General features: G+C 40.7%; 4 protein-coding genes and 1 long non-coding RNA gene across 6 annotated transcripts in view; 3 read left to right on the plus strand and 2 right to left on the minus strand.

Moving 5' to 3' along the window:
- The first annotated feature begins 4,777 nt into the window (after positions 1-4,777).
- Positions 4,778-9,141, plus strand: LOC139452199 (sodium-dependent phosphate transport protein 3-like). The gene is made up of 3 exons (XM_071233580.1): positions 4,778-4,900; positions 8,554-8,772; positions 9,046-9,141. The coding sequence occupies exons 1-3, from the start codon at positions 4,778-4,780 to the stop codon at positions 9,139-9,141; spliced, it is 438 nt and encodes a 145-aa protein (XP_071089681.1).
- A 3,611-nt stretch (positions 9,142-12,752) lies between these two features.
- Positions 12,753-18,806, plus strand: LOC139452024 (sialin-like). Its single transcript, XM_071233303.1, has 4 exons — positions 12,753-12,878; positions 13,552-13,681; positions 17,555-17,799; positions 18,552-18,806. The coding sequence occupies exons 1-4, from the start codon at positions 12,753-12,755 to the stop codon at positions 18,804-18,806; spliced, it is 756 nt and encodes a 251-aa protein (XP_071089404.1).
- A 2,483-nt stretch (positions 18,807-21,289) lies between these two features.
- Positions 21,290-32,428, minus strand: LOC139452977 (myosin regulatory light chain, smooth muscle-like). The gene is made up of 7 exons (XM_071234604.1): positions 32,325-32,428; positions 28,624-28,679; positions 27,608-27,683; positions 25,481-25,582; positions 23,828-23,906; positions 23,475-23,523; positions 21,290-22,084 (listed from the first exon to the last, which is right to left on the minus strand). Exons 2-7 carry the CDS (start codon positions 28,666-28,668, stop codon positions 21,986-21,988), a joined length of 450 nt encoding a protein of 149 aa, XP_071090705.1. The 5' UTR covers positions 28,669-28,679; positions 32,325-32,428; the 3' UTR covers positions 21,290-21,985.
- A 31,339-nt stretch (positions 32,429-63,767) lies between these two features.
- LOC139452403 (uncharacterized) lies at positions 63,768-65,101 on the minus strand. Its single transcript, XR_011652369.1, has 3 exons — positions 64,902-65,101; positions 64,532-64,623; positions 63,768-63,860 (listed from the first exon to the last, which is right to left on the minus strand). It is a non-coding gene; the product is annotated as an uncharacterized lncRNA (long non-coding RNA).
- A 110-nt stretch (positions 65,102-65,211) lies between these two features.
- Positions 65,212-72,089, plus strand: part of LOC139452402 (myosin regulatory light chain A, smooth adductor muscle-like) — a 9,726-nt gene continuing 2,848 nt past the window's right edge. Inside the window, exons 1-4 of one of the 2 annotated variants that reach the window (XM_071233871.1) lie at positions 65,212-65,315; positions 68,199-68,217; positions 70,539-70,622; positions 71,825-71,900. In XM_071233871.1, coding sequence (XP_071089972.1) covers positions 68,206-68,217; positions 70,539-70,622; positions 71,825-71,900 — 172 coding nt within the window. In that variant the 5' untranslated portion in view covers positions 65,212-65,315; positions 68,199-68,205. Of the gene's footprint in view, positions 65,316-68,198; positions 68,218-70,538; positions 70,623-70,694; positions 70,794-71,824; positions 71,901-72,089 lie in introns of both variants that reach the window. The other variant, XM_071233870.1, reaches the window with a different exon arrangement.

The following is a 72,089-nucleotide window of genomic DNA, read 5'->3' on the forward strand; positions in this document are numbered from 1 at the left end:
GCCTGAGAGTAAAAAGGGGCCAAAATACAGACATTGGCCCTTTCCACCCTTACACAAATTAAAAACGTAAGTTTATTTCCTTATTTGAAAGGGTTTTTTTACAACAACATTTATGTCTCTGCTGCGAGAATGCTTTAATGTCTAGGAATGTATCGGTAAACAAAGTTCATCAACATGCATAATATTATGTGTTTTCATCACTTTTCTCAAAACAGACTCCACATGACATTGGCCCTTGTGGCTCTTAGCTCTTCATATGCAAATAGCAATTTGTCTTGGTATGTAATCATGTGGCGATCGTTCAAGATAAACCATGAGGGGCGCAGCCCCGACTTGTTTATTCTCCCTGCAGTGTTTTATTGTACTATAAAGGACAATCACGAGTTGTTTATTTCTTAGAGGAGATATCAACATTATGTACAGCTTTTTTAAGGATGTTAATATACTGTACACGCTTCAAAACTATTTACCGGTCGGTATTAAAATAATGATGACTCCCTGAATACAATCCGACCTCGGCAATGTCGGACAAGTCCATGTTATGAACATGGGGGTTTAGTTTGGTATTTCCCAGATATTATCACAATTTTCACGTCGACTATCTGTACCTTTTCTCCCAAAACTGATTGTCATATCTCTCCCACTTTTGGATGCGATTTTTCGGCCATTACGTTCATCTACATCTATGGGGAACAACTCACTGGACACTTCCCTGTAAAAACTAACGTCGTCCAATTTAAATCATCAAGTTGCAAGCTCATGTACGAATCCCTAGAAATGACGTCTTGTTTTATCGTGAAATAAACCACGCTTCGTTCTTCATTAGACACGTTGTGGCATTGTGAAAAAACACATTAGGACACGGAAGATACTCCAAAGGACACGTCCCTTTCGTTTGTTACCAACTGAAGAGATATTTCTATTAACGATATACATACGTTTGGAAGATTGTGAAGATGATATGATTAATAAAATTTAACCTTGAAAAGATCGTATTACCATTCAGTGGGAGTAAATGTGTTAGGAGATACGTACATCATCATCTTAATTATCCTGGTGCAGTAAGAATCCTTGAGATTCGTTCAAAACAAGACGATCGTGATGTTGAATAAAAAAACAAAAACACATTCAGTGCAGATTAAGCCTAACACTCGTCATTACCAGTGTCCGTCAAATTCCACGCAAGCCATGTCATCAATCTCCTGCCAGGATAGAATATCTGGCATAGTTGGTCTGAGTGGGTTGCGGTCAAGGGTTCAAGATGATGACATTAACATATGAGTCGAGCTATCCATTTCAATCAGATTCTAAACAAGTCTGTTATTCCTACGAAGGTCATAAACCCATGTACAGTCAAGTCTCGTAAATCCGACACTCGTTAATCCGACAATCGGCTTTATCCGACACTAATGATGGGAACCGAATAAATCAGTGCTATTTAGACCCGTTAATCCGACAGTCTCCCGACTCCGACACACCTAATGTGCAACAATTACCGAAATCACTCATTAATTAGTCTCGTTAATCCGACACAGTACTCCGTGGTCATCTGCCCGCGAGTACACAGCGCGTGTGTCGATGCGAGACGAATCGGCAGGTAGCTGCATATTACAACGGCCGCAGAGATAAACTTGCTTAACAATAAACAATTAATGCTTTAAATAAAGAAAACAGGATACTTCACATGCTTAGATTACCTAAATCTTATTAAAATCAGATACAAGTTCTCGCTATCGACGAGGACATCCCATTACAGGTCACGTCAGAACAACCTTTCGCGAACTATGACCTACCAATGAAATGACCAACAGGAAGTCGACGTTAGCCACTTAGACAGCAGCTTTCTTAAGCTTTGGGTACCAGTTTCAAAGTTGCGACTTCCATTCCAGACTATGCTTTTTAAAGTATTTTGAATCGGTCATACAGTCCGTAACAGTTGTTTTGTGTTAAACTTTAGAAGTTGCATGATTAGAAAACATATTCCGCCAACAATGTAACATAACAATATGAATATTTATTTCATATTTTTTTATTACGTGTTTGTATTCCTTATCTGTCGTGTAGTTGTCCGATTTTCGATCACGAACGTTGATGCTAATAAATTTCGTTTATCCGACATACTCGTTAATCCGACATAATCATATGTCGGATTAACGGGACTTGACTGTACAGAGATAGTGAATATGATATGTAAGTACATAGAAGATACATCATAATTTAATGAGAAAGTTTTGTTTTGATTCATAACCTTGACATAGATATCTTCATAGGTTTCTGAGTAATACCACACAGCTAAAAGAATCACACTTTAGGCAGATAAACATGTATTTTGGTATTATAAAAATAAAATATGGGAAAATGGTATTCGTCTTCAACCCCTTGGTTATGAGGAGGGCATACACGTAACCATTTCAGATTCAGACCATGGTTGTTGTAAACTTAATGAATGACAATTTATTATGCATTCGTTCCCCTCACACATTAACACAGGACAGTTATATTGTTATTAAATGACTATATTTGCATGAAAATATATACATTCGATGTATGTGACGTCTATCTCAACATTTCCAAGTGTACCTTGTCAGCGAGGACCATGTATATCTCGACCTTAACGATGCATATCGACATTGACGGGCTATGTGTATATTGACATTGGACTGCCTCCGTGGTCTAGTGGTAGGGTGTCCGCCCGGAGAGCTGAAGGTCCGGGGTTCGGTGCCCGGCCGCGTCATACCAAAAGATGGTACTTGTTGTTACCCTTTAGCTTTAAGGGGCTAAAAGAATAACTGGTCGGCTCGGAGTCAGTACACTGTGTCTGAGTGGGGTATTCATGTTAAACTGCGGCATGGTATCTCAGTGTGCTAGCACTATAAATCGGCATCAGTCCGGACTAGTACAAGCAGCCACACGCCCAACGTCGCTATATAAGTGCAATAATCTTGGACACGACGTTAAACCCCATTTCACCTGACATCACCTCACGTATATTGACATTGACATGATCTCTATACACATCGATATGAACAATTTATATGTGTTTTGACATCGACATCCAACGTTAACGTGCCGGTGACGTAACGGTCTCAAGCAAGGACGTTCTAAAGCCTGGTGCCGTGTGTGTCCACATTTGGCCTAAAAATCTGCATCTGAAGAAGGCACATCCTCCAACGAATCTGTCGATACACACAGTTCTGTTCATCTCTCCTGAAAAGAAGAAAACCCGGTTCGTCACAAAACCAAACGTTACGTAAACTATTTCGAAGCCACTGATGAAGAGAACACTGCAACCGTTGAAGTCGATAACGCAAGGCGTTCTTACTCGGAATCCTGCAGCTTGTAAACGGTTTCAAATAAACGGTCGGATCAGATATAGGACGATGCAGTGTGTCGTGTTTCGAAGGGGAAGGAGCCGGGTGTAACGACGCTGGGCCGCTGTGGTGATACAGGATCTCTAGTGTTGCCATGTTGCCGACATCGCGCGCAAAAGCCAGGAACCTGTCCTTTGGGCCTGTCCTCATTTCGCCTACACCTCATTTCGCCTACACCCTTATCAAAACAAATTTACAGCTGACTGCACATAAGTCAAGTGCTGTGTTACCTCTAAAATAATGAACTGACCCAAAAGAAGGTTAAACAGACAAGACAATCTTGAAGCTTCATACATTGTTTAATAGCTGATATTTACATTATGCAGTAATAATAATAATGACTCATGATTACTGTAGCTTTAGTACATATCCAACGGCATCAAGAAATTGCATTACAGTTTTTCTTCCACTAAGAAGCTGTGTCTTTAGTCTTTAGTCTGTCAACACGAGCTCGGGGTCTGCATGATCCTTCAAGATCAATTTGTTTCCTGGAGCGTCTGTCTGCCTTTTCAATTTCTTGATCTCTTTCAAGAACTGATAGATGTTAGGGTGAGATCGGGGCATTCTCCTTTTCAGTCCACAGTGGAACCCTTCCAGATGGTTGTTGGATCGGGGACAGGCGTTGTCGTGCTGGTTCCAAATATGGCAGCTAATTGAGCCTTGCCGCTAATGCTTATGATTCTACAGGCATTAGCCTGTTTCCCAAGAAAACAAATCATGGACGCGTCAAAGGCCACCGATCTTAACCCCATCAAAGGCAATAAAACCGTTTTTATCAAAATTAATATGTGGATCTCCGGCTATAAAATATCCGAAGGGTGTAAAGTTGTGAGTGAGTGAGTTGGGTTTAACGCCGCTTTTAACAGTATTCCAGTTATATCACGGCGTGTCAGCTTAATGTGGGAGGAAAGCCCGAAGCGATGCAGGTCTCAGACCTTTACCACTTCGGTGAAACCCACGAGCACGGGTATGGTGCCGACAAACCTAGAAACATAATCGGGGCGAACCGGCATTCGAACCCACAATCATAGGTTCCTGGCGTGCCCAAGGGAGGCAACTCTGCACAGCGAATCGCGGCGCCTTAGACGCCTGGGCCACCCGTGCCCCCTGTAAAGTTGTGAGACTGGGTGATATGGTATTCACCTGAAAACTGTCATCAATTTCCTCTTTTTAAAATTTCAGCTTATATTTATTTATGAGTTTGCAACAGTATAATAGTTTTACATGTCAGCTATCTGAAATACATTATTAAAATTCGCCCAACCGACTTTCAGCTGATATTCTTGTACCACTTTGCCACTGCATCAGTTTTACTACTTATTGACTTTGTATTTCCAGAGCCTATCCCATATTGTGCTTCAAGTCGCCTCGGGATTTCCTTAATCTGTTTCCTGGGATTTGTCAACATGTACACTGTGAGATTTACCATTGTACCAGGCAACTGTGATGTCATAAATACCACAGACACGACCAACCAATCAGCTGTACGAAATGGGATGACAAGTTGCCTCGGATCGCACATATGCAAGGTAAACTGGGGGTGGGGGTGGAGAAACTATACCGTGTTTGCTTTTTATGTAATTGAAATTGAAAAAAACAACCTGTTGTTTAATTTGATTATGTCTTTTTAACGATCACTCATTCCTGCTACAATTTGTAAAAAGTAATCTGTGGCTGGTTAATTTGTTTATATTGACTTGGGTAAGAAATCAATTTACGACTACATGACCCCCCACCTTTTTTATGAAATATTGAAAATATGTCCCAAAAAGAAGGCAAATTTGATTTAATAATTTAATAAAGATAATTTAATTTAATTTCAAAGATAAGATGTTTAACATAATTACCATCAACAGTTGTGTATTATGCGAAATTTTGATTTTGAATGTTTGGAAGTTTTAAATCAAATAAAAGCAATATAGAAGTATCCATGAGTGCTGACTAAGCACAAGTGCAATTCATGGATATACTAACATAGTTACACTTGAGATCAAACATGATCAAACGAACTGAGAAGTATTGTTTCTGTTTTCCCCATGTTTATATGACATTAGTACAAAACGTGTGTTTATGTGTGAGCATGCATACGAATGTAACCCTGATATTGGTGGTAACGTGTATTTGCTTCTCGCTGGAATAACCCCGTGGGCAGTCCGAGGCAGAATAGATACCGAGCACACAATTTTCGTCGTAAAGGCAGACTAAAGGAATGAACGGGTATAATGAGTGATATGTGCCACAGTATGTCACCCTGTCCTTCACGGCGTTGCCAGAGCAACTACTGGTTTGCCTGATCAGGGTAAGCAGGCTCAAATCAATTCCTTACAAAAATTCGCTCTTGAATGATTTGAGCCTTGGCTGGAGTGTTTTGAGTCTAGGCTCAGGTCACTCCCCTCTACCAGGCCGAAAACATTCACTCCAAGCTCTCAGATCACTACCCTCTACCAGGCCGAAAACACTCACTCCAAGCTCTCAGATCACTCTCCTCTACCAGGCCGAAAACACTCACTCCAGGCTCAGATCACTCCCCTCCACTAGGCCCAAAACACTCACTCCAGGCTCAGGTCACTCTCCTCTACCAGGCCCAAAACACACACTCCAGGCTCAGATCACCGTCCTCTACTAGGCCCAAAACACTCACTCCAGGCTCAGGTCACCCTCCTCTACTAGGCCCAAAACACTCACTCCAGACTCAGGTCACTCTTCTCTACCAGGCCGAAAACATTCACTCCAGGCTCAGATCACTCCCCTCCACTAGGCCGAAAACACTCACTCCAGGCTCAGATCACTTCCCTCCACTAGGCCGAAAACACACACTCCAGGCTCAGATCACTCTCCTCTACTAAGCCCAAAACACACACTCCAGGCTCAGGTCATTCTCCTCTACTAGGCCCAAAACACACACTCATGGCTCAGGTCACTCTCCTCTACTAGGCCCAAAACACTCACTCCAGGCTCAGGTCGCTCTCCTCTACCAGGTCCATGACACTTACTACAGGCTCAGGTCACTCTCCTCTACTAGGCCCCAAAACACTCACTCCAGGCTCAGGTCGCTCTCCTCTACTAGGCCCAAAACACTCACTCCAGGCTCAGGTCGCTCTCCTCTACCAGGCCCATGACACTTACTACAGGCTCAGGTCACTCTCCTCTACTAGGCCCCAAAACACTCACTCCAGGCTCAGGTCGCTCTCCTCTACTAGGCCCAAAACACACACTCCAGGCTCAGGTCACACTCCTCTACCAGGCCCATGACACTTACTACAGGCTCAGGTCACTCTCCTCTACTAGGCCCCAAAACACTCACTCCAGGCTCAGGTCGCTCTCCTCTACTAGGCCCCAAAACACTCACTCCAGGCTCAGGTCGCTCTCCTCTACCAGGCCCATGACACTTACTACAGGCTCAGGTCACTCTCCTCTACTAGGCCCCAAAACACTCACTCCAGGCTCAGGTCGCTCTCCTCTACTAGGCCCAAAACACGCACTCCAGGCTCAGGTCACACTCCTCTACTAGGCCCAAAACACACACTCCAGGCTCAGATCACTCTCCTCTACTAGGCCCAAAACACTCACTCCAGGCTCAGATCACTCTCCTCTACTAGGCCCAAAACACTCACTCCAGGCTCAGGTCACTCTACTCTACTAGGCCCAAAACACTCACTCCAGACTCAGGTCACTCTCATCTACCACGCCGAAAACATTCACTCCAAGCTCAGATCACTACCCCTAAAACCCCTAAAGATACCATATGTACATATCATTAAGCATTTACTACCAATTTCCTCTAATAATATAGTGTTACCTTTGGTCTCATTAGCATACAATGTATATGATTTATAATGAAATAGTATGGCAACAATTAATACAATCAACAATGGGCATTTGAAATAGTATTGTGGAGTGATTGGGGCCTACGAGAGTGGAGTGCTCTGAGCCAGGCCACTCAAGGAGTGATTTCAGCCTTGGCCCAAGTCACTCGAGTGATTTGAGCCGGGTATTGAGTTGAGCCTCCTACACCAAGATTGTGTGATCTGGCTAGAACACTGCTAGCTACAGTGTACAACAACATTCACTCATACCTGTTCCAATGTTATATTTGGGAGAACTCTTTCTTGGTGAAGTACAAATTCTAGTACCTTTTTGTGCTGGCAATTAGATGCCTCACTCTGTCAGTATGGGTTCTTATCCCGGATGGGATTTAACCCAAAAAATTTCTAGAATCTGTACTTTAATAAGAAAGCGTTATCCCAGATATGACATTTGTTACATTTGACCACTTTCAAAATGGCATTGTGTGTTCATAGCTTTCAGCCTGGGGAGCAATGCTAATTTACATTTGTCAGTGGGGAACACAAAATATGTGATCCAGATTACCAGTTGTGTCGGACTTTCACTTTTGTGTAAGCCTCGGTGTCTGAGTGGGTTAGATCGCTGACTTTGTGTGCTGGTAATTAGGTGCCTCACTCTGAGTGTATTGGTTCGAATCCCGGTTGGGACTCAACCCCCAAAAGTACTGGAATCCGTACTTTACTGAGAAAGTGTTATCCCAAATATAACATTTGTTGCATTTAACCACTTTCTGATTTGCTTGGTGTGTTCATTGTTCCAACCTTCAGTTGAATGTGGAAGTGAACGAGACCCAATGTTAAGATCATCAAACAGTGTCATGGCGGGAGCGATCAACAAGGTGGTACTTGTGTCGAAATATCTTTTATGTCAGACATAAGAACATTACAAGTGGCTTGATAATAATTGTGACCAGTTTGATATGATGAGGTGTGATCACGCACAATACAATTACTAAATTGTGATGAGTACAAGTAACTATCCAATGATGGTAGTCCATGTTATTCCATTTGAGGACTTTAGTTCAGAGCCAGTTCTCAATGCTTTGATTTTGCTACAAATGAACATTATAGAACTGACAGGAAATAGAGTAAATAGTTTTGTCTCGTTCGGCCAGGACTAGCTACAAGCTCTGAGGACTTCTGAAACAAGATCTGCACTGATCCACTGGATTTCCAAGGCTGTCTGGACTGTGAATTAATACCCGGTAACAGGTTCCCAGATATGAAGCCAGTACCCTGTGTCACTTGTGACATGGGTGAACAGGTACTCTCATTGCGGCGTAGTCATACCGAGTCACCGATTCTAATAACGTGAATTCATTTTGCTTTGTACACAGTATGGGGAAGATGCCCGACGATTGCTGGCCAGCTCTCTACTCTGGGGTGACGTCATCAGTCAACTGCCCTCTGGCGTGCTGGCGTGGAAGTTTGGCGGAAAGATCGTATTGTGCACGTGCATGTTTATTTCAGCGCTTACCACGCTTCTGACACCGTTAGCGTTTGAGACAAACAAGGAACTGGCCATAACGTCTAGGTTCATATTTGGCCTGAGTCAGGTGAGCTTTGGCTAGCTTGCATGTTTGAATGCATGTGTGTATGCGTGTGTGAGTGTGTGCATGTACCCAGCAATAGTTTGTCTTTTGTCATGCCACATAGAATTATAATTGTGTGTTCGCTGCACAAACACAAGTCTCTCATATGTTTATCTGGAAATATTTGTAGCAAGTGTACGATTAAACACGGCTTCTGTGGTTGTCTATCGCATTGTATTATACATAGTGTGCCTTGAATGGCCTTGAATAACAAGGACCTGATATATACGATTACAGGGAGCCACATGGCCAGCTGTACAGACACTCCTAGCGAGATGGTCGCCTCCTCAAGAATCTAGTAGACTTGCAGGACTGGCTTACAGTGGTGAGTAGGTGCATGTACACAGACAGTGATGACAAGATGGTCACCTCCTCAAGAATCTGGTAGACTTGCAGGACTGGCTTACAGTGGTGAGTAGGTGCATGTACACAGACAGTGATGACAAGATGGTCGCCTCCTCAAGAATCTAGTAGACTTGCAGGACTGGCTTACAGTGGTGAGAAGGTGCATGTACACAGACAGTGATGGCAAGATGGTCGCCTCCTCTAGAATCCAATAGACTTGCAGGACTGGCTTACAGTGGTGAGAAGGTGCATGTACACAGACAGTGATGGCAAGATGGTCGCCTCCTCAAGAATCTGGTAGACTTGCAGGACTGGCATACAATGGTAATAATATATACTGAACCAAATTATAAACTTCACAATCCTAGAATTTTAACATTTTGACCAGTTATCATTGTGGGCTCTTATTGTGTATTTAAACAGTAACGGCCACGTATTGTCTTCAGGTAACACCCGTTTTTGTGCAGGTGAATCGATCAAAATCATGTGCACAGCACTATAGTGGCAAAAGTGTTTTTTCACGTGCATCTGGTCACGTGGCCATAATACAGCACGTGTTTTCAGCCATACTTGTTTGCAGTCATTAACAAAAAAAGAAAAACACAAGAAAACAAAAGTCTTTACGGCCATTTGTCATGCCACGCCCTACAAATGTGCAACGTGAACGTGCCATCGGCATGTTGCAGACGGGAACGTCCGTAGCTGAAGTCGCAAGGACGATGGGTTGTAGTCAACGGACTGATTCAGTGAATAATCCCGATTTAATCTTCGATTTGCTGATGGTAGGGCGAGGTGTGGAGGCGCCGTCATGAACGTTACCCCCAGCGTTGTGTACAGGAAGTTCGAGGCGGAAGTGTCATGGTGTGGGTTGCTTTCTGTGGCAATACACGTTCCAGGCTTCTTGCCATGCGTGGCAACCTCAACGCTGCTGCTTACCGCGACCAGGTACTGGCCCCAGAACTTCTGCCTTTAATGGCAGCACATGGACCCGGTTTGATCTTCCAACACGAAAATGCCAGACCCCACACAGCAATTTTGACAAGGAATTTCCTTCAGAATGCGGGAGTCAACGTCATGGACTGGCCGTCAAGGTCTCCAGACCTCAGTCCCATTGAACACGTCTGGGATGCTCTTGGCAGAAGTCTGCGCACTCTCCAGAACCAACCACAGAATTTGCAAGATCTTGGCACCATTTTGCAGCAACAATGACGTCGTCTTCCCAATGATGTGTTCACAAGCATCACAAGGTCCATGCGGAGGCTTTGTGTGGCAGTTGTCGACGCACATGGTGGCCATACACGCAACTGAACTTGTGTGCCATCAGATTCTCGTGCTTGGGACTTATGTTTTAAACTGTTGATGTTATTACCGAATACCGTAGGTGCTTGGAACAAATTATGGTTACCACCGTTAATTAAAATCCTTCTTTGGACATTAATGATTAAAAATTACCTTCTCTGATACATTTGTCCGTTGTATATCATATATGGGATTACTTTTAAAAAAGTTTTTAATTGACTCAGTATACATATGTCCACAGACACCAGAAAACCTGTGGGATTGAAGATAAGTGGATATTTGTATATTTGTACGGAACAGCTATGAACTTAACTGATTTGCAAAAGATGAAAAAACCTCTAAATTATAGAGCTAATCAATCAAAACGTAAGTTTGTTAACGCTGCATTTTGTTCTTAAGTAACACCTAGAACTTAGTAGTAGAAGTAGTAGAAGTAGTAGAAGTAAAGTGCCGTTCATTTCATTCCAGGGTCGCAGATTGGCATCATTGGCTCCATCGTCATGACGCTCTTCTGCACGCATTGGTGTGAAAGTCATTGGCCTAGTTTATTCTATATTCAAGGTAAACACTGTTTCATATATATCGCAGAATGAATGCAACATCATAAATAAGCATGCACGTGTCCTACGTAATACAGCAAGGATATAGTGTGTAGGGAACTGTTGTACTGTTTATATTCTCCAAGAAGTGAAATGACCCAATGTTGTACGGCTTGCCTTAGTCATGCCAGTACTCGCTGAAAGTGATCACCAATATAGAAAACGTCTGTGGCCTATCAGCAGAACGCGTACTCAGTTGTTAGAGGTATCTACATGCTCTCTCTCTCTCTCTCTCTCTCTCTCTCTCTCTCTCTCTCTCTCTCTCTCTCTCTCTCTGTCTGTGTACTGTTTTAAGGTTGAAATGCGTCTAAAAAACATAAGAAAATGGTAAATCGAACCGATGATAACTGCAATGATGCAGTTGCATTATGTAAAGTTCGTGACAGAACTATTAGCCAGGAAGGAATTAATTGGGAAAGGACATTTACATTTAACATGGGAATGTTTCCGAACATTTCACATTTATCGTAAGATTGTTTCGACATTATCGTCAATAGTTATTGAATCATGAATGAGGTAAGATACTTTTCATTTGTAGAATCAGGATGTGAGTTACAAAGTCTATAGACAGATGCTCATTCTGTCAGTAGGCTTCGGTATTTTTTTCCGATTACAACACACATGAGTTCATGGTCACATGTAACTTTTATCGAATCCAATTGAGGCATTGTTACATGTGACAAAGAAAAGTTAGACTCGAACACGTTAAAAACATACGCTCAGCACTAGCTAGGTGCGCGGTTTTGGCAGTGACTGAGGCAGATCATTACCACCCCGTTTGTCCAGTCTTGCCTGTCTTATGTAGAAGTTGTATTTGAAGATGGACCGGAGCGTTATTAAAAGTATGTGGGTGTAACCTATGTTTTGTGTTTACTCTTGGTGAGTGCAAGGGCCGGTACATGCATGCTGATAGAGACAGTTCGGAGTAAGAGTTGATAGACCAATCAATCCTTGACTAAGATGACCCGAGTCATGGCTTACCTTGTCTACGACGACACGGAAGGACAATAAATTAGGTAACTGTAGTAGGGCTCAGTTAACCCCAAAACGCAGTTACGACATTACTGACTCGTTTATTTTTTCCAGGAAATTTAAGTTTGCTGTGGGTAATCATCTGCATAGTAATGGTTACTGATACTCCTTCCGGTAATTCCCGGATATCCTGTGAAGAGAAAGAATACATAACCGGAAGTCAAAGGAATCGGGGATCATTTCAATTACAGGTATGTCACTGTTGACTGAGTGTATAACCATAGAGCGGAATTCAATTGCTCTGAATCTATGATTAATAACTTCACGATTTATCACCAACTAACGCATGTTTAATGATGAGGTAAACAATTGGGATATCCATTCTCACATGAAAAAATTAAACTTGAGTGATTAGGTTGAGACCTAGTTTTGGGTTGGTTATCTATTTGATCAAGGGATTATCATGAAAAGACATTTAAGCAAAAAAGTACTTTTCTCTCAATATTAGCTTAGGTGGTGATACAGGTGTGAAACCGGCTGTTTAAATAGTAGGCGGTTATTGTGATTTACATTGACCAATCAGAATCGAGTATATTCTAAATACATGGTAGGAGACACGAGCTTATGACTCAAACATATGAAAAATAACATCTGTTCTAATTTGTGACAACCTATGTTCTGAAAACAAATACCATTTTTCAGGATGGTGATACGGTCCCTTGGCGTGGCATGATGACATCATATCCTCTGTGGGGTATTCTAGTAAGCCACACTTGCGGAGCTGTAGGAAGTCACGTGTATTTGTCTTGTACATCTACCTTCATACAGCATAGTATCACTGATGACACATACAAGGTACACGTACAAGCACTGAATTGCATTTTATTCAAGAACAGCAACATCTTAATCTAGGATGAGTTTGTGCTGGCAAGGTGGAGGTTTGCTGTGGGCGTTATGGAGTAAGGGTGTTGTCGAGGTGGAGGTAGGGTGTTGTCGGAGTGGTTGTAGGGTGTGGGCTGGGAGGAGGCTGGGTGTGGGCGGGTCGGATGTAGGTATTGGGGGGTGGGGGGGTGGAGGTAGGGTGTGGGCGCTTGGGCCTAAGTGTTGGCGGGGTAGGTGTAGGATGGTCAGGGTTAGAAGTAAAGGGGTCTTTTCTAATGTGCCGCATCTCGCTGTGAAGAGTAACGTGCCTAGGTTGTGCCATGGTTTACTTGTCATGGACTCGAATCCAAACCACACCCTGGTTATGATCCCTGGTTCGTCAGCTCCAGATCCAACCTCGTTATAGTCAAGTGATCTCTTACACGTGTATGACGTGCGTCACTTTGGGTTTGCATTCCACATTCAGCTGACACACCTTGATATAAATAGACTATTCTCTCACTCATTGTAATCACTTAATGCATAACAAATTTTGTAACAATCAGTATATCACTCAATGTCTAATCGCCTTCCGACCGCACGTTCACAGTGACTTGTATATGCTCGCAATAAAAATAATGTTACTCATTTGTTCGTGTTTCTTCAGAGCGTCTTGCAAGCCACTCCACATTTGGGATTGTTCGTGGTCATAGTGTTGACCGGACACATTGCTGACCATATCCGCTCTACCGACTACCTGTCCACGACATCTACAAGGAAGATATTCAACTCGATAGGTCAATTTGATCGTTTTCCAGAACAGTAGTATACATGCTGCATGCAACTCAGTACCGTGGCATACATGATATATGCAACTCTTTACCGTCGTATACCTGCTGCATGCAACTCAGTACCGTAGTATACATGCTGCATGCAACTCAGTACCGTAGTATACCTGTTGCATGCAACTCAGTACCGTAGTATACCTGCTGTATGCAACTCAGTACCGTCGTATACCTGCTGTATGCAACTCAGTACCGTAGTATACCTGCTGCATGCAACTCTTACCGTAGTATACCTGCTGCATGCAACTCAGTACCGTAGTATACCTGCTGCATGCAACTCAGTACCGTCGTATACCTGCTGCATGCAACTCAGTACCGTGGTATACCTGCTGCATGCAACTCAGTACCGTGGTATACCTGCTGCATGCAACTCAGTACCGTGGTATACCTGTTGTATGCAACTCAGTACCGTCGTATACCTGCTGCATGCAACTCAGTACCGTCGTATACATGCTGCATGCAACTCAGTACCGTAGTATACCTGCTGCATGCAACTCAGTACCGTCGTATACCTGCTGCATGCAACTCAGTACCGTCGTATATATGCTGCATGCAACTCAGTACCGTCGTATACCTGCTGCATGCAACTCAGTACCGTGGTATACATGTTGTATGCAACTCAGTACCGTAGTATACCTGCTGCATGCAACTCAGTGCTGTGGTTTACATGCTGCATGCAACTCAGTACCGCAGTATACCTGCTGTATGCAACTCAGTACCGTTGTATACATGCTGTATGCAACTCAGTACCGTGGTATACATGCTGCATGCAACTCAGTACCGTCGTATACCTGCTGTATGCAACTCAGTACCGTAGTATACCTGCTGCATGCAACTCAGTACCGTCGTATACCTGTTGTATGCAACTCAGTACCGTGGTATACATGTTGTATGGAACTCAGTACCGTTGTATACCTGCTGCATGCAACTCAGTGCTGTGGTATACATGCTGCATGCAACTCAGTACCGTAGTATACCTGTTGTATGCAACTCAGTACCGTTGTATACATGCTGTATGCAACTCAGTACCTTGGTATACATGCTGCATGCAATTCAGTACCGTGGTATACATGCTGCATGCAACTCAGTACCGTCGTAAACCTGTTGCATGCAACTCAGTACCGTGGTATACATGTTGTATGGAACTCAGTACCGTGGTATACATGCTGCATGCAACTCAGTACCGTGGTATACATGATATATGTAACTCAGTACCGTAGTATACCTGCTGTATGCAACTCAGTACCGTAGTATACCTGCTGCATGCAACTCAGTACCGTAGTATACCTGCTGTATGCAACTCAGTACCGTGGTATACATGCTGCATGCAACTCAGTACCGTGGTAGACATGATATATGTAACTCAGTACCTTGGTATACATGCTGCATGCAATTCAGTACCGTGGTATACATGCTGCATGCAACTCAGTACCGTCGTATACCTGTTGCATGCAACTCAGTACCGTGGTATACATGTTGTATGGAACTCAGTACCGTGGTATACATGCTGCATGCAACTCAGTACCGTGGTATACATGTTGTATGCAACTCAGTACCGTAGTATACCTGCTGCATGCAACTCAGTGCTGTGGTTTACATGCTGCATGCAACTCAGTACCGCAGTATACCTGCTGTATGCAACTCAGTACCGTTGTATACATGCTGTATGCAACTCAGTACCGTGGTATACATGCTGCATGCAACTCAGTACCGTAGTATACCTGTTGTATGCAACTCAGTACCGTTGTATACATGCTGTATGCAACTCAGTACCTTGGTATACATGCTGCATGCAATTCAGTACCGTGGTATACATGCTGCATGCAACTCAGTACCGTCGTATACCTGTTGCATGCAACTCAGTACCGTGGTATACATGTTGTATGGAACTCAGTACCGTGGTATACATGCTGCATGCAACTCAGTACCGTGGTATACATGATATATGTAACTCAGTACCGTAGTATACCTGCTGTATGCAACTCAGTACCGTAGTATACCTGCTGCATGCAACTCAGTACCGTAGTATACCTGCTGTATGCAACTCAGTACCGTGGTATACATGCTGCATGCAACTCAGTACCGTGGTAGACATGATATATGTAACTCAGTACCTTGGTATACATGCTGCATGCAATTCAGTACCGTGGTATACATGCTGCATGCAACTCAGTACCGTCGTATACCTGTTGCATGCAACTCAGTACCGTGGTATACATGTTGTATGGAACTCAGTACCGTGGTATACATGCTGCATGCAACTCAGTACCGTGGTATACATGTTGTATGCAACTCAGTACCGTAGTATACCTGCTGCATGCAACTCAGTGCTGTGGTTTACATGCTGCATGCAACTCAGTACCGCAGTATACCTGTTGTATGCAACTCAGTACCGTTGTATACATGCTGTATGCAACTCAGTACCGTGGTATACATGCTGCATGCAACTCAGTACCGTAGTATACCTGCTGCATGCAACTCAGTACCGTAGTATACCTGCTGTATGCAACTCAGTACCGTAGTATACCTGCTGCATGCAACTCAGTACCGTCGTATACCTGTTGTATGCAACTCAGTGCTGTGGTATACATGCTGCATGCAACTCAGTACCGTAGTATACCTGTTGTATGCAACTCAGTACCGTTGTATACATGCTGTATGCAACTCAGTACCTTGGTATACATGCTGCATGCAATTCAGTACCGTGGTATACATGCTGCATGCAACTCAGTACCGTAGTATACCTGTTGCATGCAACTCAGTACCGTGGTATACATGATATATGTAACTCAGTACCGTAGTATACCTGCTGTATGCAACTCAGTACCGTAGTATACCTGCTGCATGCAACTCAGTACCGTAGTATACCTGCTGTATGCAACTCAGTACCGTGGTATACATGCTGCATGCAACTCAGTACCGTGGTAGACATGATATATGTAACTCAGTACCTTGGTATACATGCTGCATGCAATTCAGTACCGTGGTATACATGCTGCATGCAACTCAGTACCGTCGTATACCTGTTGCATGCAACTCAGTACCGTGGTATACATGTTGTATGGAACTCAGTACCGTGGTATACATGCTGCATGCAACTCAGTACCGTGGTATACATGTTGTATGCAACTCAGTACCGTAGTATACCTGCTGCATGCAACTCAGTGCTGTGGTTTACATGCTGCATGCAACTCAGTACCGCAGTATACCTGCTGTATGCAACTCAGTACCGTTGTATACATGCTGTATGCAACTCAGTACCGTGGTATACATGCTGCATGCAACTCAGTACCGTAGTATACCTGCTGCATGCAACTCAGTACCGTAGTATACCTGCTGTATGCAACTCAGTACCGTAGTATACCTGCTGCATGCAACTCAGTACCGTCGTATACCTGTTGTATGCAACTCAGTACCGTGGTATACATGTTGTATGGAACTCAGTACCGTAGTATACATGCTGCATGCAACTCAGTACCGTAGTATACCTGTTGTATGCAACTCAGTACCGTTGTATACATGCTGTATGCAACTCAGTACCTTGGTATACATGCTGTATGCAACTCAGTACCTTGGTATACATGCAAAAAGAAACAAAATAACTTAAAGTTTAAATGTTGCGATAATATGTTTCATTTTCAAGAAAATGTATTTAACATCAATCTCAATGGCATTTTTTAAAGTTTCAAGAAAATAATGTATACTTTTAACAACGTTTCTAGAAAGCACACTGAAACTTCAACATTGTATCGCGATGATTGAATATGAAGTTTATTTTGCTTACATTGGCTTGTAGAGAATCACTGTAACATGGTATTAATGCAGGTGAACTGACCCCAGCAATAGTCCTCATCATCGCCGGAGTCCTGCCCTCCTCCCACCCTACCGTCAAGCTCACCCTCCTCGTCACGGGCGTGTCCCTCACCGGCTGCGTCTACTCTGGCGGCTACATCATCAACGCCATCGACATATCACCACAATATGCTGGGATAGTATTTGGTATCTCCAACACCCTCGCATCGGCTTTCGTCCTCTTAGGCAGCGCAACAATTGCCGAAAGTGTCGATGCCGTAAGTGTTATAATAGTGGTGTGCGTGTTTAGAGAATGCGGTTGTATTTGTGATTTATTCCTATTTTTCAGAAGATTCTAGTTATTTCAAAAGAATGTTTTAATCTAAACTTGACATCGGCGGAATAGCCGGCTTCCTCGATCTCATTCACACACCGCATCCTATGTTATCATGGCACCGTGAAGAAGTACAAGTATTATTCTTGACCATAAATTTCAATTGTGACCTTCTCAAAACCGTTGATTAAGAACACACTGGCACTATAAAAGCAGTTGTTAAAGACATTGCAAAGATTGTAGCGTAATATGCATTGCTTTTAAAGTGTTTGTAAATTGGTTCTGTGTGAGTTGACGTTCACGATATCTAAAATGAATCAATCATTGTGATAGAAGGCGAGAAAATTTCATTGCATCAGAGAGTTTCTTTTTGAGCAGAGTTTATATCACGGCGTTTAAATGTGAATACACCCCACAAAAAAAGAAAGAAAGAAACAAGAAAATATTACACTGTTTAATTTGTCTTTCTATACCCGACAGAATGAATGGGTTCTCGGCGAGAAAATGTGTTTTCATTCTAGAAGTATCATTGTATTTCACTGTCTCATCCGTCTTAACCATTTGCATTTGTTAAACAAGGTGCACCAGTATTGAGCTATCTGTAAACTGCCAGCACGAGCACGCGATGAAGACGTCATTCAGCAAGTTTCCTGTTTGTATTTGAATATTTCATTCCGGCAATATTTTACATTTCAGGGATATCAAGGCAACTGGGAAATTCTTGTCGTTATCACTGCAACAATCTACATTTTCGGCAGTCTCTTCTACCTCGTGTTCGGCAGCGGGAGCCCACAGCACTGGAACACGACGCCATGGCCAACCGACCACGATGAGACACGCGAACCCGACATTGCCAACTCGGCAGCAAAGCCAGCTACAAGGCCTCAAATAGGAGGGGGGACATGCGCGTTGTTACACGTGGACTTTATTGATGAGGACGCGCGGACATGACGGTTGTGTACGGAATGCCCCACAACATATGTCAGTGTTTCAACTCGTTAATGATTCCACAATTTTAAGCATCTGCAATGGTCCATAGTGGCACTGGCAAATCCTGTTTCCCGAGGAAACCAACCTCCCGGAAGTGAGCTGACAGACTTTGTGCATGAACGTGCTCTGATGACGTGGGTCGATGCTGACAACACACAAGTGTATTACGCGTGTTGACTTTCTGATTTACAATGTCACATTGTTTAGATATTCTGAGGTTCTGACTAAAATAAACGACAATTAATGCCTTTTTACAATCAAACATACTAGTTTTGTGGATATTGTGTGCGGAGTAGTACAGTTTACAAAATATTTAAAACTATTGTTATGAAGTCTTTCAATGGCATTTAGAAGTGATACACATAAGGAAGAGAATTTTTGGATGTCAACGTTTTTATTATGAGGAACACAACGTTTCGGGGTATTTACTTACTCCTTCGTCAGGTGGAGGAGTAATTATATATATACTCAAAGAAGTTGACATCCATAAATTCTCTTCTTTATTGTTATGAAAGTCAAAATGCATTTGATTTAACCTTAAGAAATATGATAAACTTGTAAACCTAGTGAAATACGTATTTTTGTGCGTATAATGAAATAAAAGTGTTAAAATCTATCTATAAACTTCTATCGTCGTTGTCACTGCATCATATATGGCTTCAAATAAACTCGCAGATAGGTCCGGGGCGGTCGGGGAGCCGAGTGGTTAAAGCGTTTTCTAGTCACGCCGAAGACCCGAGTTCGATTCCCGACATGGGTACAATGTGTGAAGCCCATTTCTGGTGTCCCCCGTCGTGATATTACTGGAATATTGCTAAAAGCAATGTACTATACTCACTCACTCACTCACTCACTCAGATAGGTCCTTCAATTGCCGGGTGGCCCACTCGTCTAAACAGCCGCAATTCGTTATGCAGAGTTGTGGCCATTATGCATGCGATCTATGATCATTGGTTCAAATCCTGGGACTCCCTGATATTGGTTTAAGGGTTGTCGGGCCGTGCTCGTGGGTAACACGACAGGCCTTCATCACTTCTGGCTTTCTTCCAAACCACGTTGACACGCCGTGATAAACTGGGATATTACACATGGCTGGTCAAGATTATAGTTCTCTGGTGTTGGCGGTTCCTATGTATGTGATAACTAAAGCTACAAGTATGATGTCGACTTGAAGTTTAACTTCAATGAATGACATGTCATCTAAAATGAGTTCGCCTTTTCATATTACCCAAAGAGAAAATTGCGATGATAACCAAATTTTGGGTTGAAAAACTAATGAATTATAACACATTTAACCTTATATACAATTTAACATGTGTAAAAGGAACGGAATGAATGGAAAAATTATTGATTGAAAATTGTTTTTAATCAAAGAAGCTAGGATTCGAAAAGCTTTTGAAGACCTGTTTACGGCTGCATGAACAATTTTGAAAACTTTTATTGAAAAATAAATTGGTCTAGAAAACTGCTAAGGTCAAAATACGAATGTGAGTGAGTGAGTGAGTTTGGTTTAACGCCGCTTCGAACTTAACTCGGTTGTATGACGGCATGACAGTTTGGTGTGGGAGAAACGATATACAAATAAACTAATTTTACATATTTCAAGATTTAGCATGTCCAGTTAATATTGTCTTGTTGTCAACAGTGCCGCATCTAAGTTGGTCTTTTTATCATTTTCTTTTGTTTGTATGTGGGGGGAGTGGGGAGAGCAAAACTCCAGTGAACTTGTTTTGATTATACTATGAAAGTAAACTGCTCCAATGTGCTATATGTTTCTGAACTGCCACAATCTTTAAGTGGAGCTCCACACACTAAGGCTATTCCATGCAAGTACGTGTATTGGTGGGTTGTGTTGGTATGGTGTCTTGACAACAAGCTGAATGTTGACTCTCTTAAACAGATCTTAGGCATGTGAACACAAGATTAGTGGTAGGATTTTCTTGCAGTTTATTTTGTAAATATCAACTTGTAGCGATGGGTAAACTCAACTTAAGTGACTTGGGAGATATCATTATGCATAGTGAGGAAGTATGGTTTACGCCACGTTTAGCAATATTTCAGCAATATCACGCCGGGGACACCAGAAATTGGCTTCACACATTGTACCCTTGTGGAGAATCGAACCCGGGACTTCGGCGTGACGAGAGAACGTTTTAACCACTAGGCTACCCCATAGCCCAACATCATGCATAGACGATGTTACGTTAATAGTTTTGTATAAGGAATACAAACAATATGAATAAGTGTCAATCATAACACTGTAATTGCAAGCCTTAAGACTCATGGTGAAACAGATACATTATTTAATAATACATTTGTAACAGAAACGACAAGAAAAATATTGTATAAAGTGGCATGTGTTGAGAATATCTTTTAGCTATGGAGAAGCATACTAAAATAGGACCAGCAACGTTGTTGTTCGATAAAACACTCTCAAGATAAAATGCTCTGTGCACATTTGTTTTATTAAACAAATAAATCACAAATCGACATCGGATTGATTCATGCAGAGGCATCAATGTCCTCTGTTGTATGTACAAGGTCGTCGGCTGTCGTGATCTCACTGGTGACACTGGCCCCGTACGTTGGAAACCATCGGACGGTGGGAAGGCACACCGTATGTAGCCAGGGAAGGGGAATGAGCCCTGCCCCTAAGGGGTGGGGGAGAGAGAGATGAGGGCCGAGACCCGGTGCGGCGCCAGGCACTCGGCCAAGACAGACATATCTTTCCAGAACACGTTCCTAAACACGAAACCAGAGCGGATGGCTCCAACACAGCGTCCGACTCGGCCAATCGCGGCAGAGCCTACCAGCGAACAGTTCTAGGTATATATTCATATCAAGGCAAGTCACTTATATATACAAGGAGTGTTATACGCAGTTCATATCACTTCTAAATTAATAAAAACAGGCAAAACTTCAATTCAGGACAATCACAACCTCTAGTGGGACCTCGTTCTGGTAGACGTCTTCGCGGCGAGCCTCGTTTTCAGCTGTCAATTACAATGTCCATGGCGATGTCTGTCTGAAGTGAATCTGCCCCTGGGGTGTACACAGAGCGTCACCCGAGGGTCAAGGTTAAGGTGAGGGTCAAGGTGAGGCGTGAAGTGACGGTGAGAACGTTACAGACACATAATGATCTAGTTTTCATCCTCTTCTCTACCCTTCAGTTTGGCTGTGAACGCTTTGTAGTCGAACTGTCCCTTGGCAATGGGGGCCGCTTTCCACGTCTGCTTGATCTGAAAAACGACACGACAAGCGTAATATACCCATTTCAGTAATAGGTAACATGTGTGAGTGAATGCAAAAGCAGTGTCATGGGAAGCCCTGAGTGAGGTTATCGTTTACAACTGTAGTTGAAGCCCTGATCACGAGAATGGCAAGACAATTTTCAGGGTGAGCTGGGGTTTCGAGTCCACGATCACCGGATCCTGGCATGCTCAAGGGGCGTAACTCAGGCCCCGGGTCCCGGGTATCTAAGGATCCACAATTCACTGTTCAGAGTTGGGTCCTTCAGGTTTGCCAGAAACATATGAGCCCTGAGTATTATTCTGGGTTCTTCGGTGCCAACTAGAGCTCGTAGATTTCACTAAAGCGGTCAACGCCTGAGACATGCGTCGTTTCCGGATTTCCTTCATGATAAAACCGTCACGCCGTGATACAACTGACATGCTGTCCAAAGCATCGTTAAACCAAACCCACTCACTCCCTCACTCATAATCAGAGCAAGATTGTACTGATGGTGCGGCACCTAATGAAACCAAACCACAAGAAGCTCATGGTCACGTGATAAATGAAAACGCTAAAGGTAGGACAGAGAATTCTGCTTTTGAGACAATATCGAAATGTTTACAGTGAAGGAATAGGCTGTTAGATTTAAGAACAAAAGTTTACTCTACCTATCTATGTGTTGTGTAATGAAGTACATTTCTGCCCTGAAAATATTATGTATAACACGAGGACGCTTACGAGAACGTTTACAATGTTTACAAATAGTGTCAGATGACACACTATGTACTTGCAGACCTGAGGTATCCTCGTGACTGTACTCTCAAGGATACCACCATCAAGTTGATCAGATAATATCCCGGACTTCGAAATATCCGCCGATAACGTATGCACATCTCTTTATTCAAGTCCCCAAAACTTGAGTGAATTATAAAATCGAGTCAAACCACACTTGGTCTTACTATTATTTTACCAGGCTGAACCTAGAGGGTTGATGTTAACATATGTGCGATGCATAGGTGTCCGTTTGTAAATTAAAAGTTTATCAAGAAGTGAGTTAGTGAGTGAGTGAGTATGGTTTTACGCCGCGTTTAGCAATATCACGGTGGGGGACATCTGAAAGGGCTTTGTCAAGAAGTGGAAATGAAGCATCGCGTTTACTTTTAGTCCACTGCACTTTTGACATCAACTGTCCTGAAAACTTCCTGTCAGAGTTTTGCGGTACATTTAAAGTGTAATGTGTACAGGTGGGAAATATCTGGTCATTTGGAAAGTCCAAGGTAAAAAGTATCACTAAAGTTTTTTATATTAAGAATTTTAACTTTGCAATTCACAAGAGTCGGAACCAGTGCTACCGGACATTGTTCTGTCTGAAGGTTTCTTTCATGTTCAGATACTCACTTCATCGGCGGTAAAGTTATCACCAGTGTTTGCTAACAAGTCCTTGATGCTGAAAGAAAGTAAACAAATTATTCCACTATGTGAATATTAAACATTAGAATATCATCAATCTGCTTACTTGACATAGATGATTTTAGAATTGTGTGTGGAAATATATGTAGGAAAGAAAACTTAGAAAAACAACAAGGAGATGTGGAATGGCCAAGTTTTGTAATAACGAATTGACATCACCGAGATCACATGTCCGATGTAAAGGGGTTTTAAATTCTTATAAACATCAAAATGTGAAATGTGTATCACTGGGTGAGGAACATGTATACATTTCGGACGTTGATGTCGCCGGCGTTACTTACTATTCCTCTGCCAGCGTTCCCTTGCCCTCATCGTCGAACATAGCGAAAGCGTTCTTGATGGTCTCCTCTCCGTCAGTTCCTGCAAGGAAGAACCAGGGTTATAGTCAAGGAGGATCATTTGGCTAATTCCTCATTGCCACAACAATGGTGAGTGAGTGAGTGGGATTTTACGACTCTTATATTCCAGCAATATCACGGCGGGGCACATCGGAAGTGCACTTTGTACCCATGTGCGGAATCGAACCCTGATGTAGGCGTCATGCAGGAGCACATTCCACCGCCCTACACAGCAATACTATGCTTGTCGTAAGAGGTGATTAACTTGATCGATTGGTCGAGCTCGCTAACTTGGTTGATGCATGTCAACGTATTGCAATAACGTGGGTCAATGCTCATGATGTCAATCACTGGATTGTCTGGTCAAGACTCGATTATTTTACAGCAGGAAATTGCTGAGTGAGGCGTTAAACAACAAACAAACAATACGTCAGGAGCATCTGGGATGACGTTATACTGACGTTGCGAACGCGTGATTTACTCCTCCGGGTTTGAGAAATGAATATGGCGGGAAAGTGCGTGGGTTGAGCGAGTTGTGACGTACGCCGTATTCAACAGTATTTCATTCATAGCGTGTCAGCTTAATGTGGATGGAAAGCCCAAAGTCACGCAAGTCATGAAAGGTCTGGTATTGACAACAACGTGTGTATAAGCGGGGAAATTCAGGGATGAGATCAACAGCGGATCCCGATAACTGAGGGATTCAGCTCTTTATAGCACAATGAACTGAGACCACTGAGTCACCGGAGAGGACGCTAAGGACTTCTGACTTGGCGGCATTCGAGACCAACTCGTGTTATTCCGGGACAAGCCGAATAGCAGGTTACGGAAAGGAGCGAGTGGTGACGAATGACTTGGTGGAGCCGAACCGGGGCTTCACACGAGATTCGCAAGCTCTTTAACGACTGGGCTAGGCCAGTATCCTGCACAGCAACGCCGATATCTTACTGACCGAAGGACAATCACACTTTTGTAGTGATTGTAGTGATTGTAGTGATTGTAGTGTGATACTCAACAAGAATTTTGTTTCATTGTTGTCGAGCAATATGACGGCTGCATATAAATAATCGAGTCTGCACCAGACGAACAGGTGATTGATATTATGGACGTCTAACGCCATGCATTACATTCCAGTGTTCACATACTAATAGACGCACAACTTACTATATTCAAAGGAAAAGGTAATTGTGGTCATAGAAATGAAATAACTGAACAATAAACATGATAATAATAACAATAATATGAATCACGTGGCTTTAGATTTGATCATTCTTGGTATTGTGCGCACAACAAATGAATGTCAAGACAGATCATTGTACCTTTGGTGCCGCTTGAGTGTTTTAATTGTTGTAGGGGGTATATAAGTCACAAATGAACAAGGTATTTCACGATAAATCCTTTAAAAAAACGTAAACATTAATAGTTCGAAGATGGATTTGAAATTTTGAAAGTGTATAAATTTAAGTTATTAAATTAAAACTATTACATATTTGAATCTTTAATTTCAGTTACGCGTTTACAAAAGTCACAAATATGATGGGAAAATAACAGAATCACATGTAATATTGACTTTTTTGTTAACAAGTTTCGACTGACCTCCCATCTTCTCGCCGAACAGGTTGAGGAAGCTTGTGAAGTTAAGTGGACCAGATGACTCCTTCAACATGGACTCCAACTCGCTGTCTGGGGGGATTCTGCCTGATAACACAATAACAAATAACATCAGGCGACCTTGCTTCTAATCACGTTTGAAATACATGGGAAGGTAGGTAAGAGTGTGTTTGAGTGGCCTAGAATTGGGAAAATAACTAACTAACGAGACTGATGGCGTTTTAATGGTCGTAAAAGCATAAAAACATAAAAACGTGAGCTGCGGAATGGAAAAGAACTTTTAGAATGCCGAATTTCGCAGCGAAAAATATAATATGAAACAAAATCAATTTAATCGGACAGACTCTCAGGGCCGGACAGTGATGATGCTTCACAATTAAGTTCAACAGGTACGCTTTTATTTTAACAAACAGTAGTGTTAGGAAAGACGGTACAAAAGGATTTTTGGCTAAAATATTGGACGCAATATTTAATGAATAATAATAACTCACAAATGGGTCTCACTGACATAAATCGACATTTCAATTAAGGTTTATCGTTTAAGAAAGGTCAGGTTAGGTCAAATGGGGTTTCACATCGCGTTAAACATTATTGCACTGATATAGCGACGTTCATCTACGTATGTGTGTGTGGGGGGGGGGGGGGTTGCTATACTATGCCGAACTAATATCGGTTTTCTTCAGCTACGCAAATGAGACACCATGCCGCAGTTTAACATGGATACACTACTCAGACACAGTACAATAATTACGAGCCGACAAGACCGTGTTTTATCCCCTTAATGCCGAGTGCAAGGCAGGATATCAACACGTACCTTCTTTGAACGTATTTTGGTAAGATTCGAGCGGACCACACCTTGTGTTCTCCAACAGACACTCTATTCATTAGACCACGGAGGCAGTCAACTCCTGTTAGGCTGATTTAACTTTAAGATTCGAATATTACATTCACAAAGTGGTGAGGAATCATGTAGATTCTTTAACAGGTATCAAACTTTAATATTCATCGTTTTTATTTAACCATGTCTCAATCAGCTCTGAACAGTATATAATGGATGCATGTAATAAATAAATATTTAAGTTGATCAAGGAGTTATGAGTACAGTTACGTTTTGGCCTAGAGTTATGGAACGTACACCACAATGGATCCCTTCTATATCAAAACTATGATTGGCTTTTGAGAAATGTTAGTTTGGGAATATGCGCTGCGATTGTCTGCGGTAGCAATGTAATGATGTATATATTTTGTATGACGCTTGATGGATGTACTTGTCTAAGGCTTTTATTTGAACACACCTCTGGCACAACTTTACGAATTTGTAAGATAAGATATTAAATATAGATTTACCAGGGTTCACAGTTCTCGAAAGGATAAACTTATTACTCCCTTCATGTCACATTGTGTTCAGTTGTAATAGGCTGAGACGAAAAGACAAAACCCATTTTAACGGTATCCTTTTTTGAAGACGACTACAGGATCGTGTCCAACAGAGCATCGTCATCAGAATCGTGCCCAGTATAGCATCGTTATGTGATCGTATAGAGTATTTGTATCCCGATAAATATACTACTGGTTGTACGTTTCATAGGAATGTGTTGCACGTGCAATCCATGTAAAAGGTGATATAGCTGGAGAAAATGTGACGGTACATTATTGAGTTAGGACGGCAAAATATATTTGGTCTACCTAGCTTTCATTTACAACAGCGGAAGTGCCTTTACTTTCATGAACAAATACTGGTCAAGAAATAGTCCATTAAGTACGGGAATTGGAGTTATCGCCCCTACAATGTTAATCGTACTGTGTCAGATAAAGTGTTTAAAGGTGATAGAACGATGTTTCACACACATTTGGTATATGTAGAAACGGGAATTTGTGAAATGTATTTTTTCCGTCTATCAAAATTGAATGTTCTGGGTTAGCATACTCGTAATTAAAAATATGCTGTTGTGTGAAACTCGTCGTCATTAAAAAGAAAAGTATATCTGATGAAGATGAATAAGAGACGCAACACTATTCAAGTATCACTCGAAACATATTCTTAAAACGTGTAACTATTCCCTCAAAAATACACAAAATTCACAGTGACCCTAAATAGAAGGTGAAACTCACCCAAGCTGGAGTAGATTTCCTTGAGGTCATTGATGCAGATGACGCCGTCCCTGTTGGCGTCGATCAGCGTAAAAGCCTGGACAGTAAATACATATTAAAGCTGTGTGTCCAGGTGAAAAGCTAAATTCGTTCGACAAATGATAAAATTATGGTTCGCTTACAGATATTTTGTATTGGTGATACAGTACAAACTTCATGATAAGTAAACGGGATCAAATTCTCATATTTAATTGTGACATATGCCTATTATATTGGCCTTTTATGTCGAGTCTGAAACCAAATAATTTTGAAGAAAAGACTGGTCAGCGAAACACCTTCAATTTTAAATCACGGCGTGTCACGGGAACAGCATAATACCCTTTTGCATATAAGCGTCCCCAACAAGGAGTGTACGGATAGCGGAGTTGCCGGATTATAAAGGTAAGTACTTGTGGAGTTCAGTTTAATATTTCATAACCCAAATAATATAAAAGATAAAACCATTTTAAAAATAAAACGCTAATTTTGTAGAAAAAGTATTCGTATCTTTTTCACCTTGGAAATATATCATTAAAATTGAGGTATAAACATAATAGTTTCAACTTGTAGAAAAATGCTGAACTTTTGAAACAACTGCTAATATACAAGCATCCTTGGAAGAAAGCCCAACGTATTGATATGTATTATGGGCCTGTGGCCTTACATTATTGAAATTAAATCTATGTCTGTGTCAATGTCTATGTCCAATAGAAACCCCAAAGAAGTAGAAGTCCATGTTCTCATACGCTACTATTTTAAAAGCAAAAATAGACGTTTTTATATCAATATGTAAATTATCCTGAAACTATATTTGTATTCCATATGAAGGGGTATATGTGTAATCCAGAGGAATCCATGGCTGCTATTCCAGAGATGCACGATAATACATCCAAACGTAAATCCGACAAGGAATAGAACTACAACACAAGTTGGCGTTGTATCCATAGAAACGGAGTCGTAGATAATTCAGTATATATTTGAATCCACTTTTGACTCACTTCTTTGAACTCCTGCATCTGGTTGGGCTTGAAAAACTTTGCCATTTTGGTTGAGTCTGAAAGAGATGTTGAAATCTGTCAGTAACATTCTAACCGACTGTCTTGCCAACTAAGCTAAGCGCCCATAAAAGGCAACAGCCTGAAGCAAAGCTGCAATTCAAAAGGGATCGTCGACACTGTAACATTTACTTTATTAATAAACACAAAATGTTGCAAGAGGCTCATATCTTTCCATGTTTATTCCATCTTTGCATGTTTTGTACATTGAAATGAATGATTTCAGGAAAAAATGGAACAGTTCCTTCAAAATTAAAATAAGTCAGCTTTAAATTTTTTTAGGAAATGTAAATTTACCGAAATAACTGTAAACACAAACGTAGTTTCTGATTTTAAAACGGAATTACTCTATTACCGTTCGAGAGGTACCGTCAATTCACAACCGCAAGACACAGCTCCCTCAAAGCAAGTAATATACTTCACGAAATACCTGTTCCAGCATGCGCATGCGCACACCAAGATCACGCACGCGTGCCCCACGTCATAGACGCTGCACGTGCATATTTAGATATGGCAACGGGACCTTTTACAGGTGGGGATTACGGGAGCGACCACAAGAAGCGCACATACAAGACCTATTGGGTTAGGTTGGTTTGTCAAAAGAAGGGTGAACTGTATGGGGAGATGCGTATGACGTTTCGACTTTCGTTTCAAAAACTAGTAAGTTACAATAACCCTTTTTAATGTAGTATCGTATTTTGGGTTCACCAAAAACGTGTAACACAATAAAGACCGTGAGAGATGAGTGTTATTTTTGTCAAGTGGAAGTGGCACAGAAGCAGAAGTATATATACTGGATAGGAACATCATCATTCATGTACATACATCTGACGACTGTTGTTTTTCTTTCTATTACTTTTAACATAAAAGGTTTAATACTTATGATATGATTAACTGCGGAGGTAGTAAAGGGGTGATTGTTAAACTCAACTCCCCGCCAAGAGTGGCTTAAAACGAAACAAACACGAAGTGGTTATTCGATTGTGACGTCTTTGATAGGTGTATCATTGCTGTGTATAAGACTGCAATGTTTCGGCACCTGCGTTCAGCTTAGTAATGTTTTACTATCCAATTTTCAAGTGTATAAACGTTCGTGTATCTTTAAGAAGTGTTTAAATACTCCTCAAAGGAAAGGCAACATTGCTTGAAGACTTGCTCGGGTTTAAATATCAACAAAACCCGTTAAACACCCATAGCATCACTTTTTTAAAAAATTGGTGTTGATATCGGTAAAATATTTGAACGTGGTGGTGGTTCCACGGGCGGCTTCACTACGCTCTTTAATAGTTCTTAGATTAAAGTTATTTCTTATACAACAGTACATACAACAGACTGACTTCCAATGTTGGCAGCTGAAGACATTTCTATAAACCTAGCACGTTTACATAGACTTGACGCCTTACAAAACATACCAACAACGTCCTGAAAACAGACACCCTACACAAACACCAGGTGGCGTACGTTGAGCTCATTTGAATCAAGCTAATTATCTGTCTCAGCGTTACCAATTACCAATGCTTTTTATCGCCTTTCAAGCGGAGATTTCATGGGGCTAATCTTAATAAGATTACATTACTGCCTTAGTTGTTATTCTACCCTTATGTTTGACCGAAGGTATTTGGTGTGATTCGATGCACTGATTCTGTCAATAACTGAAGTATCACATTTTCGTCCCAAATAATTATTCACAAGTTGTCTCCCTTCGACCACAAACACCTTTATCTTTCACTATTTCTGATATATAAAGACCAGTCTCAAAGATTCAATTCTTCTTTTAAACGTATACTAAATAATTACTGTTTGTACAACCCAATCATTGGTTTACGCTAATGACCAACGCCACTGATCCAGATGATTATTTATTTAACGACCTACAGCAGGCTTCTCACATCTCGCATGCAGAGAGCACGAGAGTCCCATATTATGGTAGGCAGAATCTTGAAATCGAGCCAAGTCACAGATAAGGGTCCCCAGTCCCCCTTCCTCATATGGCCTCCCCATGCACAACGCCCGCGGGGGATAGAGTTACACTGCCGTGAGACAACGGCCTCGATGCAACAACCGACCGTGTAACTGGTGCACCGTTTGTTAGAAAGTAATTAATTCTCCTGACATTGCGATAATGTAAGGGTGCAAGAATTGTCGAGTAGACAGGTTTGGGTTACAAATGTGCTGACAAATGAAGTAACTCCGTTTCGATGATGAAGTTTTGTATTCCTTGGTTACGGTAACCATTGGTTGGCTTATTCCTATCTGCGGAATACGTTTTCTTAACATCAGCTAGGTTGAGATAATTCCTTTAGTAGAAACGCCCTTTTAACAATTTGGTTGATTTAAGTAACATCTGTACATAATTGCTACATGTATAATGTTATTCTCTTATACGCTTTTCCTAATAATTAGGAACATACATTCCTATTTAGCACTGATAACTAAGTGTTTAGAAAAACTATGTTACTATGAAAAATGTTACAAATTGTGTTAGATGAAATTAACAACTACAAATCTAATTCAGTTCTTATACCTTAAACAAATTGAATTATATCTGAAAAATATCCAACTCATTCTTTTATTTCTAACTATTTTATTTCGCAAAGTTCTTGGAACAAAATACTCCTAATTATCTACATCAAACAACCGTCACGCGGTTCAATATCATTATACAAACAGTACAATGCTTTTGTTTCGAAATCTTATAAACAAACTCAGATGATTAACAGTGTAACTGGGTAATTCATTTATTACATTATAAGGCTTAAAGACGCGAGTGGTTCTTCGATAAGGTTTAAGCCATGGTGTGCCAGAACCTAGAGCTCCATGAATGAAGCCGCCGTCTGTTTGGAGCTGATTAAACACCCTGCTGCTATCTCACCGCGTGTGTTAAATTATTTTACCCTTAACGACTGGCTCGTGTTTGCCTCCGCCGACAAGCAGCAAAGTACTGTTCATATACACGATATTATAGAAACAAGTCTTTAGGAGACATTTAGGAGTGAGTTGTTGAAGTTGTTGAAGTCTCGTGTTAGTTAAAGTGATGGTTATTGGATTTGAAGGCTTTCGCAACCCTTTTGGAAGTTAAAGTTTAATTTAAGAAAGAGATAGTATCAGACGTATCAGATTAAATTGTCTTAAAGTTTAGAACTATGAGTCGTTAAAAGACCGGTGTCAGAAAAAAAACAAAGTAAGATTTCTTTTAAGTCGAGTTCTTTATAAAGTTTGCTTATCGAGTGAAGAATTGTTTTCAATGAAAATGTAAAGCAATAAGAGAAAATAACTAATGACTTTTTTTTAGAAAGTACGAGTATTAGGGTGTGGTTGAAGGTTAAATGAAATGTTGAAGGTCAAACCGGGCAAATCTTCAGAAACTTCATTTTGCGGGCTTTTTGAATTTTTTAAAAAAATAACAAAAACGAAACACAACCAAGGTGATATTGACTTTCAATGATGAAGAACAAATGTCAGTTAAATGACAAATCAGTTCTCGTTCAAGATCTCCACATGGATGCTGATTCTGCAAAAATTGCATGAAAGGTGTGAAAATGGTAAATTGGATTAATAATGTAGGGAAAATGGGTTTGGAGTTTCACACAGGAGTTTAGGGTTTGAGTTTTCAAACAGGGTTGAGGTTGAATGACAATTTTTACCTGCCGCTTTCCGATTCTCAAGATGCTAAGGGGGGAAGCTTGTCCTATAGACGAGGCAACAGTATCCGCAGTGAGAGAGACTGACTATCTACTCTGTCTCGGCTCTTATATACGGGACATGCGCGCATACCGTCACAGAAAAAACCCATAGGCTGCCTAACTTGCAGGGACATCACGAATGGTAGGAATCTGGTTGTCCAAAGTGCATTAGACCCCCGTGGTGCACATGTCCACACTCAGGGGATGCGCGCAGTCATGTGGAACTTGCGGCAGCCTTTCGATTACATTTTAATAATTGTTATGCAAAGAGAGTGAAGTTGATTAGTATAGTTAGAAGTAGCAGAAACAGGACGGTGCCAAGCAGTGGGGGTTGGTAAAGGGGGTATCACGTTACTTCCAGAAACGGTCTGCAGGTAGAAAACGTGTTATGTGACCCATGACTGTGTGTTATTGAAAAAGGGATGCAAATAGACAGCAAGTATGGCAGAAATGCCTTTTCAGGGCAGATGGACGTGGTTACTTAGCCCCGATGGTGTTTAAAGTATAGGAAGACTTTGTGTGTGATGTTATACGCGAGAAAAACGTGTGGGATGAACATAACACATTATGATACATGAACATATGGTTGTCAAATTATCCCGAAGAAAGTCCTGAGTAAGCTTCGATGAGGTAGATATATTTGGGGTTTAAGTCAGTGCCTAAATCTGAGAGCTTTTGAGAGAATGCTTATGTTGTGTTTCTTGTTACTAGTTAATCTACTTTTTGGCATTTGTGTGTAAACCTTGTATTAACTTTCGCATTAGAAATATAATGCTATATATATCTGTGTTTATAAACTGTATGTGAAATGTGATGTTTGGATTATGTATGGTGCCAGGAAATTGTATGTTAGGCTTTGGAATTATGTTTTTACTACAACTGGAACGTATTGATAGCCGAATTATTAATTATGCTTAATTGCTTACTATGGCGTAAAAGAACATTCACTCAATCACTCGCATTATCTTTATTCGTTATTGGAGATCAGGTCCACTATATAACCGAATGCACTTGAACAATCGAATTCGAGACATGGGATTGATGTTCGTAATGGCCGGTTTTTAAACGACTGAGTGAGTTAGTGAGTTGGGTGTAACGCCACTGTTGACAGTATTCCAGTTATACCACGACGTGTCAGCTGAATGCGGGGGAAAAGCCCGAAGTGATAGTGCTGACAAACTACAAACATAATCGGGGCGATATCACCGAATTTCACAAACATGATAACTACCGCGTACTAACTAAAATATTGGTGTTCGATGTTACCGAATTTCACACCTGTACTAACTACCGAGGCAGAACTTATATTGTGATGTTCGGTATAACCGAATTTCACGTGAAAGATAACTACCGCGAAATAACTTAAACAGTGGTATTCGATAAAACCGAATTTCACATCCATGATAATTACCGAGGAATTACTTAAATATTGGTGTTCGATGTAACCAAATTTCACGTACATGTTTACTACCGCGTAATAACCTAAATAGCAGTGTTCGATATAACCGAATTTCACATACATGATAACTACCGAGAAATTACTCAAACATTGGTGTTCGACATAACCGAAGTCCACGTCTGTACTAATTACCGAGGAATAACTTTAACAGCGGTGTTCGATATAACCGAATTTCACGTCTGTACTAACTACCGAGGAATAACTCAAATATTGGTGTTTGACATAACCGAAGTTCACGTCTGTACTAATTACCGAGGAATTACTTAAATAGTGGTGTTCGACACTACCGGATCTCACTACATTATAACTACCGAGAAATTACTTTAAAAGTGTGTTCAATATAACCGAATTTCACGCCTTTTACTAACTACCGAGGAAAAACTTAAATACTGGTGTTCGATATAACCCAATTTCATGTAAATGATAACCAGCGGGGAATAATTTCAATATTGGTGCCCGTTTGAACCCATTTTAAACTGAAAACAATTGTATTAATAACTTTTCCTGTAAATATTTACTTTGTAATAACCAATGTAGCCTTATGCAGGCATGTACAGAAGACAAAGGTAGACATGTCTTCGTAACACATTCAGATTTTAACATCCCAAATTCGAGGATTTTAGAGGTACAAAGATCAGAAAGCGTGGCTTGATTTATATATTTTCTGGGGGTTATTTCCGTCGTAATAATTATTACCGATGTATCGATGCCGTTTTTAGTAACGAAAAGAACCACTGGTAAATTCATTCCATCATACTTTCTAAATATAATCTTCAATGTTGCCTGTTTTCTGACGAAATGAACAAGGGGGCGTTATGTCTGAGCTAAATGCTCCCCACGTTTTATACGCGCCGCGACTCGTATAGAATTGGTTTCTGGCACGACCAATTTGTTATTTTATGCCATACTGTATGATTCTGGGAATGAGAAGCCGTTTGTGTAGATTTACTGAAGCAATCATTAGGGTAGCTTCATTTCGCCGCCCGTAATTTTTTGCGGGAGACGGCAACAGTACACGGCAAGGAGAACTCATTTCTCCTTTAAATATCTGTGAAGGTCAGAGAAAACGAGTTTGGGTTGTACATCTACAGATGCGAAGCCAGGCTGCAGACGCCACCTTCATTACTGATTAGTGCTTCTTTTTCAGCGCCTTGTAAACGATGTATCATAACTGTATTGACTTTGGTCAGAACATAATTGATCCTTGTAGGTTTGGTTTTGCTACTAATCCGGTTTCAACCTTTTAACTGATCAGTTAATATAAAATAATCGAGAAACGCTTCGGACACAATGTTCATTTTTCAAATCCAAAGTTGTATTTACGTCTTCTTTTCAAATTGCTAACTGCTATGTTTCTGTGTGTGTCTCCAATAGAATTATGTCCTACATGGGTTCCGGTGATGACTGTCAGCACTCCGTGGTTGTTGTAACAACCTGCTAAATGATGATCGGATGGTTAAATGTGAGACTTGACTGAAAGCGTGTCATCGTACCCCGACAACGTGGGACGTTACTAATGTATCAATCATTGATGTGTCTGTCTTAATAATTGACAGCGCCTCAATGTTGCTGGAATAGTGTTGGCAGCGGCGTAACGCAACATTCATTCACACACTCATTGATAGCGTTTGGATGAAAATTAAAAGAAGAGCGTCTAGAAGATGTGACAAGTGTTAGAAATCGATGAAACGAACGATGGTTCACTGAACCATATTAATTTCCCTTCCGCCCAGCCCTTTCTGGTAATGTAAAATCTCTAAATGAAGCAAGACCAGCTTTTCCTCTGGTGTGAATCTCCAACCTCACTGGGGCTCCTTTTCAATATACATGGTTATTTGATTCGATGAAAATCATTGATTTTCAGAGCGAATTTTCAGAGCGTTCGTCTAATACCCTCCTCATGCTGCAAAGTGGATCAACGCGTCTTTGATTCTCACTATTGTTGTCGACATAACAGGGTGCGATGAGAGATGACGACATGTTGTGTCAGTTGTACGAGCTGCACCTCCTGGGCCCGACTAGATTTGTTTGTGATTTGTTTGTTGTTCAACGCCGCACTCAGCAATTGTCCAGTTATATGCCGGCGGTCTGAAAATAATCGAGTCTGGACCAGACAATCCGGTGATTGATGTCATGAGCATCGATTCATGGAATTAGGATACGATGACATACATCAACCAAGTCAACAAGCCTGACCACCCGATCCCGTTAGCCGCCTCTTATGACCTATTCTCTACCCGTGTCTTCACAGGTCGGGGGTCCGACTATATGAGAATAAGGTGTCCACCAAACGTTTGTGATCCTTGAGGATCCGGGGTAGAAAAGGTCTTCAGCAAACCATGCTTGCCGTTAAAGGCGACTATGCTTGTCGTAAGAGGTGACTAAGGGGATCGGGAGGTCAGGCTTGCTGACCTGGTTGATGCATGTCATCTGTCATCGATGCTCTTGATATTAATCACTGGATTGTCTGGTCCAGACTCGATTATTTACAGACTCGATTACTTATTTGGGTGGTATGGATGTCCACACTATATAAAGTGTCCGGGTTGTGATAGAAGGCTAGGTGTTTGGCTGGTATGGATGTCCACACTATATAAAGTGTCCATATAGTGATAGAAGGCTAGGTGTCAGGCTGGTATGGATGTCCACACTATATACAGTGTCCATATAGTGATAGAAGGCGGGGCGCCTGGCTGGTATGGATGTCCACACTATATAAAGTGTCCGGGTTGTGACAGAAGGCAAGGTGTCAGGCTGGTATGGATGTCCACACTATATAAAGTGTCCGTGTAGTGAAAGAAGGCGAGGCGCCTGGCTGGTATGGATGTCCACACTATATAAAGTGTCCGTGTAGTGATAGAAGGCGAGGTGCCTGGCTGGTATGGATGTCCACACTATATAAAGTGCCCGGGTTGTGACAGAAGGCTAGGTGTCTGGCTGGTATGGATGTCCACACTATATAAAGTGTCCGGGTTGTGACAGAAGGCTAGGTGTCTTGCTGGTATGGATGTCCACACTATATAAAGTGTCCGGGTTGTGACAGAAGGCTAGGTGTCAGGCTGGAATGGATGTCCACACTATATAAAGTGTCCGTGTAGTGATAGAAGGCGAGGCGCCTGGCTCGTATGGATGTCCACACTATATAAAGTGTCCGTGTAGTGATAGAAGGCGAGGCGCCTGGTTGGTATGGATGTCCACACTATATAAAGTGCCCGGGTTGTGACAGAAGGCTAGGTGTCTGGCTGGTATGGATGTCCACACTATATAAAGTGTCCGGGTTGTGACAGAAGGCTAGGTGTCTGGCTGGTATGGATGTCCACACTATATAAAGTGCCCGGGTTGTGACAGAAGGCAAGGTGTCTGGCTGGTATGGATGTCCACACTATATAAAGTGTCCGTGTAGTGAAAGAAGGCGAGGTGCCTGGCTCGTATGGATGTCCACACTATATAAAGTGTCCGTGTAGTGATAGAAGGCGAGGCGTCTGGCTGGTATGGATGTCCACACTATATAAAATGGCCGTGTAGTGAAAGAAGGCGAGGCGCCTGGCTGGTATGGATGTCCACACTATATAAAGTGCCCGGGTTGTGTCAGAAGGCTAGGTGTCAGGCTGGTATGGATGTCCACACTATATAAAGTGTTCGTGTAGTTAAAGAAGGCGAGGTGCCTGGCTCGTATGGATGTCCACACTATATAAAGTGTCCGGGTTGTGATAGAAGGCTAGGTGTCTGGCTGGTATGGATGTCCACACTATATAAAGTGTCCGGGTTGTGATAGAAGGCTAGGTTTCTGGCTGGTATGGATGTCCACACTATATAAAGTGTCCGTGTAGTGAAAGAAAGGCTAGGTGTCTGGCTGGCATGGATGTCCACACTATATAAAGTGTCCGTGTAGTGATAGAAGGCGAGGCGCCTGGCTCGTATGGATGTCCACACTATATAAAGTGTCCGTGTAGTGATAGAAGGCTAGGCGCCTGGCTGGTATGGATGTCCACACTATATAAAGTGTCTGGGTTGTGACAGAAGGCTAGGTGTCTTGCTGGTATGGATGTCCACACTATATAAAGTGCCCGGGTTGTGACAGAAGGCTAGGTGTCAGGCTGGTATGGATGTCCACACTATATAAAGTGCCCGGGTTGTGACAGAAGGCTAGGTGTCTTGCTGGTATGGATGTCCACCTATATAAAGTGTCCGTGTAGTGATAGAAGGCGAGGCGCCTGGCTGGTATGGATGTCCACACTATATAAAGTGTCCGGGTTGTGACAGAAGGCTAGGTGTCTTGTTGGTATGGATGTCCACACTATATAAAGTGTCCGGGTTGTGCTAGAAGGCTAGGTGTCTGGCTGGTATGGATGTCCACACTATATAAAGTGTCCGTGTAGTGATAGAAGGCGAGGCGCCTGGCTGGTATGGATGTCCACACTATATAAAGTGTCCGTGTAGTGATAGAAGGCGAGGCGCCTGGCTGGTATGGATGTCCACACTATATAAAGTGTCCGGGTTGTGACAGAAGACTAGGTGTCTTGTTGGTATGGATGTCCACACTATATAAAGTGTCCGGGTTGTGATAGAAGGCTAGGTGTCTGGCTGGTATGGATGTCCACACTATATAAAGTGTCCGTGTAGTGATAGAAGCCGAAGTGCCTGGCTGGTATGGATGTCCACACTATATAAAGTGCCCGGGTTGTGACAGAAGGCTAGGTGTCTTTCTGGTATGGATGTCCACACTATATAAAGTGTCCGGGTTGTGACAGAAGGCTAGGTGTCAGGCTGGTATGGATGTCACACTATATATAGTGCCCGGGTTGTGATAGAAGGCAAGGTGTCTGGCTGGTATGGATGTCCACACTATATAAAGTGCCCGTGTAGTGATAGAAGGCGAGGCGCCTGGCTGGTATGGATGTCCACACTATATAAAGTGTTCGGGTTGTGACAGAAGGCTAGGTGTCTTGTTGGTATGGATGTCCACACTATATAAAGTGTTCGGGTTGTGATAGAAGGCTAGGTGTCTGGCTGGTATGGATGTCCACACTATATAAAGTGTCCGTGTAGTGATAGAAGGCGAGGCGCCTGGCTGGTATGGATGTCCACACTATATAAAGTGTCCGGGTTGTGACAGAAGACTAGGTGTCTTGTTGGTATGGATGTCCACACTATATAAAGTGTCCGGGTTGTGATAGAAGGCTAGGTGTCTGGCTGGTATGGATGTCCACACTATATAAAGTGTCCGTGTAGTGATAGAAGCCGAAGTGCCTGGCTGGTATGGATGTCCACACTATATAAAGTGCCCGGGTTGTGACAGAAGGCTAGGTGTCTTTCTGGTATGGATGTCCACACTATATAAAGTGTCCGGGTTGTGACAGAAGGCTAGGTGTCAGGCTGGTATGGATGTCACACTATATATAGTGCCCGGGTTGTGATAGAAGGCAAGGTGTCTGGCTGGTATGGATGTCCACACTATATAAAGTGCCCGTGTAGTGATAGAAGGCGAGGCGCCTGGCTGGTATGGATGTCCACACTATATAAAGTGTTCGGGTTGTGACAGAAGGCTAGGTGTCTTGTTGGTATGGATGTCCACACTATATAAAGTGTTCGGGTTGTGATAGAAGGCTAGGTGTCTGGCTGGTATGGATGTCCACACTATATAAAGTGTCCGTGTAGTGATAGAAGGCGAGTCGCCTGGCTGGTATGGATGTCCACACTATATAAAGTGTTCGTGTAGTGAAAGAAAGGCTATTTATCGAGAAGATGTGGATGTCCACACTATACACAAAGTCCATAGAATGATTTGTGCACTTGTGCCATATGGGGTGTATACATTAGAAAGTACACCAGTGAGGCTACCTCAGATTTTGTGCTGCACATGTCTCATGTTTGGTACCCGTGGGATTGCTAGGGCAGCTGTACCACTTATTCCTCCTGTTGGAACTACATGTATATGTTTCACTGAATATGTGTATAGGGACTCGCCTACAAAACTCACATATACACTCACGAATTGACTGTTTATCTCATTGCGAATGTATGCAGACTCGCATATAAATATGTCTCTCTCTTGGTATATAAACAGACTCACGTATGAGCTATTTCTCTCTCTGGGTATGTAAGGAGACTCACATATGAAATATTTCTATCTCTCTCTCTCTCTCTCTCTCTGGGTATGTAAATAGTCTCACATATGAACTATTTCTCTCATTGTGTATGTATACAGATCACATATGAACTATTATTCTCATCGGGTATGTATACAGACTCACATGTGAACTATTTCCCTCATTGTGGATGTAAACAGACTCACGTGTGAACTATTTCTCTCACTGGGTATGAATACAGACTCACATATGAACTATTTCTCTCATTGTGTATGTATACAGACTCACATATGAACTTTTTCCCTCACTGTGGTTGTAAACAGACTCACATGTGAACTATTTCTCTCATTTGGTATATAATCACACTCTCACATGAACTGATTCTCTCATTTGATATGTTTGTGTTGGTTGATTTATGAGATACCTTATACTGACTATGTTTTACACTTTCATCGTGACCTCTTCTGTCTCACGGAATAATTATGTCTACACACTCACGTCGTAAACTATTTTTCTTAGAAATGTTTATACACTTGTGGATACTTGACTGTATACTAGTAAAGAGAGATTGCAAAACCTTTTGATTGTGACACAGTTTCATACATGTACCAAGCAGATGACGACCTTTCGTGTTTATACCTCGTATGGTATGTTTTGAACAATCAACATGCGTAGGCTTGTGTGCTTTGGTTTGTCAACGATTACATCAACTTGTGCAGGTCATAGTTCACATGTGGTTTAAACATATTTTTATTTCAAAAGAAATCTGGATCGGTAAACAAGCAAAACTTGCTTATGTAAATACCTCTCCAGGTAATAACTTTACAACAGCTGGTTATATATCAGATTATATGTAAGATAGTGCTTAACATAAACATACTAAATGCACAAATGAAATATATGAAGCCAATACAAGTGGTGTCTGTGAAATAAGATATAGCAGTTTTCCATTACTAAATGCATAAAGTAAGCTACTCGAATCTTTTGCTTTTGACAATGAAATCGTGAACTGAAGAATAGTCATGTTTGTAGAACTGCTGACTGAACTACTGCCATGTAATATCGTTTTAAAATCATACCCATGTGTGTAGAAATACATAGTGTTTCTGATATGATGGTATTTTTGACAGGTATAGAAAAAGTGAATTATGTTCATATGTGATGTCACTATCGATACCAGCAGCATTGAGCTCCCTGGCACGTGTTTAAATAATGTCGATGTCAAATAACGCAACCATAGTAAAGCCTAATCATTTTAAATAATGATACGATGAAGATCCCGTCGCCTCATGGGCAAGTTTTATTTGTTATGATCCTGTGTTCACAAACTGCTGTGAATCTGTGTGTGAGTGTGAGCGAGTTGATTCCACACCGCTCTCTGTTATATGTAACCATACCTACACGTACGAGCTTCAATCTTTGCGAGTTGGGCTCAAGGCCGGTTTCAGTCATGTGGAACCAAAGATGACACGGGTCGCAGACGTTGAAAACTTTGTTCCAACCCACGATCACCTTAATGGTGTTGACAGGCCAGCCAATCCAAGCAGAAAAGGGATACAATTCTGCACCGAGTCGCTTTTGACCACTGAGCAATTCCTGGGCCACACGTCACATAGACTTGATAAGAGGGATGACTTCAACTTTCCAATAGTGAGTGAGTGTGTATAGTTTTACGCCGCCTTTAGCAATATTCCAGCAATATCATGGCGGGGGACACTAGAAATGGGCTTCACACATTGTACCCATGTCGGGAATCGAACCCGGGTCTTCGGCGTGACAAGCGAACACTTTAACCACTAGGCTATCCGACCGCCCCTTTCCAATAGTCATCTTTCCCTTCATGTCGAACAATATTCATGCAGCTTCAACCTTTGGTGTTTACATTTCTCAACTTTTGAGAAACAATGGATCATGCTACTGCTACCAAGATTTCAAAGAGCGTCATACGACTCTTGCTCAGAAGTTGTTTGATCAAGGTTACAACATTTAAGGCATCAATTTTATGGTAGACATGTGGATGACATTTCCAAATTTGACACATCCTATTTTGACTTGTACCATATGGTCCCGTGTTTTTTTCCAGGTGAACATGCCTTTGCATGTGTTTGTGACGGGTGCCACCGGTGGGGCAGGATACGCTCACCTTTTCGCTCACCTTTTCGCGAACACCTGGTTTCATTACTATTTGAAAGTGATTCATAAACACATGCTAATGATATAGTTGGAATATTTCAGTCGACTCTACTTAATGCAGCGATTTCTCTTGGATATGGAAATGGTTTTGTCGCTTTATTTATATGTAGAATTGGTAATAGCTTACATGCACTTTGAGCAACTAGACGGAACCCCCTCCAAGAGAAGCAAACAGCTCACTGTATGTTTGTGCATGCAGGGCAGATGGACGTCCGCTATTTCACGGATGCCTGGTGATTTATCACTGGTCGAGGTCATCCGTCTATTTCATGTCTTGTCTGTCTCACTGGGGAGATGGGATACTTACCCGCTGTATGTCTAGCTGCCGTTAAAGGCGGACATTGCACATGTGGAACCTTAACAAGAGTTCACACTAATCAACCAATTTCTTGAACTCGGGTAATTGTGTGTTATTCTGGATTGGGACCAAAGGTACCGGTAATAAGCACTGGAGGGCATGTGTGAAGAGATACAGTAAACTACGTTTATAACGAAGTCAAAGGGACCACTAATTTAGTTCGTTATAACCGTAGTTCGTTGAAAGCATATATACAGCATATATCCAGCAAACCCAAAACAAGTTGGTTGTATCTGTCAGTTCGTTATTTGGTGTGTTCGTTATAAACGAATTTCACTGTAACTCTGGTATTGCCATGTACCAGTGTGTGGTTTACTAAATAAAAGGACAGTATTGTCGTAGTTCGGACATTTTGCATTAACTGAATTTCGATATCTTGGCAGGGATATTCAGGGAACCATTCGGAACGATTCTCTACGTAACCTCAAAGAACGCTTGTTCCGGAATGACATGAGTGGTCAGTGTTAGAGAATGAAACCTTTATAATGATGCTGGAGGTCGTGAGGGCGACCAAATAGATCGGGTGGTCAGTTTCGGTGACTTGGTTAACTGCGTGTCACCGTGCCCCGACGGCGTTGATCGTTGCTGACAATAACACTGAATTTTACTGTCCACATTCGATTTTTGACAGACTCCCGTCATATAGGTGGATTGTTACTGAGTGCGACGTTAAACAAACGCATAATAAATATAATAACGGTAAATGAACAAGTTGCCAAACAAACAAAATATACAGTTGCTGGAGGCACCCTGATAGACAATAGCACAATCGAAAGGTCGAATATCATGAAGACAGCATTGGCCGAGTGTTATATTTGTACAATGAATGATATCTACGTAAACCTTTAAGGGCCATTTGTTTTTTACTTGTTTCTTGAAATTTCAAGATATTAAATTGAAATTTCAAGAAAAATACGTTACAATCTAAATATTTCAACTTATTAGGTTAGTAAGTAGCCTATCATTGCTATGTGGGACCATGTTTTGTAGGAGGGTTTGATTATTTCCTACAGCGTGAGTCGACCTTGAACCACCATGACTGATGTCTGATGTCATCATCGTCGGTTGAAAATGATACTTGAGTGAACTGATCGCTTCAATCTCATTTCCCTTGACCTGGAAATATTTAAGAAATAAAATGACGAGTGGGAGTCGTTTATTTCTTATATGTGAGATCAACATTATATCCAGCCTCTTGGACACGATCGTTCGGCCATTGCGTTTATCTGCTTTGTGCAGCTACATCTATGGGGAAAACATCACTGGACGCATTCTCAAAAGTAACGTCGTCCAGGTTAAGACGTCATCAAGTTGCGAACGCATGTCAAAAATGACGTCATGCTAGAACAATGTTGTATCGTGAAATAACCCACGCTTTTTCTTCGTTGTTCTTTGCTATCTTATATATATAATGATAAATGTTAACGAGGATCCATAACATCTAAGGCTCAGAGCAGTTTGGCTGGAACTCGTATGTTGCGATATAAATATATATACATGCCAAATGGCATGTCTTCACAAACTCTACTTCTGTATTTGGCCATGTTTTAGTATGTACACTATAGAAGCAATGAGGCTAGTTGGCAGTCACGTGACCATGACATATATTTCAAAACAATTCTATTTTAGAAACATCTCCGAAACTTAGAATTTTGTCATTTCCAAAAGACCTGTAAAGTGTCTCATAGTTCATTGTAGATGAGTAGTTAGTGAAACTAGAAGGATGATTTTGACAAGGACCCTCTTTTAAAATTGTTATCATTCTGAAGCTCTTCGCTTATAATAGATACGTTGTCATGATGCCTTGGCATGAAAGGTAGATGGGAACGACTTCGCAATCTTTTTAAAAAACAAATCGGCCAGCTAAAGTTTTGCTCCTAATTTGTGGTAATTAGCGCCGACGTTCATACCGTTGGGCCCCCACTCTATGAAGGTTCATGCTCTAATGAACTCAAACAAAGTGAAAGCCGGTTCTTAAATAATACCACCATTTCACATTTAATCCGTAAAATATCTTATGCAGAACCATCAGTGGTCAAATGATTAAACTTGACGTCATTGTAAACCTGAAACGAGTTTGAAAATACTGTTAGTATTAAGTCACGTCAGATTTTGACATTTTTTTCTGAATTCAAGTTTCTATGCATGCAAGTCAGCGTTTCCTACGTCAAAGTGCTGTAGCATGGTGAAACATGCAAGTAGACAAAACAGTGAACAAGTATATGTGAGACCCTCCCAAACACATTCCACCGTATTGTTGGCATTGCAGAGAAATGGGCAAAAATAGTCTTTTCCTACACGGTTGCCATGGCAACTGAATATGACTTCGGATGGGAAACGTTTAAGCATAATTTCGAGAAACCATCTGTGAGATGGTCTATGACGTTCATCTTTATAGTCTTTCATCACAAAGCAAGATGGCGAAACTCGTCGAAGAGTGCACAGGTCCCGGCGGCCATTGCGTCAAGGCGGCATGTGAGAGAGGATACCTTGAAGGACGTACATTGTACCTGAAGAGTACATGACCCTAAACTTGTCCCCCGACCTTGACCCCTTTTGTGCAGATTATATTATTGTGTATGTTTGCAGTTTTTTTCGTTTCTTGCGCATGTTTCTGTTAACAAAGTACTTCTGACTTGACTATAAATGATAACTTTGTCACTACAAGTGCACAAAGAGAAACGATGCAGTTCTTCGAGACTTAATTTCGATATGTGTACAGACGTCTTTAAAGGATGTACGTTTCAGCAACTTAAAAGGAATTGAATTTTACTTCATTTCACAATTCATTGTGATAAGGACTTTGGGTGAGGGACAAACTGAATCATGTCGGACCTTGACAACTTCAAGAAATGCGTCTTGTATCAGATTGTTCACATTTTTAAAAACAGTTTCAGCCAGCGGGATCGGTTGGTTAGGTTAGGCTACTCTGTGTTTCAGAGTGCGGACGATGGCGTCGACCTTTGCTCATGACTTCAGTCACCAGTTTTCTTGATCCCGGCCCAATCATGTTCAGGCGACCGCGATAGAACTGGAACATTGGTGACGTAACACAACATTCACTCACTATTATCAGGGACAGGGGTAGTCCAGTGGCACGAGATGCCATGGGTGCCTCATCACTCCACCGTGACGAGTTCGTTTGTCAAGGGTTCGAATACTAAACTAGCCTCTATTGGGATCATGGTCTACCAGCAACATATCAACGTTCACGAACTCCGTCACCTAGAACGTAATTCAAACTCATTCTGACATGCTATGATATAACTGAAATACTGTTACAAGTTGCTTAAAGCCAATTCACTGACAGTCTTTATCATAAATACCACGGACCTATATTATCTAGTTCCGTGGAAATACACAATCAATCAACTATTATGCTTATGCGTTACTGTTATATGCATGCATGTCCTTGGCCAACACAGGGACGGTTACATATATATGTATAAGTGTCTAAAACCGTAGTGTCTGACATTAATTGGAAGGACATACAGTAAACTACGGTTATAACGAACTCTATAACCGCTAACTCGCTATAACCGTAGTTTACTGTAGTAGGAAAATGATAAAGTTTTCTGCCAACACGTGGAAGCAGACATCGCGCTTGACAAGCAAAGTTCTGTGTGCTTTTTCATTCCAAGTCAAGTACAAACTCATTGATCACGAGAATCTCCGATTGGGGAGATAAGCATAATTAGGTTCTCCGTAAGAACAATCTTATTCTACTGGAAAGAGCACGGCGTGTTAAGAATGAATGAATATGGTTTTACGCCGCTTTCACATCTCTTTCAGCGCAATACCACGGCCGGTGACTCCAGAAGTGGGCTTCACACGGGGGCTAAGGTGTGACACAAGGCTAACCCACTGCTTCAGACTTGAAAAAGCTGGACGAAGCTGTGACATTCTGAAAATATAAACACATAGTTCCACACATCTGCTCAAATCACATATATAAAAAACAACAAATTAATAAAACACCGAAGTACAAAAACATAAAACCGCTACAATTATAAAAAATGTATAATAGAAACAAAACAATGGCATATTACTTTGAACTCGGCACCACAATACCCTATGCGGAGTTACGTCCCTTATTTGCGTCAGGATCCTCTCGTCGTGGTTTCAAAATAATTAATCCAAACATCACTCTAGTTATGACACTTGTTTTATCAGCATCATACCTGTCCTTCTTGGCCTCACCAAAGCGGTGACCATCACTATAAGTTTTCCACATTAAAGTGACATGCTGTGATCACTGTAATGCAGGTGTGGAGTTAATCTCACACCCGTGTGGCCATCGATTCTATGTTTGTTTAGTCTTACCTGGGACCTGCTGACACCAGAATACAGGTGCACAGTGCACAGTGCACAGGTGCACAGTCTCTAGGTGCACCCCGCACGTTACGATGCCATACAGGACACACCAGATTTCCCTGCACTTGGTGATCTGGTAACACGATACTGCCAGTTTCGACGGTGCTCCCAGCAGAATTGTACGTACAGTCGACTCGAAAGGGGTTTGTCGCTTATATTTGTTTGTCTCCAAGGCAACTGACAATACTTTCCGCACAACGTTTTGATCTGTGCTGATACATACAGCGATACTAATGGTATACGTTTGTTGCTAGCTCTGCATATTATGTAATAATTAAATACATGGAATTAATGCCAGGTTCTCTTGCTCGCATGAATAAAGTGACGCATTTCCATCTGGAGATTTTAGGGGCTATTGTCACGTCAGGTCCACAGAACGTACATACCTGAAACAATATCTCTAAGCTTCCGATAAATACTGTAACTGAGGACTAGATTCAGTTATCTTCAACTTTCTTCTATTGTTTCATTAAATTTCGATTACATGCAACCATGCATATCGAAAGACGCGACTAACGGTACTGGGTGGTCTGGCTCGGTAATATGGTTGATGTTTGTCATCGTATCCCAGTTGCGTAGATCGATGCTAATGATGTCAATCACTGGAGTGTCTGGTCCAGACTCGATTGTTTACAGACCGCCATCATATAACCGGAATATTGCTGTATGTGGAGTTAAACAACAAACCAACATGTCACGCGTGCGTCGTAAAGCAATATATAGAGGTTATCACGCGAGTGTGTTTGGGGATGGTAAAAATCCTGTATTAGGAATAAACATTGTATTTAGCGAGCCTTTGCGTGATAACCTCTTTATCATATGTCATTCTTCAATTCTGTGCTTGAAAATCGCTTTCCATCTCTCACAAACATTGACGAAACATTGCGAGTTTTCCTGGAATGTGCGCATTAATATTTATTACGTCACATGGTAAGTCATGTGTCAGTCGGACAGTGACAGTAGCCTACATAGTTCCAACTGAAATCTGTTTCTTATACAGTGGCGAAACACGCAAAATTGTTTTTACTTGCCTTTCGCGGCAATGCATCGGCCTGTCAGCTTGAGCAACTGCCCTTTGTCAAAGGGAACTGCTATTACAGTATACTATATCATGGATTCATGTCTAATGTCTTGTTTACTGATAAGTGTCTCAATTTTCAAAGGTATTACATTCGCATTAATTTCATGACGCATTTAATCCTGGGCACCGGGCTAAGCATGAATGAGGTGTCTGATTTAAGGACAAGTAAAGTCAACATAGCAACTTTGCAGATTTCAATACTTTGGGGCATACTTAATCACAAATATTTTACCAATATCAAATTTGAAAAACAGAAACAGCGTAAACAGGCGATAAACAAAGACAGGCGAAATCATCCTCAAAACGACAAATTCCGCTGCTGAGGGGATTCCCCTAAATGGGGTCCAACTCTGCGCAATTTAAACGATCGTGACAATCGGACCGACGTCTAGTCTGCCAGCTTCTGCCTCGATTTTGTTAATACATTACGTCTTTTTTCTGTCTGATCATCCATTTTATTAATGTGTCCAGTTATGAACTTGTGTCACCTTATGGCTTAAGAGTAATAACACTGAAAAAGGCTTCAGCTGTTTACTGACAGGCATTCAATGGTGGAATAGGACTGAGAACAGCTGGTGGTTTATTACCCAAACAGGAGGTTAGTAATAAAACGCTAGTAACGGATTGTTAATTGTTATTATAATTATGTCAAAATTAAAGGTCGTTTCACAAATTAAACAATGTATGCTATATGTTAATATTTTTTGTAGGATTAACAGAATAGCAGAAACAATATATGCATAATGGCTGAGAAACACAAGACAGATCAGCAAGTGAAAACAGTTGTCACCGCTGCGCCGTTTTGGAAGCAGATTACGGAGCGTGTGATTTCAGCACCTTCACTTGGACATATAAATACTTTCTACAAATAGTATGATTTAGTCGTCATTCGGAAATGGAGTAAATGTATCTAGGGAATGTGATATCGCAAAAAAACGCAATCATTTCTTTCACTTTTTCCTTTAATGTCATGATTTACAAAATGGACCAAAATAGTGTGAGCAGTGAACCTACCAATTGGGTTCACAACTATAAAATCATTAAGACTGCTGTCGAAGCATATGCCAACAAATGGGCCAAAAGAAAGGACGAACCTGTTGGATGTCTTTCAGTGTCGGTTAAGTCAGTGCGTGATGTTGTCATTGGAAGAGTCCACAAACTGAAAAAGAGGAAACAGAATTGGAGCAAACCCATTCTGTCCCAACAGCTGACACCCAAAGTCTGACTGCCCTATATTAAAAGTTTCTGGTTGTTCCCAATGACAAGGCCCCAAATAACATAACTATTACATATAAGCATCACTATGTTAGTTGTTTGATTAAAGAACTTGGTATAAGTGCCATATCAAATAATGCTATATAAGGCTAGCATGTTAACTGAAAAGGAAATCTGGCCAAACCATGCATAGTACTAACGACTTTTGATTTGATTCTGAAACCTGAAGACCTGTCCATTCCTCTTTTGTACTGGATTCCAAATCTCCATAAAAATCCGTACAGAGAAACATATATTGAGAGATTCAGCGATCCCTGTCTCAAAGACTTCGCATAATCCTTAATACTACCAAGGAAGGACTTTCTTTATATTCTCAGAAAGTATTTGAGACGAGTCGAATTAACACCACGTGGATTCCCACAATCTCCAAACTTGGAAAAGAACCAAGTTCAATACGTCAAAACATTTGATATTACACATTTGCACGTCACTATGCCACATAACAAACTTAAGCAAAACTTCAATCCTTGATCCATGGGGCCTGTGTTACAAAACATGGTGAAGATAGGTTTACTTACATATCAATCTTCAGAGGTTGCGGACAATTCGTCCAAAATGAAAGAAAATGCCATCTGAAGTTTACCGAGAAAGCAGTATGTGAAATGTTGGACTTCCTCATTGATAAGGTCTATGTATAATTTTGGGGTAAGACACTGAGGTAAGACGTAGGCATCCCCATGGGCACCAATTGCGCGACCTTTCGTGTTGATCTGTTTCTTTGTGCATATGAATCGGAATTTCCGCTCGGATTGTCAAAGTCAAACATGATAATTTAACCACGAAATTTAACATAAACTTCAGGTATATCGATGATCTGATATCGCTCTGTAACCATCAAATAGGCAATTCCCTTCTACTGAGTTCAAGACTTCAAAGAGCGTCACAGAGAAGGAGTTATCGACCTTTCTGAAGTATTAGAGTTTACGTCGTTTCTTGAGAAGGAGTTATCGACCTTTCTGAAGTATTAGAGTTTACGTCGTTTCTTGAGAAGGAGTTATCGACCTTTCTGGAGTATGGAAGTTTACGTCGTTTCTTGAGAAGGGGTTATCGACCTTTCTGGAGTATGGGAGTTTATGTCGTTTCTTGAGAAGGAGTTATCGACCTTTCTGAAGTATAGAAGTTTACGTCGTTTCTTGAGAAGGAGTTATCGACCTTTCTGGTGTATGCAAGTTTACAACGTTTCTTGAGAAGGAGTTATCGACCTTTCTGGAGTATGGAAGTATTAACATTTCCAGAACAACATATTATGACCCTTTCCCAAATATAGTAGTTCCAATACTTGTCCAGAAGAAAGGCGCATGAAACGTTTTACCGGAAAGAAGTATTATCTTCATAGATTAAAGAGTCATGTGCCTTTCAAGGATATTGAAGTATTAAGTTATACCATTTCTAGAATATGGACGAATGTGACCCTTTCTAATGACCCTACTTCTATGAAAGTATAAGCTGAACATTGGCAAGGGACGATGAACTTCCCTGGACAAAACATATGGGTCTTTCTCGAGTCAAGAGGTGTGTTTGTTTACAGACGGGGTTATTTGAGAGAAGCTTAGCGCACTAGTCGTCAGTGGAAAGAAGAGAACAAGAAAATATTAACTTTTTTGGGGGAAAAGATAACAGACTGATACAGGTCGAGATTGTGAAGAGGACGTACAGCCTGTTGAAATAACAGTATGTTGGGAGTAGGCAAAGGGCTTTTTGCTCGATGTTCGCCAGGTGATGAATGCCTATTTGAACACCTATTTTCTAATTTACCGTTCAACAACTGCCAAGGATTTTAAGGTCGTTCATACTATAGGATGGTATTTCAGTGGTTTTACCCAATTCTCTACCATGACCTTACAGTAGTTTAAATCACGACAATAGCCTACTGTTACTTTACAGTGGTGTAAAATGCGATCATACCCTGCTATGACTTTACGGTGGTATGAATTATGACAATACCTTACTATGACTATAAAGTGGTGGAAGTTAAGACAATAACATACCATGACTTTACAGTGGTGTAAATTACTACAATAACATACCATGATTTGACGATAATACCCCACTATGATTGTACAGTGATGTAAATTACAACAATGCACTACTGCGACTTTACAGTGATGTAAATTATGACAATGCCCTTCAATAGGACTTTACAGTGATGTAAATTACGACAATACACTACTATGACTTTACATTGGTGGAAATTACGAAAATGCCCTTCAATAGGACTTTACAGTGATGTAAATTAAGACAATACACTACTATGACTTCACAGTGGTATAAATTATGACAATGCCCTTCAATAAGACTTTACAGTGGTGTAAATTACGACAATACACTACTATGACTTTACAGTGGTGGACATTACTACAATACCCTATCATGATTTTACAGTAATGTAAATTACGACAATACCCTTCTATGACTTTTACAGTGATGTAAATTACGACATTACCCTAGTATGACTTTACAGTGATGTAAATTACGACATTAACCAAATAGGACCTCTTTGTGGTGGAAATTACTACAATACCCTACCATGATTTTATAGTGAAGTAAATTACGACAATACCCTACTATGACTTTCACAGTGATGTAAATTACGCAATTAACCTAGTATGACTTTACAGTGATCTTAATTACGACATTAACCTAGTATGACTTTATAGTAGTGGAAATTACTATAATACCCTACCATGATGTAAATTACGACAATACCCTGTATGACTTTTAAGTGTTGCACATTACCACATACCCTGCTATGACTTTTAAGTGTTGTAAATTATGGCAATACCCTACTACGACTTTTAAGGGTTGTTAATTACCACAATACACTACTATGACTTTTAAGGGTTGTTAATTACCACAATACACTACTACGACTTTTAAGGGTTGTTAATTACCACAATACACTACTATGACTTTTAAGGGTTGTTAATTACCACAATACACTACTATGACTTTTAAGTATTGTTAATTACCACAATACCCTACCATGACTTTATAGTGGTATTTAGACAGACCCGTGTTCGCTTCTTCACATAGCTACAATGTCTGAAGCCCATTTCTGGTGTCCCCCGCCGTGATATTGCTGGAATATTGCTAAAGGCGGCGTCAAACCATACTCACTCACTCAGCAGTGCTGATAATAGATACACAAGCGTGGTGTCAGTAGTACTCATCACAAGATGCACAGGCGTGTTGTCAGCAGAGAGGGGGTTGCTAGAGTCTAAATGGTACAGAGGTGTAGTTCCTTCAGTTGTCAGTGACGAAGTGCTTTTAGCCCATTTGAACAGCGTTCGTGTTATTAAGGTGTATATTACCATTTACCACACATGGGAGTGGGCGAGCGAAGGCATTTACAGAAATATTATAGCTCTATACCTATGACTAATGTATCGGGGTCGAGATAAACCAATGGCTGTTACCACAAATAACGGACTCACTGGTGATTGGGATAACTACAGTGTGTGACCTTATATGTCAGCATACCTCGGCGGTATGGGTATTTGCTCATGATATCGACCACTGGTTTGTCTAGTTTAGGCTCGGTTACTTAATGATCACCTAGATACCCCTTAACCCCTTCAATAAGCGCTTACATTGGTCATACATTTTTCAGTTTTCTAAAACACATGAAACAGTGAGGGAACGAGTGAGTATTGCTTTAGGCCGCCTTAAGCAATATTCCTGCAACATTACGGCAGGGGGCACCAGAAATGGGCTTCACACTCTGTGGCCATGTGGGGAATCGAACCCGGCGTGCCGAGCGAACTCTTTAACCACTAGGCTTCCCCACAAGAAACAAGCTTGATCCAAACGCCTCTCTGAACAGATAAATGCTGCGATGAAGAACTTCCGAAATAGATCAGTCTTGGAGCATATTCAAGAATTGAGAGTTATGACTGCAGCGTAATGCAGGACTCACTCACTGATTCACATATGTGCCAAACGGAAACAACGGGGCCTCTTACACAAAGTAAATATTTTTCGCAAGCATGTGTTTTCCGTACATTCAAAATACACCACCAATGCCTTTTTCTTGTGTCAGATAATTATGTGAGGTCACATGCAGTTCATGTCTTTTTAAATAAAATGTTATAAGAAACTGCTACTTTATATATTTATACATCACTATCTTTTGCTATGCAGAAACAGTATGTCAGGAAAATGCCAAGTCAGCAGTAACGACCAGCGTGTGCCAACGAGATTATACCACAAATTCATTATAGATATATTAACTCTCTTTATCTAATGCAGAGGTTTTTCCAGGTACTTCTACAAACCGATATATATCAAACCGATAGCAGAGGCAAGTTGATTTTAGGCTTTCTTCGTTTCAGATGTACTAAATCGCTTTAAAATGCCACCAAGGGGTTGAAATATGGAAGGGATAGCTCTTGACCGTAGGTCACATTGCTTTATTTTCACAACGTTAATCTCCCATACGCTAATGACATATACGTGTATCGGTGTACACTAACATTTAGTCTTTGAAATATAAATAAGACTTTGATTGTTAAATTTAGTCTAATGTTATTAAATAGAAGGGGTCAATGGAAACCTTTACAGCCGACTGTCAGTTCAGTAAACATGACGCTGTGATTGACACTCAATCTACACATCATAACAGTAGAGTGAGTGAGTGATTTGAGTTTAACGCCTCTTTGTATAGTATTCCAGTTATTTCACTGGGAGTGTGTTTATGTTACCTGGTTGAGGAACAGCGTTCGAGGGACACTGGTGAAGTCTCCAGGAACACCATTGTGAGAGTTTATACTGGTGCCTACCACTCCCAGTGCGCAGACACCATTGTGATTGTTGTGGCAGTTTCCCCACTGCAAATATACTTACAAGTACATGTTGGGTAGGTAATGACATTTTGTCTTCTTTTTCTCTCGAAATGTTTAAAGGGCCTTTCAGTCATCTTAATGAGTGCAAAAATAGGAAGAAATGTGAATTCTTCATTTGAAGTCTCCGTTCAATTACAATTTTTTCCACTATTTCCACGTTTAGCGGTCTAAAGTGTTTCCTGTCTTGCCTTGACAGTAAAATGGGGCTGGGTATGCTGTAACAGCTTGTGTACATATTTCTCACGCTTCTTGATTTAAATATCCTTATGGTTGCAGTACAGTCTTCTGAAAACGAATGACCTTGAAAGAGTAGTTCACATACGTCATTACACACAATGCTATAATTGTGTTGATATCATGATATTAAATGGAACTGATCGGAGAAAAAGAATAGATCACTCGAAATAATACAACCGCCATGCTGTTCATACACCTGGTAAACACAAAGCGTATCTGTTTAATGTCTACGCAGGTATAATACCTGCATATACGTTTACTGTTACTGTCTTCTTAGCATCTTCTTAGCGGTAAGTTAATGTTAACCGTAAATATAATCCAAACACATTAGCCATATCCATTTCATCGGCAGTTCTAGTTGTTTATTAACTATTGTACACTTCTGACACGTTATACATTCTGTATTGGAATGAAGATAAAGGTGACCTTGACCTTGACATTAAACGTGACCTTGAGTTTTCAAACGCATGCAGATCAGCCTGATGTTGGTTTACCTACTTGTAGCCCCGGGGTGTGACTGTAATTATACAGTCTGCGGGGTGTATTTTTAGCACAAGGTTTAAAGATTTGGTTTATTATAGATGATGCAGACACATGGTGTAGCGTTAACGATGTTTAGTACGATGGAAATCTTCAGAACTACCCATTTGATGTTTTTAAAGCATCAATAAGCTTTCTACAATAACTGAGTTGACCGCTGTGGATGGGCGCTTTGTGAACGAGGGGTGGTTGGGGGGTGGGGGGGTGGGGGGGGTGGGGACAGCAGAAATGGGCGTCACACATTGTACCCGTGTGGGGAATCGAACCCGGGCCTTCGGCGTAACGAGCGAACGCATTAGCCTCAAGGCTACCCCGCCGCCCCGGGCACTGAATTCAGCTGACACAGGTAAACGATATCACATCATTTAAGTTTAACTGACACATTTTGTGGTGATGTAGGTGCATGGGGTGGATGTTGATCTAGGGCTCCACTATTCGGTGTGCAGACGTGCGTCCATTAGATACAAAGTTGTGGGTTCGAATCCATGATTTGCCCTGAAATCCTTGCCAAAATCACAACAATGTCTGCTGATTTCGCCCAAGTTGTCCAAGTCTTGGATCTTGGATACTTTGAACTTTCACATCATCCACAGGAAGGGGTATAGTAGTCCTGCACCATGACCGTGGAATATATTTATTTTATGAAAAATCAAAATCTAGAAATGCATACAAAAGCAAGTCTAGCCAGCTCAAGCTAGCTCTATACCACAAATCAGCATAGGGAATTGTTTTTTTTATTTTTAGAGTCAAGGAGGATATTGTGTAATATAAGATTTCAGAGACTAAATGTTAGTTTAGGGGTACAGATGTGGTGCAGATAAACCGAGGATCATAATCAGTCGAAGATTCGATCCCCCGATAAGCAGATCCTACAAGGGACGCAACTCTTCACAGCAAGTCCTGGATCCCACCCACCCACCCACCCACCCCGCCCATCCCTCTCCCCTGCTAAAAGATGTTTCTCAAGTGTTTCTCGTTACTTGTACGTAACAGACCTGATTCAAAATTAACAAATTGGTTTCAGTTTCAACACCATACTCACTCACTCACTACTCTTTTATAGTGATTGGCGTGTGCTACCGATAAAGTAGGACATGCTCACCCTTTTCGCGAACACCTTGTGTCATCACTCACTTTCGGTTATCCATTCATATACTTTTCACCACTGTTTATCCTTTGGCCTAAAGGGCAAAATAACCGTGAAAATAATATGAATGGATCACTGAAAATCAGTGATGACACCAGGTGTTTCGCGAAAAGGGTGAGCATCTGCTGTCCTACCGGTAGCAACCGCCATTTAAACAATTTGTGTAAAAAGGTAAGTATTTATTGCCTTCATGAGGCCTGACACTGCACGCACAGCACATGATATATTTGTCTTTTACTTTTCTCTTTGGTATCGTATAAGCAGCAAGCCTTATCACAGCATTATCATAGGGTTGGCTGGGATGAGGGGTGGGATGGTATGGTGGTTGTAGTGTGTGGGGGAGGAAGGGAGGAGGACTTTAACCGTACTTTTAACTACAAGGCTACCGACCCGGGAAGATCAGGATAAAGCAACACTTGCTTACCGTAAAAGGCGACTATGCTTGTAAGAGGCGACTAACGGGATCGAGTGGTCAGGCTTGCTGACGTGGGTGATGCCTGTCATCGTATCCTGATTGCGTGGTAGATGCTCATGATGTCAATCACTGGATTGTCTGGTCTAGACACGATTATTTACAGACCGCCGTCATATAGCTGGAATATTGCTGAGTGTGGCGAAAAACAACAAACAAACAAAACTAGGCTACCCCACCGCCCTCCCTGCATTGATGCACCCCAGCTGGGCACCAACCGCACCAAGTGGGTTCGTCTGGTTGTTACGTTGCATAAGCCTCTGATCTATATACAATAATGTTGATTTATGTATGGTCGCGATGCAAGTGAACACATTATACCCACTTAGTGAATCTAACCCGGTTCCACGACGCGACGAGCAACGCCTTAACTACTCGGCTACTCCACCGGTATTGACGGGAAGGAACATTTGTAAATCCACTCCACACAAGCCAGTCAACGGTTGACCAGAGACGGGAACATTTGTTTGAGTGTGAATTCGCGCAATCCAACGGTCGACCAAAGGCAGAAACATTTGTTTGTGTGTGAACCCGCACCACCAAATGGTCGACCAGACACAGGAACATTTGTTTGTGTGGGAGCCCGCACCACCAAATGGTCGACCAGAGACGGGAACATTTGTTTGTGTGTGAACCCGCACCACCCAAGCCTGGCAATGGTAGACCAGAGACAGGAACATTTGTTTGTGTGTGAACCCGCACCACCCAATGGTCGACCAGAGACGGGAACATTTGTTTGTGTGTGAACCCGCACCACCAAATGGTCGACCAGAGACAGGAACATTTGTTTGTGTGTGAACCCGCACCACCCTATGGTCGACCAGAGACGGGAACATTTGTTTGTGTGTGAACCCGCACCACCAAATGGTCGACCAGAGACAGGAACATTTGTTTGTGTGGGAGCCCGCACCACCAAATGGTCGACAAGAGACGGGAACATTTGTTTGTGTGTGAACCCGCACCACCCAAGCCTGTCAATGGTCGACCAGAGACGGGAACATTTGTTTGTGTGTGAACCCGCACCACCCATTTAGTGAATCTAACCCGGGTCCACGGCGCGACGAGCAACGCCTTAACTACTCGGCTACTCCACCGGTATTGACGGGAAGGAACATTTGTAAATCCACTCCACACAAGCCAGTTCTACGGTTGACCAGAGACAGGAACATTTGTTTGTGTGTGAACCCGCACCACCCAATGGTCGACCAGAGGCAGGAACAATTGTTTGTCTGTGAGCCCGCACCACCCATTAGTCGACCAGATACAGGAACATTTGTTTGTGTGTGAACCCGCACCAACAAATGGTCGACCAGAGACAGGAACTTTGTTTGTGTGTGAGTCCGCACCAACCAAGCCTGGCAATGGTCGACCAGAGACGGGAACATTTGTTTGAGTGTGAACCTGCACCACCCAAGACTGTCAATGGTCGACCAGAGAAAGTAAGGATTGTTTGGTTATATCATTGTATATACAGACCAGAGGCTCAAAGTTCTGATCAGGATTCACGAGGTAATATCTGTGAAAAATTTGAAAGATGTTTTATTTTATGCTGTGAAATCGATGCCATCTGGAAATTCAATAATTGTTTGATTTTAATAAAAAAAAAATTTAAGTTATCTATACCGTGTTTTTGTGTCCGATATTTGATACAAAAATATAAGTAAATAATTTCTTCAAAATCTCTATCTACTGATATTTAATGGACCATGGGTGAAACAATCGCTCTTTACCGTTTGAACTGACAGTTTGGATTGCAAAATTAAGTATGACAGGTTAGGTTCAAGGAATGACAGGTGGAGTTTTTCTTATTCTAGATCGGTATGATGTATCCAACATACTTCATTTGTCTGTTGTCTACACGAATCACACACATGTATAAATTAGGCGAGTGACACGACACCATTTGCCCCTCTTATACACTGCGCAGCAGAAATTCAAATAAATAAATTCCAGCTAAGATCCCTCATATGAATCATGAACCCTCCAAAAGAATGGTCAAGTTTTGTTGCCAGGGCTGTAATTCCAATGTTTCAGCTGAGACCAACATAAGGGCCTAAAGTGGATAAGTCTGTATCTGCCACAAATCGGTGCACAAAGCATAATCAGAGACCTTTATCTCCAAATAATACCCCGATGAACGTTGCCAATAACTTTAAAAACGTGTAAAAATCATACATATGATAAGGTTCTATGACCTGTATTTCCATTTCCGTCATGTTTTCATGCATTTATGTTATGTATATATATCCTGTTCTCATCTCTGTACGATATAAATACTCTATTTTTGTACCAGGTCCCAAATGGGCGTTTATGTACAATTAAATTCTATTCTATGCATCTGTACACCGACTAAAATCTTATTTTCATCATTTGTATTTTAGTTTTATGTCATTTACATAAACAACAGGCATTAAATCACCCAACTTTCAGGCTGAGGTGGGATCACTAAACACTTCATATTATTATATTCACAAGAACGGCGTTTGAAGTTTTGACCTACTTTGATAGGGCGAATCTCACAGTACCACCGGGGCACCATACGCTTACGGTGTGGAGTAAGACAACACTCGACAGCAGCACTTTGGTTTGAAGTATCCGGTAATTAGCAGAGATAATTGGTTCTTAAACCACGAGTTCTTTCGTCCAAACTTGTAAACATACGTCTCATCCCTGTGCATTTACGTGAAAGAGCGAGACGTGTTGGCGTGACGCCTACAAACATATTTGTTCCTCAACCTAGCCAACCAACAAAACCCTGATGCGCTTACGGATTGTAGTCTGTTTACTTGTGCAGGGAACATGTCAGTTAATTGAGAAGAACCTCGCGAAGGAGAGATTATTGTCAACACATGTTGAAAAGCCTATATTTATTGCAAGGAATTACAACTGCTTTGACCGTACGGGTTTTAGCTTCCGCAACATATCACTTTGCTTTCTGCATGGTTATTACGTACAAGTGAGGATAGACGATTAAACTTTAATTTCATTTCAACATCCAAGTCCGTGATTCAGTTTAACAAAGTATTTATAATACTCCCGTGTATGTCCAAAGGCTTCAATGTTATCAGTCCGTGACTTATCTCTGCAGTTGCGGGATTCGTAAAGATATATTTGTTTTGGTTATTTTATCAACACATGCATCGTTCTTATGCATTGGGTTTTTTTTGGGTTTTTTTGGGGGGGTGGGGTGGGGGGGGGGGGGGGTGGGGGGGGAGGCAAAAGGGTGCACATGGCATTCTATCACAATATTTATTAGATTTAGTGCAGATGTGTCAGATATATTTGTTTTATACAATACACGTTTGTTTATTAAAGGGGCATTCAACCTTTTTAAGTAACTATGGGTACCATTGAGAATTTAGCGCTGTTTTAATGGTTTACTAATTAATAACGTGTACATTATGCAAACATTTAGATACAAACCTTTCGCTAAATGGAACATATAAACAGCTGCAGGGCGCACGTATGTAATAGTTTTGGATCATATGTAAAGTCCGTATGTGCCAAAACTGACTTTCTTTGTTGTTCCTGGATACAAGAACAGATATTTCCCGGTGATGTATGCAGGGGTGCAGACAGCTGCTGCCCATAAACGAGGCTGATAATGACCTCCAGATGATGATGGGTAACCCTAGTGACCGCTGAACTGACCATCGACTCAATTATCAGATGTGCTCCCTGCCCACTGCCTCTGGGGGTCAGGGAAATGAAGGATATACAGAATGGAGTCGTGAGGCAATAAACCATGCAACTTGACTGAAATATGATAAACAGATGGGGGCTTTTGTTGTCAATGTTTTTCATTAAAACTAAGGTATTTTACTGTGTATATATTCTTGTTAGAGTTAAAGTGTGCATGTGGAGACCATTTATGTAAGGAGGATCCCTGAAAGTGCCAAATTAATAAACAGTTACCTCGTGTTTTAGTTTCACGTGCCGTAAATCCTTGCATAGACGCCGGCCTTTAATACACGACGGCTCTGACAGACTCGCAAAATGAATAAACGCCTGCACTGAATAGGCGCCGGGTCAAAACATAGATAAATTTAGTGATTTTGAAACGACAGCTTTTACCATGTGTGTATCTCACCTTTTAACATAAATGTTTCTTCCTTTTGTAAATTACTGAGACTGCGTCCAGAAGATAATTATATAACACTATGAATCAGGAATTAAGAGAATCATCATATCTATTATGCAAACAGTTTAAGCTCATCTTTGGAATAGAAAAGTATATTGGTAATGTATTAAATTATAATTATAGAGTCGCATTTACTAGATTAAGATTGTCATCTCATTCCCTCCGATTTGAAACTGGGACACATGGCACCAGTAGGATTCTCCGAGGGGAGAGAAAATATTTAAAATGTAATACCAACGATGTGAAGATGAATTTTACTTTGTATTAATTTGTCTTTCTACAGAAAATTGAGATGTTTGTTTCGTAAGAAAATTATCATGTAAACCCATCAATATTCAAATTTGTTCAGTTATTTACATCTGATAATATTGATTGTGAAAGAAATTTAGCCAAACATGTCTGTGAATCTTTAAAATTAAGAAACAGCAATTAAGTTATATTTATATTGTTTATCCTAGACGAAGTTCTAAACTTTATTCTGTACAAATAACAAAGTATTGTAATTATAATTATGTCCATTACGCCAATGATAATATGTATCTTGTGTACATGGCCAGAGGCCAAATATGGCTTGAGTCAAAACAAAGTATGCCTCCCTGTCTGTCTATCTGTCTGTCTGTGATCACACCCAATGCAAACCACACACGTTTTATTCAAATTAGACGTCGAATCTTCATTGAAGGTAAAAGTTATTAACTTAATTAAAAAATAGACGACTGCCTTGACAAAAAAGGCTGGGTGTAAAATGTCTACGCAATAACTTACCCTAACGTCTATTCAAGCATTAACGGTATGCTGCCTTATACGGCTTGATTGTTGAGGTCAATATGTGTGTGTATGTGTATGTATGTACATAACTTATATTCTTTTCTTAAATGTCTTCTGTAAATACTCTCAAAATACTACATGTACGTTTACGTCAGTTTATGTCTACAAAGTTGCCTCTGTTCCGTAATGGAATGTTTCTCACAATAAATAGATCTTATCTTATCTTGGACAAGGTGAATGTGTCTTTCTTCTCGCAAAGAATATATGTCAATTTGTAATACTATATAGGATCAAATTAGTATGCTATAGTGCTATATATCAGAATATAAGGTACCTTTGATACAAATGTATATACAGACGTCTCAGTAACAAACCGTCTTTTCAAAGATTATCTGTTTCTTACGCAGGTGACCTGTTCTCGCCTCACCGCTCACAGCTAGACACTTTCAAAGCATTTTAAATTCTAACTTTAACTAATGTATACTTGGATAGTTGCAAAAAAAGGTGAAACTGTAACACGACTTTTCTTCCCCATCCAGTGGTTGCTGCAACCTCATCATTATATAACATGTTATCTCAGACAGCTGTGCATGCTATCGCCTTAGATGAATGGAGGAGACGAGTGCCCGGCACATCTGCAAAGTTTAGCGTTTCACGGAGCGGGCAGGGGGATATTATTAACAGGGGAAGGGATGTTCCCTCGCCGTCCCTGTCTTGACTGTATTTGGCTATGCCAGGCGCTACGGGGCTAAATATCAGCATTACAAGCCGGGCTGCGCACGCCATGACTAACCCATAATCTATATAAGCCCAGCCTCGTTCTGGCGTTTGGGAAGTGACGTTTTAATGGAGGAAGTTGTTCCGCCATGTTGGTGTTTTGGTGAACGAGATGAACATTATGGTTAATTTTAATATATTAGTACGGGTATTAATACTACATGCTCATGGTTTTCGCGGTTTTATTCTATTATAAGTTTTTTAAAGTAAATCTGGATTTGTTATCAAGGAGAAACACGAACGTAAGACACACTGGTAGAATTCACGCATGTTAAATATGAGAGATTCTCGACAAGGAGACTAAGAATAAACATATGAGCTGGTGCAATACGGCAAAACGTATCTATCGTCGTATAACACCGTTTATCAGTCAAAGATTAAATGCATTTCACACAAGAACATATTAAATGGGAAAATCATTTAGTTAAGTTGTACGGCTGTATGTAGGCAGGAATCGTTCCTTAAACAACATGCACAATGTGTAAGAACATGCATTCTTATGGTGAAATCACTTTGCAAGTACACAGTATTTAGCGGTATAGTTATACAGTTTTGAGACGCCAAACCATGCAGTAAAGCCTCACCCTCAGTTATCATGCTCAAATGTATGTAAAACATGGATCGTGAAACAGGCAGGCACACCCAGGGTAAATCATGAGGTTGCATACATTACCACTGACATAAACCCAGAACTATAAAACTGTATCGTCTAGGGTAGAATATTGACTAGCATACATGCAAAGCATCTTCTGAAAACCATAATTTGACTCTCAGTTCTGGGGAAACTGGGAGTTGTACATCCAAACCGAAATTTTCTTAAAATACCGGGTTGTGCTTTTCTTTGGGCTATTGCTGGCTACACTAAGTTCTCGTACATGCAACTAACACCACAGCCTACCACAACCAGTGGCAACCAGGTATGTTTGTATGTACGTTGAAGCAGCCATATTCCAGAAGCAGGAACCCTTCACTCATCGAGAATAGCTTGCATTTACAAAACACAACATAAAATACCTAGTTTGCAGCAGGAGGTGGTATGTAGACTATGTCATCACAGTTGTTGATATAACACATCTGCAAGAAACATAATCAGACTTAGTCTCAGCATTTCTACTGTGTAGGACATGGCAATACCTTGCGTGCAGGGAAGCGCTTAATTTATGAGTTGCTGTTGAACTCTGATTAATGATATTGCACCGGCATCTTGGACCCGTAGTGAGAGAGGCTGCAGTTTGGATGGTAGTCAACACTGTTTGGTAGTGATCCAGTAGAAAAAATGCTTGTTAAAAATGTAGATTCTGAATTTAGCAACTTAAAGATAATTTTATGATTCATGGCGTCGGTACCCTGGAAGCAAATGTTTGTATGTGTCTCGAAAATAGAAACTGTGGAAAACAGCAACAGATATTTGAACAGAAAACAAAGATTCAGAATACATAAACTGTGAACGCCTGCAATAGAATGCCCTTGTGTAACAACGGCACATGCAATGCATTCAGATCTAAACCTGTCCATTTTTATTTCTTTAAGAAAAGGAGTTTGTACTTCATTAACACTGTTTACATTACAACATGTATACTATGTTAATACTTACATCGTTTATCATGGGTAAGCAAACGTTTGTGATAACACATAAGAAATCTTACTTTTAATACCAACTTACAGCTGGGTTGATCACGTCAAATCAGGATCCAACGGGTCGGTTATTGGTTAAGTTGATCGATACCAATGCAATTTGGACGGCTCTGAAGAGATAATATATAATGTCATCATAACTCAGCATCGTGTAGCATGGTGACGTCACACTCGTGCATGACGCGTGACCTTATCAAGCGTAACATTACAAGTGGCAGCAGCAAGAAGCATGTGTTCAAGGCTGATTAAAGCTATATCCAATTCCGGAAAGCATGTTGTTCTTCATACAAGTTCATATAAATTTAGGTAATCTACACACGATATATAGTTTGTTTTATATAAATATCAATTTATCTATTGCATCGGATGACAATCACAATTATCACGACAGGCGCGTCATCTTGTAAAGTAGTGCAATATTTGTTCAGATAGCAAATTAGTATATATACCCAGTTGACATACGTGTTGCAAAACTATACGGTACACGACGTCATAACGTCATGACGTCATAACGTCTTTCTCACTGCCATGAGGCGTTACAGGCATACTGCAAGAGAATGATGGTCTCTAACAGACACTTACGTATTATATTACCCGAATATGTAATTAAGATAGTTGTTTTGCTGAAGAGAGACAGATGTTCAGTCACGTTGCAGGTCGTGAAGTAACGGTAAGGTACCATACTGTGAGGCAACACACCTCTGCGTGTGTCAAACATCAACACACCACATAACACAGAAGTGTCAAAATAAGTAATTGGTCATGCAATGATGGACAATACCTGTACGTCCTTGTTACCACTAAAGTACCAAGGTGGCAGGTAGATGGCATCATGCCAAGAAATCGACACCTAAAGCGTTGACTCCTGGAATGCTGGAACAGGCGTTATATCATCAAGTTCAACAGACGTCTGCAATAACTATCAGACTAAGTGTACTTAGTTTGTAAGCGTCTAGTTGATATAAAACTACACACCCTGAGAAACACTTCTCAAAATCTCGTTACGTTCCAACAGAAGGTATGGCAAAACAATCAGGAAGTAAGGAAAATAATTACATGTACCGATTCGTGCTTTAAATTGACAAAAAAATATGATATTGATATTAATTATAAAAAAATATAAAAAAGTGTAGAAGTGGAAATACACTAACCCGTGTGAAATCTTCAATTCATCACATCATAGTTATTTCCAAAGGAAGAATTAGAGATTCCGGACACAGTCTTATCTTAATGAGTTGATAGAGATTATGACATTTAACAACATCCGAACGACCGTGGCATAAATAGTTTCGCGACGCGTTTTGTGAATGTAATGGGAGATTTTTCACGACTTTTCGATTGGTAGTGCCTTTCTTGCCTCGCCCCCCTCTCGAGCGAGCCTCACCCTGCGTGGCTAAAGGGCAGCCTTCCCGATATGGAGAATCGAGGCCGTGACGTCATCGGCTTGAGGTATGCATAATAACGGAGTCTGGTGAAATCACTTTCGTAGCGCCCTGTGCTCAGCCCAGTCGAGTGTCCGCTACCGGTATTTAGATCTTAGACCAGTCTTCGGAACCAAATTAAAGGTAAGTACATTTAAAATTGTTTATATGGTTTCAAGTTCATTTTGGTATCCCTGGGAATGTTCAGCTAAAATTTACGATTTCTTATAAAAAAAAGAGTATTATAGATATGTACAGTTATTTGATTTTATCCCATTAGATTAAATGATCCGTTGCTGCGATATGCTAGGTTATTCCTGCTTTGCAGCTGACACAGTTAGGGTAATTGTTCTTAACAATGTACATGTGTCATATACATTTCTTCTAACGCATACCGGCGTTATACCCCAGTAGCTTCGCGTCTGTCATCGTGTATCAAGGAGCGCAAGGATTGTGTTATGACTTTCTCTACTTTGCCAGGTGGTATTAATTAACACGGTAACATAAACAGTAGTACCATCGTAAATTATGCCTCTCGCGTGCTCTCCTTTACTACCTTGTCAATTTCACGTCGATGTTGTCTTTGTCCTGACTGACAGGGCATACGGTGAAATTGGCACCTAGACCTTGAAATGTCTGGGAGGAATTTTGTTTGATATCTTGTGACTAGGAGGATATTTGTTTGATATCTTGAGCCAAAATAGTATTTTGTTTATAATGATAGTATATTCTGTTTGTCTTGTTAGAAAAGGTGATTACTCAGCCGTTTGTTGCCTGAAAAAAATATGACATATGTTGGCAGTGGCGTCTTCGTCACTACTCAGCGAGGCTGAAGTGAAATAACAGTCACTCCTCCTGTTTCAACATCAACGTACATTTCAGCCGTGAAATGAACAAGCATTGTCGATTTCAGCTGTTGTTACTTTTTATTGTCAATTTCAAAATTGTGAATCTTTAACATTATACAGATAACATTCATGATTAATATTTCAAGGTTACATGGAATATCATATCCCTAGAACAATTTCCGTTTATCAAAAAGATGCAGGGGGAATTGGGGAGTGGGGTGCATATACATTTGGTGCCACAGTCTATAATCTCTTTATTGGTACCTGAAAAAATTCCATGTCCATCTAGAGAGAGGGCAATGTTCGGAGGTAGTGTGTGTGTTGCTATTCAATCCAGATGGTTCATTCGCTTGGTAGTGAAGGTAACAAGATGGAAAAGAGCATAGGTCTACCATCGTCTTCAGAAACATCTGGGGCACTCATGGGGATATTTCAAAACAGGCCAATCCAAGAAACAACATTCAGTTGAAACTTTTTTTCCGCTTGGAAACGAAAACCGTTTTATAAAATAACCTGCGTGTAACTGCCATTTTAACTGTAACTGACACCATCAATAACACACGATCAATCACTCAACCCTAAAGGGGCCTCACTGGTTGCTATCTGTTTTGCTGAAGCCGAGAGGTGGTGGAGGCGCGTGCACCGTAGGAAGCTGTGGTGAGAGGGGTATTATGTTTCTCCGTGCCAATTATAGACGTTTTCTTGGAAGTACCGTCTGTATTTGTAGAGGTCGGGGATCTCAAAGTACGATGGCTGAATCTGGTACGGGTTCCTGAGAGGGAGGGGGAGGGGGAGGGGCCAGTACGATGTGCTGCATCAGTCATTATGCCAAGGGATGCTTTATACTTGAATAACATGCTTGACTAAATTGTCAACATATGTCAAATCACATCATGTGTTACACTCACTGAAGACCTGGAATAAATATGTTTCTGGTAATAAATGAAGACGATAATTATAAACACTTTATTTAAAGTTTACAATAATATATGCCAACAGTTCTGAAACAGGTGAATTTCTTTTAACCTAGTTTCTACATCTTTTGCATATTTTTGGCATTTGTGTCGGTGCATAGCCCGTATAGTTCTTTTGACCTTTGACAACCTTTTCACCTTGTACGCCTTCGGGATGGAACATGAACAAAAAAGATACCTTCTCATAATGATCCCATACAAGGTCAGTATTATGAGACAAAAGGGGATACTATAAGATAGGATAAGATAAGTATTGTGTGACGTCCCATGAAGAAACAGTGGCAATATATTACAAATAGAGAACATAAAGATATATTCCAGATACAAAGTAGGGACATTCTAACAATGTAGTTTGAAAACAAATGTAATGTAATATAATGGTATGGTATGGTATGAATTGAACAATATTGTGGTAAAGTTGTACGTACAGGAAAAGGATGATCAAGATTTCCCCAGTTTTAAATAATTAAAGTTTTGTTTTAAGATACGATTAAACACTTGCCAGGTGAATCAGAAGTGCATACTAGTGCACAATACTCGTCTCAAAGAGTAACTTGAAAAGTTAGACATTTAATTCTTACTTATTTGAAAATTTGATTTTCTTTTCTAAATGGATACTGACGCGATCACGAACGGAAAGAAGATTTACATATGGATCGAAACAAGTTTGATTACATTGTTAAGTTTATTGTAACGAACAACATAAATGTATTCCTTGTCTACACATCGTCTAAGTGAAGCGGCATTCACTGAAGGATGATCACAGGTCGGGACAGATATATGGGATCTTTTGAGAATTCTGGATGTGCTCTCTTCGTTACTATGGCAACGTGCAAGGAATGTTCCTTTGATCGACGACTCAGATGGTACCGCCGGTGTAGACGAGTTGGCCGCTTGCCAATATTACCTACCTTATCGCTTACTGCCAACAGTTATGTATGTAGGCGGACGAAAAAATGTGCTGATGTGTATTACTGCGAATATCATGGTATAAAACATCAAGCGATCCCTGAAACACTTATATGAGACTTTATCCAAAAAGTAGGAACTGATATATATATCATTTGAAAAAAAAGATTATTCTAGAATTAGTTTTTCCTTTTAATAATAAAGTACATGCGTCTATTTCATGTATATTGCACAATGCTAAATCAGTTTCTTTTGAATACCTGTGAATAATGTTGTTCATTTCTTGTTCATTTCAGAATCAAAATGGCAGAAGAGGTAAGTGTGATGGTAACGTTCTGCGCATGCGTGACACCTGGGACTACTTTCGCTACGGCGGAGTGAGTTGCAGGTACTCGTGTATCGACATCGTGAACTATGAAAGTAGATCCGTTTTACCTACAGTAACGTAGAGAAGTCACGTGATAGAAGTTACCGTTTGCCGTGGTTGTATTGTGGCAACCGATAGATGAGAAAAAAGTGTGCTTTTATTAGACATATATATCAACAGCTTCTGAAAATGATGACTTTTCAAACATGACTGAAATGCAGTATTGGCAATCATTCTAAACAATAGACATCCATTTAAATGGACTATTAGATGAATTTTCTGTCCTTTTATAAGTTGCTCTACACAAAAGAGTTTTTTAACAGAATGATACTAATAATGTCATATATGTAATTAATGTAATCGATGAATTATTTGTCTCATTACATGTATATTAAATATGGATTCTTTTCAATGTTCTATAAATGTAACATATTGTCTAATTCATTTTATGTTTCGATCGCGATTTTCAATCTTAAATGTTTTTATATCCATATCGAGTTTTATGTTTGTGTCACTATGGAAACTATTAGGTGCATATACTGGTGTGACAGCAACATGTGCATTGGTTGAGTGATTTCTGGTCCAGAGCAAACAGACCATTGTCTTCTCTTTTGTCTCTCTAGATCTGTCTCTCTAGATCTGTCTCTCATTGTTCTTTCCTATACCATTTCCTTTCCTTACTCTGTTTGTATTTTCTAAAATTTGATATAAAATATTTGATTAAAGTTAGATTTGCTCTGGGTCTTGTGTGTGTAAATTCTATATTAGGAAATAGTGCCTCATTCTGAACATGTTTTTTCTAAATATTGTCACTCATTAATAATACCTATGGTCATAATTAATATCAATATTATGATTATCAGCTTTCAAATTGGGTCAGTATGGAAACGCTTGTTTAGAGTTTAATAAAGATTTGATGGTTTAGGAGTAGATCATTTCTGAAATGTAAAATTTATTATTTTTTTTACGAATGAGGCACTATGAATGATAGCCGCACATGTTTTGTACAGAAGACATTCCATTAGCGGTGTGTTGTTTTTGGTAGTCTCTAGACATCACTGTGGTGCTATTGTTATTGTTTGTAGATTTAATTTTGGCTGTTTATTAAATTTGCTTTTGTTGCAGCTTTTAAGGTTTTTTGTAGTGTCCCCGTCTAGGTTGGTCGTGGAGGGTAGTCGCACCGTAGCCGAGTGCTCGTGTGAATGTTGAGGAGTTTGCCTACCGGTGATGTTGACGTAATTACCTTTCGTACGCCAGAAAACCGGCTTTGCTAAATCGCAGAGTTTCCTCCCTTGACAACAAGCCTCATTTGAAAACCAAATTCAATTCGTGATATTTCAAAATTAAGTGAATGCCCAACTATTCAATTTTTAAGTGGAGATTCAACAAAATATAAATTGTCAATGGAAGAGAATATATGTAAATAAAAGATGAGACGAAAGTCATGTGACATTCTAACATGCGACTCTTTATATACTTGTGTCGATAATTCATGCAAATAAGATATGAAACTATTTTGTTGCGTTCGTGTTGACAAAACATATTCACTTACGGTTGATGACCTCAGCATTGAAAGTTATTTGAGCCTTTTTTATAAAGAGACAAGAAAATGAATCGGATGGTTATGCAGGTCGATTGCGTGTTAACGTACCCGTTGGTAGGGCGTTGCTCATCACATCAATCACTGGTTTGGTCCGGTCTCGAATAAAAACATGCCTACTTCATATAGCTTGAATGTTTGGCGTTAAACGAAAAACAAAGAAAGTTATTTCGACATAAAAGATTTCTCAATATCGAGTGTTGATTCAGCATGTCGATATAGCAAGCTTGGATACTCTGGCATACGAATCTCCGATGGTCCTGTCTCTTATTATAGAGGGGTTGAAAATGCCACTGAAACGTATATCTAAAATAACCGTTTGAAACAGTATTATTTAATGGTTAGATTTTGTTGTGATAAAAGTTGTTGAATGCCACTTAGAGTGTTCTCAGTAGAAAGGAATGCAGTTTTGTTTGTGAATAGTTTGTTTGATTTTGTATAAATTCCTATATCCATGTTTGTGTTCCGTATAAAACGGAAACACGTGAAATGTGCATTTTTGTGCTGTGAATAAATGGTAAAATAATTTTTTTAAAGGTTTTAAAAAAATGTAGAGTAGTATGACATTTTTTTATTTAAACGAAAACATCTATAAGTAAGTGGCATTTTCAAATAATAGAGACTTTTCTATCGTTATTAACTGTGTCTCACTTTTTATTCGTTTCACAGGCAGCGAAGAAAGGCCGCGGGGAAAGACAGGCCTCAAACGTCTTTGCAAAAATGTCTAAGAAAACTATGCAAGAAATGAAAGAGGTAGGGTCGTCTTGTCAAACTTGCGCTCAAGGAACATATGAACTGATCACGTAACATTTTCTTGTATTTCAGGCAATTAAAAGTAAAAGGGATGAACCCAAGCGCGCTCAGCGTGCAACATCCAACGTTTTTGCGATGTTTCGTCAGAGTCAGGTTCAGGAGTTCAAAGAGGTGACCAATCAGAAAACGAGACGTATCACATGACGTCATATCCGGTGACATGAAGAATTATGGCGCATGACTATACAACCATAACAAATTAACAACAATGTCCTCTCGTTACGTACTTATGACTAACAATCTCTTTTAACCGGCTGAAATGCATGGATACAAAGTTAAAGAAATTTAAAAATCAACCGTTATGGCTATTATAATATTTTGACAATGCCGATGAATTAATGACATTTTCAAGCATGTAACGTATCTTTGAAAGAACCAGTGAAGAGAACTTCAATTGCACAACAATGGTGCCTGCTGCCATGTCTATGAATTACCAAAACGTATATTTGCTGCGACGTCCAACAACTGGTTGTTCCCTAAGCTTCAAGTATCTATCCATGCACAAACAATACTCACCGGTGTTCAAAAATAAAACTCAACATCCCCTGGACCAAAAGCATGCTAAACGACCTATTTCAACTACAAAGATGACCATGTTTAACCTATCGCACGCCTACCAACAAACTGTTCTCATGCCTGCCAAGATGACCTGAGTTATCTCCCTTATTGATTGAATTTTCCCACCATCGGATGGAATTCAAGCGTGCACCGCCATCAACCAATAAGATTCCTCTTTCAACTTACTCTGACCAATCATCATGGATGATTTATGATCTGTCTATAACTAACAAATTAAGCACCTCTTTCAATAATACAACGTTATCCACCTATATATCTAAACAATATATTATCTAACAATAATATATACGAATGCTTTGAATTACTTGGAACTGATATTATATATATTTTTAATTAATATAATTCAAGTAATATTTCAAGTTGTTATATTTCATATTAATTTTAAAATATGATTGTGATCAATAGTTTTGGATATTTTGATATATTCACTGGATATTTTGTGTTTATTCACTGTTATATGTATATAATGTGCTCATTCGGTTTCGTGTGTTTAAGTGATCAGTTTTGTATGAAATGGCAGAACTCTGTCGTTCGTTTGTTAACGATACCTCCGTGTTCTTTAGGCTTTCACAATGATCGACCAAAACAGAGATGGTGTAATCGATATTGAAGATCTTAAGGATATGTACGGTAACTTTGGTGAGTATTGAATCACGCATCGTCAGTAATTTCGTTTATACCTCCTATGAGGGCTATAAGTCTGAACCAGTTCTCAAAGGTTCAATTTTGCTACAAAATGGAACTGAATAAACCTGGTGTGAACATAGTAAACATTTCTGTCGAGTGCAACCAGGCCTAGCTACACACTTTGAGGACTAGGGAAATAAG

The sequence above is a fragment of the Haliotis cracherodii genome, unplaced genomic scaffold (genome assembly GCF_022045235.1).
Source record: "Haliotis cracherodii isolate W230 unplaced genomic scaffold, xgHalCrac1.p SCAF_9, whole genome shotgun sequence".
NCBI lineage: Eukaryota > Metazoa > Mollusca > Gastropoda > Lepetellida > Haliotidae > Haliotis > Haliotis cracherodii.

What these genes read in the sequence shown, in the direction of transcription:
- LOC139452977 (XM_071234604.1), bottom strand. Translation starts at nt 28,668, where the DNA reads ATGGCAAAGTTTTTCAAGCCCAACCAGATGCAGGAGTTCAAAGAA. An exon ending in GGAAATCTACTCCAGCTTGG is followed by an intron (nt 25,583 to 27,607) that starts GTGAGTTTCACC and finishes TTGTGTTATCAG; the next exon opens with GCAGAATCCCCCCAGACAGC. An exon ending in GGAACGCTGGCAGAGGAATA is followed by an intron (nt 23,524 to 23,827) that starts GTAAGTAACGCC and finishes ACTTTCTTTCAG; the next exon opens with CATCAAGGACTTGTTAGCAA.
- LOC139452024 (XM_071233303.1), top strand. Translation starts at nt 12,753, where the DNA reads ATGATGACATCATATCCTCTGTGGGGTATTCTAGTAAGCCACACTTGC. An exon ending in GAAGATATTCAACTCGATAG is followed by an intron (nt 13,682 to 17,554) that starts GTCAATTTGATC and finishes GTATTAATGCAG; the next exon opens with GTGAACTGACCCCAGCAATA. An exon ending in TTGCCGAAAGTGTCGATGCC is followed by an intron (nt 17,800 to 18,551) that starts GTAAGTGTTATA and finishes TTTACATTTCAG; the next exon opens with GGATATCAAGGCAACTGGGA.
- LOC139452199 (XM_071233580.1), top strand. Translation starts at nt 4,778, where the DNA reads ATGTACACTGTGAGATTTACCATTGTACCAGGCAACTGTGATGTCATA. An exon ending in TCGGATCGCACATATGCAAG is followed by an intron (nt 4,901 to 8,553) that starts GTAAACTGGGGG and finishes CTTTGTACACAG; the next exon opens with TATGGGGAAGATGCCCGACG. An exon ending in TCATATTTGGCCTGAGTCAG is followed by an intron (nt 8,773 to 9,045) that starts GTGAGCTTTGGC and finishes ATACGATTACAG; the next exon opens with GGAGCCACATGGCCAGCTGT.